The sequence below is a fragment of the Sciurus vulgaris genome (genome assembly GCF_902686455.1).
Source record: "Sciurus vulgaris genome assembly, chromosome: 3".
NCBI lineage: Eukaryota > Metazoa > Chordata > Mammalia > Rodentia > Sciuridae > Sciurus > Sciurus vulgaris.
The window spans coordinates 23,387,151-23,438,765 of NC_136463.1; the positions used below are offsets into that span (position 1 = coordinate 23,387,151).

General features: G+C 40.2%; 1 protein-coding gene across 4 annotated transcripts; it reads right to left on the reverse strand.

Annotated features, from left to right (window-relative positions):
* Window positions 1–7,372: 7,372 nt before the first annotated feature.
* WIPF2 (WAS/WASL interacting protein family member 2) lies at window positions 7,373–46,955 on the reverse strand. Of its 4 annotated transcripts, none has more exons than XM_079132906.1 (8): window positions 46,748–46,955; window positions 25,793–25,924; window positions 20,172–20,304; window positions 19,391–19,507; window positions 17,771–18,427; window positions 9,775–9,984; window positions 8,136–8,237; window positions 7,373–7,787 (listed from the first exon to the last, which is right to left on the reverse strand). In XM_079132906.1, exons 2-8 carry the CDS (start codon window positions 25,853–25,855, stop codon window positions 7,747–7,749), a joined length of 1,323 nt encoding a protein of 440 aa, XP_078989032.1. In that variant the 5' UTR covers window positions 25,856–25,924; window positions 46,748–46,955; the 3' UTR covers window positions 7,373–7,746. The 4 variants fall into 4 exon arrangements, with proteins under 4 accessions (XP_078989032.1, XP_078989033.1, XP_078989034.1 ...); XM_079132907.1 differs by lacking the exon at window positions 46,748–46,955 and adding an exon at window positions 46,473–46,574; XM_079132908.1 differs by lacking the exon at window positions 46,748–46,955 and adding an exon at window positions 46,443–46,516.
* Window positions 46,956–51,615: the final 4,660 nt, after the last annotated feature.

Consider the following 51,615-nt stretch of genomic DNA (forward strand, 5'->3'; position numbering starts at 1 on the left):
CCGGGCGGATGTACATCCGGGGCCCGCGGAAAGGCGCGCGGTGGTGGCGGACGCGATTCTAGTTAGGCGAGCCCTCCAAGCCGCAAGGCCGGGCGGGAAGTGTAGTTTTTGCCCCACACGACTCTATTTCCGCGTTCTTCTTTTCGACTGGAGGGGTCAATATGTCGTCGTTCTTCTTACTGCCAGATTATCCATTTTCATTATCCCAGTGGGTTCGATTTTCAGACCTCTACTACGTAATACCTATCATTTTGGGGGCGGTTTTGTGTGCCAGGAATGATGCTAGCATTTTATTCATCTCTAACTCAGCCCTGCAACGCATGAAGTAAAGGAGTGCGCGGGATTTACGGTCACACCATCATGTTGGCAATAAAGGGCCTTGAATCCTGATGTCCTGGCATCTGAACCTGTGTTTCTTGGTAAAGTTCTATTATCTACGCTTCAACACAGTATTTTTTGTGTTTCAAAAGTGAGAAACGAGGTTATCCCAACCCTTTATTTCTGTTTGGGATAAGAATGTTATATCTTGTGCACCTTCTTACCATCAATCCACATATTGTGGGGAATGGAATTATGACCCCTTAATATTAAAATCTGTTATGGCCAAAAACTGGGGCTTCAGGGCGAGGGAAGAAAGTTGTAGATGAGGCAAGCTGAGCATTTAATGAAAAACACAAATTAGAGCAGTAATTTGCAGGTCAGCTTTCAAAACTAATAACCCATTTAAGTCTCAGATTCCTTTAAAGGCCAGAACCCAATTCTAGATGATGGTTAATATTTATCTTTTATCCTTCAATATAAAATAGAGCCTTTTTATAACGTTGAGAAATAGGCACATAACAACATTATGATTGTCAGTTAATTGTACTAAGTTCATATAGGAGATAAGAGCCAATACAGAAAGTTTAAGTATATACTAGAAGCTAAGCTTGGTAGTTTAACAATTATCAGCTTATTAATCTTCACAAGCACCCACAAAGTTGGTATTTCCATTCTACAAATGGGGAAAACAAGGTGTAGAGAGGGTTGTGTAGGCTTGTCCAAAGTCACACAATTATGAGTGGAAGAATTTGACAGGAAATCACATTTTTTACCACTTACTCATAGGGGGAGGGTTAAACAGATGCAGGTTCTAAATAGGAAGAGATGATGAAGGACTTATTTTGAGGAAGCTTTCTAGCAGCTAAAAACTACAAAACACAGGCTGCCATAAATGAACAAAGAATAACTAGAATGCTTTATTAGATGGTATTTCTGACCTAATAGAATAACAGAATCCAGGATGCACCTTCACTATTTACAAACTGGGCATCTAAAAATTTCCCTTAATAAATATTCAGCTTTGAATAAACAACCTACCTCATTTACAATGGGAGAGAGCAGAAGAATCTAAGTACTTAAAAGTGCATATTGGAGTTTGATGAAACCACCAGAAAATATAGCACTGGCTAAAGAAAGTGAATGAACCACTGTGGAAGCAGGCAGTGTGTCACAGAAGGTCAGATTGAAAAGTTTCTGAAAGGTTATCTACTTGAAGTTCTCCCTTTTCACTACTCATGAACCTCCCGTTATTGTTATGCACACAACCATCAGTGTTAATTGCTTCTGTGCCTCTGTTCTTGCTGTTCCCACTGGAATGCAGCTCACCATCCATCTGGTCTAACTCCCATGAAGCCTTTAAATACACTTCAGAAATTCCTCAGCTGCCCTGAAGTCTATTTACTAGACTGTGGGGCTCCTTGGAGGCAAGACCATGCCTATTCGTCTTCATCATAGCTGTCCAACACAGAGTAAAGTAACACGTTTGCCAAAAGAAGGATGAAAAGGACATTCTTGCCAAGTAGACATCCACTCTTTGCATGAACATCGTGTGTGTGTTGCTGGATGGCATATATGCAGTCCTTTAAATAGCATACCCCAGCTAGGTACAGTGGCAACACATCTGTAAAAATCCCAGTAACTAGGGAGGGTTGAGATAGGAGGATCAACACGTTGAAGGTCAATTCTCAGCAACTTTGTTGAGGCCCTAAGCAACTTGGCCAAGACCCTGTCTCAAAAACATTAAAAATTAAAAAGCACTGCGATGTAGCTCAGTAGTAAAATGCCCTGGGCTCATTCCTCAGTACCATTCAGTCAATCTCACATCCCTTAATCTAGGGAGTGGAGAACGATTCAATTTATGAGTAAAAACAATCCAGACTAGGCTCCAGTGGTGTCAAAGGTGATGCCCTTCCACAAAGTTATCTTCTAGGACTGTCCAGTTTCCTGAGTTAATATTTAGTTCTCTTACCTCTGTCTGCAGAGTACTAGGAAGTCAATAGGCAACTTCCTTCCAGTTAGCTAGTTCATGGCTAAACTGGGTCGGAAATACTTAAGAGGTACATTCAAAGTAAGGAGCTGTGCCTCCATAGTAATTAGAGTGAACAAACTGGTGTCCTTATCACTTAAACTCGTGATACACAGTATCCATGGAAAGGAAACCAAGCACACTGGAAGGACCTGTCTGGCATCCCCACACACCAGCAATACCATCCCAGGTGAGCAAAGAAACCTTATAGGGTTAGGAAGTTGAGGGTCACTTAGGCAAGCTCCATTTGTGAGCTATTTAAAGTCAGGAAGAACAATTAAATCAATAAATAGGTAGTTTATTAATCATATTAAGACAATGATGGGTCAAATAATCAGGAATTCAGCCAATCTGGTAGTATGGATGAAAATGAAATGAGATTTTTCCCCCACCCTCCCCTCACCCTCTTTATAAAGTTTTTATATCTAAATTATGTGAGAGTGATTCATACACACACACCCATTATGATTCAGTATAGGAAAATGATTTCAAGACCTTTGCTGGTAATGAAAGTTCAAGTTAAGCTCATTAAACCTTAGTGGTTATTGTATCAGCTGACCACGGTAAGCAAAAAATCTCTGGTTGAAATTTTTTACACCTAAAAATCAAAGTTCAAAAAAAACAGCTAAGATTTCAGCTAAAAAAGCAGTGAAGAAAAACAGCCAACACCCATATAAGAATGTACCCATGAGCCCAAGGGCCCTATCTTTTCCTCCACCGTCAATTTGAGATCAGCCATACAACACAGGTAGAACAAAGGGATACAAGGAATGGACACAAGGTCAGGGAGCCTCCTGGGTTCCCTCAAATCATGGGCAAAAGCAGTTCAGTAGCAAATTGTGTGTGTGTGTATGTGTATATATATGTGTGTGTGTGTATATATATATGTATGTGTGTGTATATATATATATATATTTGTACAACATTTAAAATAATGACTTTCAGGATCTCCTAGTCAGCATGACTAACCAGAACTGCAATTTTCAAAACATAGTGGAAGAGGAGAGAAAACTCTCAGGAACTGCGATACTGCTTCTGTGTAAGTCAGTACATCTGCCTGCTCAAGTGACCTGGAATCGAAGCATCACACTTACCCAGAATATGAGACAATAGGTTTTCTTCCCTCTCTATGCCACCACTTTTGGTAGTATTCCAGACAAGAGTAACACAATTTTCAGTTTTTTGTCTTTGTTTTTAAGCAAGGTTTAATTAAACTGCACAGCATTTAGAAGAAAGAAATGTAACAAAGAATTGAACCTGAGACCAGATTACACATTTTAGAGGGGGAAGGGGGAAAAAAAAATCAGTGCTATTTGGGAAAGGGAGCACTGAAATCAGAATATATTCTCCAAAATAAATCATACAATAAATTATGTTTTAAAATAGTGAATCCACATGTAGATGGATGGACACATACACACACACATGCACACACACCATTCTAGTCTTTTATTCAGTGTTACTGCGACTTCCATGTTGGTCACTGTGGAAAAGGACAAAGGTTAGACAAGAGAAAAGAATGTTAAGCACCCTCAGCCACCAGTGGAATGAGATTTAAGACAATTAGAGAAGGAACCCACCAAGTAGTCACAAACTAGAGTAGAAAAGTAGGAAACAGCAATTATCAAGGAAGATTTTAATTACTTCAGAGGGAAAGGAAGAAAGCACAGAAATCTAACAGAGTAAAGGCACAATGAACGTGGAGTTGAATGGAACCAAACCCTTCCTTCAGTCAGTTTATCCTTTTTTTCTTCTTTTGCATGTGATTTTGAAAGGTGGTTTATATAGTTTTGTTTCATGTTGTTTTTAAGAGCTGAGTCTTGAAGGCAGAGCTATAATGCTCACCCCTCTTCCCTCCCATTCCCTAATTAGGGTGGCTTAACAGAAAGCCACCTTGACTACATAGCTAGGGACTAATATTCAACAGGGAAAGAAAGACTACAACTGGAATGTGAAGAATCTGACTCGCAGTAGATTGTAGGTTGGGTTTTCCAGGACAGCTCAGTGTAATGCCATCAAAGGGCCTCTGATGCCCACACTCCACCCCCCCAGAGCTTCACAGAAGGGAAGAACCCTGGAGTCACACTTCTCCCCCACTCCTATAAGCACTCAGCCTACAGATTATTTCAAGTGATCAGGAGAATTAAAACACACCCCAACCCTGAGTTGCTCTGTAGCAAGTCTATTTACAATTTTTTTCTTCTCAACCATCTACCTGGAGGTAAAATCTGGGTTTCAAGCTGAGAAGCCAAAGGGTGAGGGGAGTCCCTCAGTGCAATTGCCAGTTTCCTTGCCTTTGTCAATTAAGAGGGCTGGGACAAATCCCTGGAGACAGCAGCCTCGTGTCCATCAGCTGATATAGTCCTAGGCTCTTACTCTGCTGGTGTAGGCTGTGAAAATGGTGGGGCTATGCAGCTGGATCAAATCCCCATGACAAAGAAAACCATACCTGGAATATCAATATGCCTTGGTCCAGGTTTGGTGACCAGAGAAGGGGAAGATGGGCATCTAGCTCATTTAAAAACCTGGAGGTCACTGCCCTGCTTCCTAGAAAGGGCAGTTAAGAAACAACTATTACGTTTTTCCCACTAAGGAAAAACATTACAAAACCAAGCCCACACAATGGCTGTTAACACAGCTTCTCAGATACTTAGCGGGGCAATGTCTCTTCCCTCCAGGAGTAGACAAGGGAGTTAATGGGACTGGGCTATAGCCTCAACATGAGACCACCCGATCTTTCACTGAAGAGATGACATCCCCACGAGCAGATAAAAAGAACAGTTTTAAAGGTGAGACGTTTTAGTGCTCTTACAGCTGGCCCACCTTAAACCTATATTACAAGCTCTGTACAACATACAAAATAGACCAATAATTATGAGGATCACATTCCCATCTTCAATAGCAAATATACATGATAATAAATCTGTTATTAACAGTGGGACGAAATAATGTATAAGGCAAACACATTTAAATAGGTGCTGTCATTAATGTGTTCTGAAGGAGAAAAGCCATTTGATTAGATCTATATCCAGGCCTTTCTGTTTTTCATGAGGCCAAGACAATTAAGTACAATCAATACCCATGTGACACAGTCCAAATGCTGGGGAAAATGAGTGGTAGCACGGCATGGGGAGGAAGCTATCAGCCCCAATGAAAAGTGGGGGTTTGGTTTTATTTATGATACTTATTTTGATGCTCTATGTTTGAATAAAAGAAAAAGAAAGACACACTTTGATCAACATTGTACAAAAGGCATCAACTCCCATTTCAAAAATAAATGGGAAGACTTCACAGTCAAAGTTCAGTAACCTGTCAGCATCTACGCTGGAACTGTGCTGCAGTAACAATTCTCGTATTCTCCTCTCTCTCAGTTCTAGTCATTTCAGGATGCTGGGAAATGTCTGGAAGGTAACTGCTAACAGATTTGAAAACAAGCATGATAAATAATGATTTAAAAAGTCTGGTGACAAGCCAAGTGTGGTGATGCATGCCTGTAATTCCAGTGGCTCGGGAGGCTGAGGCAGGAGGATCATGAGTTCAAAGCCAGCCTTATCAATGTCAAGGTGCTAAGCAACTCAGTGAGACCCTGTCCTCTAAGTAAAATACAAAATAGGGCTGGGGATGTGGCTCAGTGGTTGAGTGTCTCTGAGTTCAATCCCCAGTAACCCCCCTCCCCGCAAAAAAAAAAGTCTGATGACAGACCTAATCATGAAAGTCTGTACTCAGAGTCAGTGTGGTTCAAGGGATGGCAAGGACAACAGACTCCAAAGAGAACCCAAGTTGAGCCTTCCTTCACCCACCACTGGGAAGATTTGGGTTTCACCTGGCATACACCTGTGATCCAATGGATTAAAAGGTCCCTGCGGAAGTTCAAGCCTGTGATGTGTCAGAAGAGGTTTTTAACTAGTTTTCCCCCCTTCATTTCAAAGAACAGCCTGGTCTCCCTGCTCTCATGCCAAGTTCTGAGTAGCCTCTTTATATGGCAACAGCTGTAGCAAACCAATCCATCTGGTGTGTGAAGCCCAGGAGCCCCAACCTGTTGTTGGAGAAGGGAAAGTCACTGTCCCATCGTCCAACCTCAGTTGGACCCTCCATGTTCTCTGTGCTCTTTAATTAAGACCTGGAAGACAAAGAAACAACATATTGCTGGCTACCAGGGAAGATCTATCAGACTGAAGCACACTTCACAAGCAAAGTCTTTGTGCTTCTTGGCATAAAGGAATTTAGAGCATCCCACAAACTTCTACTCACTTCCTCACCCCTTAACTCTGCTGTGTTAGCCCCTGCAGTCTTGGGAAGGTGAGGCTGGTGAAGAAAGGAATGGAAAGAGCTTCCTCAGTCAGATGGCTGTGAACTTCAGCACAAACAGGCCATAAAGTCCTTTGCAGTCCTTTGCCCAGCCCCACCCACAGAGTGCTTTGCCCTTCCCTTCTTAAGTCATTCTGGAGCATGAAGGACTCAAAGGGCTTAGGGTCAGTAAGAAAAGACTGAGGCAGACTTGAAGTTGAGGTTAAGGCCCAGACCCTGTCTTCCTATTTCCTACCAGCAGTTTTTGGGGTTTGTGGATCAGGAATGAATGATGCCCCTGACAAAAAGGAACTTCTCTTTTCAGGTGATGGGACAGAACACTCTTCAGCCTAGCACCCTGAGGAAAGGGGGCAGGAAGTCCTAGAGGACTCAAATGGCTCCTGGTCCCTTAGCTACAGAAAAACTGAATAACTCTAAAATGATCCTCGGTTTATCTTGCCCTCTCCTCTGATTAAAGGTTTAGTTCAACTGATTAGTATTTAGTGTTTATATCCAACTTATCCCTGGGATGGGAGGGGGTGAGAACTGAAATACCCCTAAAAATAAAGCAGACCCATTTCCTTGTCCTTTTTCCAAAGCTGACCTTTAAAACAGATCAATTCTCTGCAAACTCCTTTCCTGCTTCACTAAAAATGCCCCCTCCCCTCCCACCAAAGTCCTGGCCATGCCAGCCTCCTAAATGATGGAATACAATCTACCTGCCAAGCTTCCCCCACAGTGGATAAGAGCAGACAAGGGTACCATTTTCCACCCTGCCCCAAAATGAGTTCATTCACCACAACAAGGCACCTTTCCCCAGAGGAAAGCAGGAGACATGGAGGCTTGCTCCTCTTCTGGCTAGTAGGGTTTGTTAGAGGGGGGGATGGATACAGGATTTGAGACCCTACTGCCGATATAAAGAGTCCAATCACCAAGTCCAGAGACGAGATGCATAGATGGAGGTGAGCTGGAAGGATGCTTGGAGTCTAGGGTTGTTTGCACAGGAGAAACATGGTAGGAGCTCTCATGCAGGTTTCAGGGGAGTGGAGAGGACCATCTGAGAAAAAGAGGAGGTCCATCCTTTTTCCTGAGGAACAGGACCAAGTCGGACTTCACCTGAGAATGGGTGGCAGAGGTGGGGCTCCACGGGCAGCTGAAAAAAACAAAATAAAAAGGCTCTTTAAGGGGCTGGGGTTGTGGCTCAGTGGTAGAGAGCTTGCCTAGCACATGTGAAACACTGGGTTCGAGCCTCAGCACCATGTGAAAATTAGTACATAAGATAAAGGTATTATGTCCATCTACAACTAAAAAATATTTTTAAAAAAATTTTTAAAAAGACCCTTTAAGCTAATTTTTAAAATCTGGGGACTAAGCTGTCTTCTTGTTTTGCTTTGTTTGTTTTAAAGAAAATGAAGATGAGGAGAAGATTTTGACCTGAGAAAACACAGAAATTCTATATTCTATGCAAATATGGAAAAACTTTCTTTACTACTTCTCTCACCTCTGTTTGTTTTGCTGGGATATATTCTCTGAAAATGTTTATATTCTTCTGGAGCAGGAAAATCTTCTACTGGGTGGAAGGAATACTTTGACTCAAAATCATCTGTGAAAAGAACAGAGTATTAACTCATATTGAACTTCTCTGTGCTCCCATAGGCCTCTGACTTATGACCCTCCCTTTACTAATCTTTAATGCACTCTGATGTATGGAGGGCCTGCCTTGCCCAGTTAACCAAGATTCTTGAACACAGCAACAGCAGCACCCAAGGTACTTCCCATGCACAGAGCTGTTTATCTTAAGGAGTAAGTCTTAGAGCTGATTCTTCAAACTTTTCTATCAAAAATCAGGCACATAACAGGAAAATGCTTCCAGTTGTTTGCATGGAAGCACAAAGAAACAAGAGTTTCAAGCTTCAATAACATGAGCATTTTAGACTGTCACCATGGGAAACAAACTGAACTGAATTTACAAATTGTAGAATTAATCTTAAATGGGAATATTTTCCTCCAACTAGTGAGAGATTTGACCACACAGTTCTCTTTCAGCCTACATTACTCTCATTTAGCTCTACAACACCATCTCCTGGTCCCCACTACCACTTTCTATGGCCCCTCCACAAGGGAACTCAAATTTCCTATAGGTGCAGCTTTATCACATTCCAAAGACTTCTTCGGTATGGATGTTATGTTCAAAGCAAACTCCTGGTGCATTTAATAGAAACAGACTGAAATGGTGAGGGATGTAGATGGGAGAGAAGAAAACCACCACTAAGGAATCTAGAGTGTTAGGGATACAACAGAATTTATTAAACTCTAGTCCGGGGGTCCTCAACAGAGGACCAATAATATTCTCTGGAAACCTTTATTTATGGCTCCATTCCACAACTGGAATCTCTTAGGTGGGGGTCCCAACATTTATAAACTTGGAAAAGTTAATCTGGTTGACTTTCTGATCTAGTGAACCTCCTTGTTTTACAGATGATAGAAAGGAGGCCCAGAGAAGGGAAGTGACTACTTCGAAATAACATAGCTAGTCAGTCGTCTCTGGGCATAAAAATAAAATAAAGGTATTGTATTCACCTGTAACTAAAAAAATATTAAAAAAAAAGTGTGGTGTTCTTTTGGTTGTCCCCCCCCCCCCCAAGTACTGGGGAAAAAAACAGGGCCTCGGCATACTTGTTCAATTTTTGCAATACTAGGGATTAAACCCGGGGCTGTGCACACACTAAGAAAGCACCACCACTGAGATACACCCCAAACCTCACTTGTTTAGTTTTTACACTGCAAAGAGCTCTTAGGATACATAATTTCTGTCCGAATAATCCCAAAGAAGAATAGTCTCTGCCATAAAAACTAACCATAAACAATGATCCTTGGGGGACTTGTCATACTTTAAGGTTAGCATGACATCTGCTGATTATACTTCTATCTATTCCAAAGCAACCATGCCTATAATTCACATAAAGAAAGGATGACAATGGGTGGAGCTCGAAGTCTGAGGATAAAAGTCAGAAAGGAACTGCTGCAAATAAAGAATACCTTGTGGCCATTTCCATTCCACACTGGCCATCTGGCAGCCAAGGCACTGGAGTCAGCGAAGTAACCATAGGAACTCTGAGACAAAATAGCTAAATACTCACCCAAGAAAGACCGAACAGTGGTGATAGAATCTCTGTGGCCATTCCTCAGAGGTGGTGGAGGAGGAGGGGGTGGCCCAGCTGGAGTCCTTGAGGGTGGAGGTGGGGGCTTTCCTCTGTTCAGGGGTTCTGACCCATGCATTCGATATGGTGGTGGGGGTGGAGGAGCATCCCTGGCACCATTTCGGATCATGGGGGGTGGAGGTGGAGGAGCTGCAATTAAAATCCAAAGTAGTTAGGTTTGGGTGTTGAGCTGGCAAGGGGAACAGGGGTTTGAGAGATAAGACTGAAAAGTGTCTTGGTGGCTTCCCGAATAACCAGGCTCTGTGAGCCTCTAGGAGCATGTTAAATATCATGTTCACCTTCCCCCTCATACTTATTTCTTGAACAACACTGCCATTTTTCCAGATATCAAGTTTCAGACCTTTTTTAGATTCCCCCAAGTCAGTCAAGATCCCTATCTATTCTTGATATCTTTCCCTCAGCTTTTCTATCCCTTCCTCCACAATTCTAATTCAGATCGTCTCATATTTAGCCTGTTCTGCAAAAGCCTTCCAAGTATACCTCCAAGTATTCTCCTTGCATCCAATTTCTTACTCCTCAAATTTAACTCCCTAAAATACTTGCTTAAATCTCTTCAAGGCTTTTGCATCTCATACAAAGTCTCAAATCCTTTGCTTAAATAGTAAACTATGTCAGTCAGCCTGATCTCCTCTTTTCTTCCTTCCCTCCCTCTATCCCTCTTTCCTTCCTTCCTCTTTTCTTTAGGTACTAGGAACTGAACCCAGGGGAGCTTTACTACTAGCCACATCCCCAGTCCTTTATTTTTTTATTTTGAATCAGGGTCTCACAAAGTTGCTTAGGGTCTTGCCAAATTGCTGAGGGGGCCTTGAACTTGGAATTCTCCTGCCTCAGCCTCCCAAGTCTCCAGGATTATAGGAGTGCACCACCATGCCCAGATCTTCTTTCTTAATTTCTACACTGGGTTAGGTGCCCCTCTTTTGCACTACACAGTGTATTCACACCACTCTACTGTACTGTATCATATTCACTATATGGGCTTCTTTCTCTGTATACTGTGTACTCCCTAATGTCTGAACAGTTCCTTGACCTGTCCAAATGTTCAGCACATGGGAGGTACTTAATATCTGCTGAATAAACCAAATTACTAATTAAAGGGAGAATCTTGTGACTCTCCCTGCAATACTCTGAAATCTGTCTTCCCTTAATACTAAGTCTTATCTATCTTTCAAGGTTTAATTCAAGTCCCATCTTCTCAAGGCTTTCCTAAAGCAATCTACTCTATTTTGAGCTTCTCCATTTTTGGTCTCTCAAGGCATATATTCCAGAACTGTACAGTACAGACTAAATTGAGTGACTTTCAGAATATATATATATAGTAGATTCACCTTGGGAAGTTACATATATCTAGTGTTAAGTCTCATTGCTCAAAATATTTGGGAACACCTCTTCTGGAATTGCCTCCAAAGCCAGTTTATCACAGCCATTAATACTATCATGGGGAGTCACATTTCACTTCTGAGGATATCACACCACCATCAACAACAACAAAAACATTTGTCTGGATATAGTGGTGTGTGTCCTTAATCCCAAACAACTCAGGGGTCTGATGCAGAGGTTCCCAAATTCAAGGCCAGCCTGGGCAACTTAGCAAGACCCTGTCTCAAAATAAAAATAAAATTGGGGACACATACATTTTAATCAGTCACTACATTTCTGAGGGTCAATTCCACAGAAATAAAAGTGTCAATATGACTTTTAAAAAAAGGCTGGGGGGGGGGGGTGGGTTGTGGTGGAATGACCCTTGGTTCAATCCTTAGTACCACAAAAAGAAAGAAAAAAATGTGTAGCTAGCTCTGACTCTGCTTCTTGGTCATTTACAAAAATCAAATTCATCCTTAAAAACCAAAATTTTGCCAAAAGAAGCTGATATCAAAAGTATGCCTAAAGGCTGGGTTGTAGCTCAATGGTACAGCAGTTGCCTAGCACATGTGGGGCACTGGCTTGGATACTCAGTACCACATAAAAATAAGTGAATAAAATAAAGGTATTGTATCCATTTACAACTAAAAAAATTAAATAAATTTAAAAATACCTTTAAAAAAAAATGTCCCAAAAAATGGCAATATTACTGGAATAGGTTCAACAGCATTTAGATTATATATAGGCTTTTCATTAATAAGAGCAGCCACCATTTACTGGGTATCCACAACATTCCAGGTGTTTGTTTCACTATGTATCAAATCTTTAAAAACTCAAAACTCTTACAGCCTCTCCTACAAAGTGTTTAATATTATCCCCCCATTGCACAAATGAGGCAACTAGGACTTAAATTATTTGTCTAAGGTTGCAGATCTAATAAAAATAGACTCAGCACACATTCACTCTTTATTGTCTTTTTTCTTTTTGTTGTGTGTGTGTGTGAGATAGAGAGACAGAGAGAGAGAGACACTGGGGATTGAGCCCAGGGTCTTGCGCATACTAGGCAAGCACTCTACCACTGAGCTACATCAACAGCCCCTGTATCTGCTCTTTGTAATACCTCACATTGCTCTACCTCAAGGATCTTTTCTTCCTAACTAGATTGCAACAGGTGATTTGGAAGTGTGTCTTAACACTGTTTTAGTTATAAAAGTGGATATTATCATTCCTCCTGAAACACTGTGAGAACTACTGTAGGGTGATCACAGTTAAGCGATCACAGTAATGGGATGATATATACAAACACACAAGCAGTCTAGCAGAGCAGACTCAATAAATGTTAGTTTTTGCTTCTCGTAAGACACACTCAAAATGTTAATTCTCTCTCATTCTTTTTAAGATCTGTTTTACGATATGGACAGGGACCTCTGGATTCAATAAAGATAAATCTCCTTAACACCTAGCAGAACTCTAAATCTTGTTTTTTATCCCAAAGTTCTTTTTTATTCCCTAAACCCTAGATTTCTTAGGGTCCTTATAATTTTTATCTACTTGTAAGGTAGAGAGGGTTAGCTAGGTTCACAAGGCTACCAGCTAGACACTGGGCAGTTAACAGTGAGGAATGCCAACCAGGACTGGCCAAAATAGAGTAAGCCCAGAGTGACTGGTTTGGCTCCTCCAGCTCCTTTCTCAGAGACGGTCATCCTAACCATGTCCCACTTTCTCCAATAAGTCTCTGAGCTCTTTGTCAGATCCAAAGAGACTGTTTCAAATGACAGAGCAGGAACACACAGACCCTAAAAAAATAATCAGTTTGCAAAAGCCCTTGAGTAGGAGATAGCCTTTTGGAATCTAAGATAACCTGAGTTTTGAGGAAAACATGATGGGATCAATTTCCTCTCTCTTTTAATTCCCTTAAAAAGGGACCATGTTTTACTCTGCAAAGGAATATTTAAGAAAATAAACAATGTGGACCAATAATGCCAAGTTTTTAGGTGGCTAAGCACTCTGAGAAGGTAAAAGATTCCATGCCCTTTCAAATATAAATAATTCATATAAAAACAAAAGGATGTTATCATATAATGCCACAATATTATCTAACAGAGATAAATCCATGAACAACCTAGATGTCCTGTGCATAAAACCAATAATATTCATCAGCACATTACATTTTCACATATACTTTTGTTTCACTTATTATTTTTTATTTTTTTATTTTAATTAATTAATTTATTTTTGCAATACTGGGGAATGAACACAGGGATGCTATGATACTCAGCTCTTTTTACTTTTTCTTTCAAGAAACAGGGTCTTATTAGGCTACTGAAAATAGCCTGGAACTTGCAATCCTCCTGCCTCAACCTCCCAAGTTACTGGAATTATAGGCAGGCTTGTGCCACGGTACCTGGTTCACATATACTTTTAGTTTATAGATTAAAAAAAAAAAAAAAACTTAGAAAATCAGAACAATCTGCCCATGTCATACAACAAATAGAGCCAATACTCAAATACCTCAGACAAAAATATCTCAGTTTTTTCCCAATGTATAACTCTTAAGAATTGCTGTTCTGGTTACTGATATAAGACATAAGCCTCAACATTGGTGATGGCTGACAGGACAGAAGAACAAAGCTCATAATTTCAACATTTTCCAAAGAAAGCACAGACCTAGAACTGAGAAGTGAGAAGCAAGAAATCTACAAACTTTTAAACTACTCAAACCATTCACATAATGTATTTTTCTCTGCTTCTATTCTTGGAGGGGTTAGAAAGAAAACGGGCTTTTCCCAGATGAAGGGTCTTTTAAAAAATTGTTAAAATTTAAAAAAGTTTTAGGCCAGGTATGGTGGCACAAACCTGTACTCTCAAGAACTCAGGAGGTTATGGTAGAAGGATTGCAAGTTCTTGGCCAGTCTTGAGAACTTAGCAAGACCCCTCTTAAAATTAAAAAAGGGCTAGCGATGTAGCTCAGTAGTAGAGTACCCCTGGGTTCAACCCCCAGTGTATCTCTCTCTCTCTCTCTCTCTCTCACACACACACACACACACACACACACACACACACACACACACACACAAACACAAATTAATTAGTGAAACCTGAACTTCGTAGACTCAAGGGCCACCTTAGGACTACATCCTTATGGCAAAAGTTAAGGAAACATGGGGAAAAGAACATACAGGCTACTGTTTGCCCTTTGTTAGATTGCCAACTCCTAAAGTACAAACCCGTATGTACCTAACCAAGCAGCAGCACAGGTTTATGGGATTTTTTTTTTTTTTTTTTTTTTTTTTTTGGTACCAGGGATTGAACCCAGGGGCATTTAACCACATCCCCAGCCCTATCTGTGTTTTATTTGGAGACAGGGTCTTGCTAAGTTGCTTAAGGCCTAAGTTGCTGAGACTGTTTTTGAACTTGTGATCCTCCTGTCTCAGTCTCCCAAGTAGCTAGGATTACATGCCTGTAGCTGCGCCACCATGCCTGGCTTAATAGGCTTTTAATAGGCATACTTCTTGAAGACAAGACTTTAGTTGAAACAGGATTTTACTATGCTGCCCAGGCTGGTCTCAAACTCCTGGGTTCAAGAGATCCTTCTGTCTCAGTTTCCAAAGTAGTTCAGACTCTAGACATATGAAACCATGCCCAATGACAATATCTTTATCAATGTTCTATACATATAAAGACTAGTATATATACATATACAGCTTAACAGCCACTTGTGGAAGGGATGATTCAAAGTCCAATAATGCAAGGATACAGAAGCCAAAATTTCTGGGTCCAGCAGGCCCCAGAGAACTGTCATGGTCACCCTTACTCTCAAATTTTGATCATATTATTTTGTAAAGGTATCTCATAATCATTCTACTCTTTCTAGGTTTCTTTAATTCCCTCCTCCCCCAGCTTAGGCTCCAATGTCTGTTATTAGAATTAGTCCCTTGTATACACCTTTATACTACCACACTCCACTCTCCCTTATAGTCATACATGCCCCCAAAATGCCAACACTGGTTAAATACAATTCTGCCCTTATTCTGTACCTGCAAATGCACAGCTGAACACGCACTATGCTGGTTACTCTTATTTTAAATATATGATCCCTAACCTGAAGTGGGCCTTTCATGTGTTTGGCTGCCCAAGAACATTTCTTTGGTCTATTCAACTGCCATGCTCCATGACTTCTCTATCATCAAACTGTCTTCTCCTTCCCTTCCATCACTCACAGCTAATGTTCTTCATTGTGAAAACAAGCAAATTAGAAGAAACTTCACAAGTTCTACCACTACACTTGTTTCTGTGCCCGTATCTTCTGCCTCTCCTCCTGTTTCTATGGAAGATCTACAGTTCTATCTAAGACTGACCCCTTACTTACATATCAGAGCCCATCTCCTCTTGCCTCCTCAAAGACTACTCAGGCAAACTGATCCCACTCTACTAGTTTCATGCTCTGCATTCATCAGCATATAGAGATTCCCACAGTTGGATGGAAGAAAAAACAAAAAACAACAAAAACCCGCCCAACCCTCAACCCCACATCTTCCTCCAACAACTATTTCATTTATTGTATGCATGCAAGCATGAACACACACCAGTCTTTATAGCAAAATCTCCTTAAGGAGTTTCTATATCATTATCTCCAATTTCTCTCCTCCTATTCCTGTATCCTTTCCTTCCCTTTCCCTTTTTCCCTCTTTCTTCTCTTGTCTCACTAGTTGCTCAGGCTAGCCTCAAACTCCCGGTCTCAAGTGATGTCCTTGCCTCAGCCTCCCAGTGGCTGTGATCCTTTCCTGCATCCACTCAAGTGAGCTTTTCACTCTCCACTATTTCACTAAAACTACTTAAAAGGGTCTCCTGATGCTAAGACCAATGTCAGTTCTTAGCCTCCAACTTTCTAGACCCTTCTGCAGCACTGAACATAGGTGTTCACTTTACCTTGAGGTTTTTCCATCACTCTTGGTTTTTCTTTTTCCTTCTTCATTCAAAGCAAACCTTCTGCTGTGTTTGCTTCATCCCTAACATAGGAAGCCCCAACTCCAGACCTCTTTCAATCTATACTACCTCCTTAGGTAATCTCATCAAGCATGTGGTTTTTGATGACATTCAGATTAACCTCTCTAGCTCACCCTCTCCCCTAAACTTTAGAGTCTGGCAGCCAATCACCAATTCACTATCTCTTTTTGGATGTCTAATAGGCATCTCAAACTTATTTAATGTCAAAAACCAAACAGCAGTCTTCCCCCAAATCTGCTGTCGTCTTACCCACCTGCCCAATTTACTCCAACAGCCTCCTGAATGGTCTTTTTGCCACTTCTATCCTCCTGAAGTCTGTTCTCAACACAGAAGCTAGTGGTCTCATTTGATGGTAAATCAAATCATACTACTTCTCTGTTCAAAACCCTGCAGTAGCTCCCCATCAGAGTTCAGCCCAAACTCTTCATGAAGTCCTATAATGTTCTCTCAGGGAAATCTAGCTTTCTTATCTTCACTCTTGCCACTCTTCCTATTACACCTTCTCACTCAGTCAAAAGGACAGGATACCCTCCCTACTGCCCCCAAAATGAATAAAGAATACTCTTTAAAAAAAAAAAAAGAATAGTCATGCAAGTTGTCCCCACTGCATGCAATGGCTATACTCTCAGATAACTACTAAGCTTACCCATTGCTTATTTCAGGTCTTTGCCAAATTGTCACTGTTTAAAAAATAAAAAGGGATGGGATGTGGCTCAGAGGTAAAGCACCCCTGAATTCAATCCCCAGTACCAAAAAAACACACACACACAAAAAAAACAACAACAAAGAAAAGCCAGGTACAGTGGCACACACCTGTATTCCCAGCAACTTAGGAGGCTGAGGCAGGAGGATCACAAATTTGAGACCAGCTTCAGCAACTTAGCGAGACTCTATCTCAAAATGAAAAATAAAAAAGGTTGGAGACGTGGCTCAGTGGTAAAGCACTCTGGTTCAATCCCCAGTACCAAAAACTAAAAGTAAAAAATTGTCACTCAATCAGTAAGGCTTGTCCTGACTCTACCACCTACCCCTCTACTTCAAAATATCACCCGATTCCCATCTTAGAATATCTTCTTCTCTGCTTTGTGTTTCTCAAAAGCAGACCACATACTACATATTTATATATTTTACTAGTTTTGCCAGAACCAAAAATTTTTTATCTTTTCTATTTACTCATGTTTCCTAACAATGAGCCTGACATACAAAAATGTCCTCAAAGCTGGGCACAGTGCCCCACACCTATAATCCCAGTCACTCAGGAGGCTAAGGCAGGAGAATCACAAGTTCAAAGCCAGTCTCAGCAACTTAGTGAGGCCCTAAGAAACTTTCCAAGATCCTGTCTCAAAAAACAAACCAAAAAACAAAAAACGGGATGGGGTTGTGGCTCAGCGGTTGAGCACCCCTGGGTTCAATCCCAGGTATAAAAATGGCTCTCAATAAAACAAGTGTATGAATTATTCTTTTCTTCAATCACTGAAGAGACACTCTGGGAAATAAAGGTGAAAAGATAAACTCATGAAAGGAAATAGAGGGGTTTCCAAACACTTACCTGCTCCCCTACTGGGAGGGTCGCGGGCTGGGGGAGGAGGCCTATTACTCAATAAAGAAGGAGAGGCTGAGGTGGGTGGAGGAGGTGCTAGGCCTCTGACAGGCCCTGGTGTCTTCCTATGTAAAGAATTGTGTCTCTGTGGCAGCTCAGGGGCTGATTCATTAGTGGGACTGGAGGGTCCATTGGGGACCCCTGGAGGTTGGCGGTAAGGCGGAGGAGGAGGAGCCAGAGACTGGCCACTTGGTCCCGTTCGGATATTCACAGGGGAAGGAGGTGGTTTGACTGGGGGAGGAGCAGGAGGTCCCTCTCGACCAGGGTGGAGCCTCTGTCCAGGTGTTGGTGGCAAGGGTTTCTCTCTGTTGTAGGCTGGGGCTTTGTTGCTGTGCATAGGCAGAGGTGTAGGGGGTGCATTGGCACGACGCCCTGGAGGTGGTGGGGGAGGGGCAGAGGAGCTGTGCTTCATGCCCGTACTGCTGGTGGTGTTGGGACGAGAGAGGTCCGGTAAAGAGGGTCTCTGCATCCGGGGCAGTTCTGGGAGGGAGGCTCGGCCGCTGTCTGTATCATCTTGAGGACGTCCACTGGCTGTAGATACTGGAGGCCTTGGGGCAGCAGCTCGAGAACTGGGGACTTGTAGGGCTGGCTTACCAGCTAGGTTCTCTACGAATACACCAGACAACACTGGGTCAACAGAGCAAGGTATTTATCAGACAGTATCTCTCCTTCACCAGACCCCTTGGTGCAACCTGCACGATTCTGGAATTCATTGTGTTTGTGGTGCTGGGAATCAAACCCAGGACTTGCCACATATAAAGCACTCCCTCCATCACTGAGCTACATCCCCATACTTGGTTCTGGGTTTTAATTTGATTTTAGGCTTAGAGCCCATTTACAAATTTTTCCTGATATAAGCTGAATACATTTTTAAATTTTATTTTATTTTTAGTTGGCAAATAATAACTATACATATTTATTGGGTATATAACATGATGTATACACTGTGGAATAATTCAATCAAGCTAATTAACATACCCAGCACCTCAAATACTTATTTATCTGCAGTAATAACATTTAAAATCACTCAGCAATTCTGAAATATGCATTATTATTAACTATAGTTACCACGCTATGTAACAAGATTACTAAAATGTATTATTCCTGTCTAACTGAAATTCTGTATCCTTTGACCAACATGTCTTTCCTCATCCTCCACACCCCAGCTTCAGGTAATCAACATTCCATTCTCTACTTCCTCGTTCAACTATTTCAGATCCCAAATGTAAGTGAGATCATACACAGTGTTTGCCTTTCTGTGTCTGTCTGGCTTATTTCACTTAAAATAATGTCCTCCTAGTTTATTCATGTCATGAATGACAGAATTTCCTTCTACTTAAAGACTAAATAATATCTTTTGTGTATAAATCACATTTTCTTTATCGAAGCTGAATATATTTTTATTTAACCCCTCAAATTTTGCTTTATTCTACTCTGTAACTCCTCCTCTGCTCCCACTCCTTTTTCCTCCCACCTCAACCACAGTCCTTAACTCCAGATGACCCACTTGGAACAAGTCAGAAATTAAATGTACTTTAGAAATATCCTAAGAAAGTACTTATCAGATACCTGAAACATCCTTGGCTCCCACAGGGCGGAGTTTCGGCACTCCTCCTTGGAAGAGACCTCCCTTGGGTTGCAGGGCACCGGCTCCAGAGCCATAACCACCACTACTTCCTTTGGGCTCTGGAAAGCATACCATTAAGTTTTTATTTCATATGTTCTGTGCTGATGACCATAAACCCCAAGACAAATCCTTCCTCTATCTGGGCTTTAATTTGCAAAAAAACCAATCTTGCTTTTGCCTTTCTGCTCCACAGCTTCAAATGGGGATGAACTGTTCACTGTGAAGAAAGAGAAAAAAACAAAAGGAACAAGGAGCCATTCTTCTCTTATTTAGGGTGAAGTGATAACAACTGGTAAAAAGAAATGTTCAATAAAGTTTTCTGGGCTCTCCTTTCCAAATCCCAGATGTAAGGGAGCTAATGATTCAGGGGCTCAGATATGTTGAAACTCTCCAGAGGTCTACAGGAATGGACACTTGTAGCAATTATAAAATCACCTCCAGTTTCAGTCAAGAGGTTTCTAGGAAAGTAGTAGTCTCCACAAAGAACAACGAAAGATGTGCCCCAACATGCATTAGAACGTGGGAGTCTTAACTGAGAGAATACTTGCCAAGGGTCAAGAAGAAATTTCTAAAGTATTCAAATGAACAATGGAAGACAGTCAATAGAAGTCCCAGGACAAAAGTTTTTCACTCAATACTCAACAATAAAAATGACAGCACAGGTAAGTCTCCAAGACAATTCTGGGATCCTGATGTCTCACTAGTAAATGAACTTAGACTCACTCTCAAGGACAGGAGCACTTCGATCATTAATGTTGGTCACCTTCTTCAGCTTGGTCCCTTTGCAAATGTCCTGTAAGAGGGCACCTCTTCCCCGCTGCTCATCTCTACTCAGCTTGGGAGGCTCTATGTTTGCCTGGAGGAAGAGTGAAATAAAAGTTTACCCTAAACAGTTTCCTTCATCAGGATAAAGGACTTAAGTGAAACTGGATTCCATAAGAGGTCTGTGTGACCCAACATTCATTCATACACACACACACACACACACACACACACCCCAAATGGCAATATCAATGTGCCAGTCTTTTTTCTCCTGTTCTAACTTCTGTGAAGAGTATAGCTTTCACCTATTCATAAGCTTCTGTCAGGAGGCCTGCATTACTATCCATGTGCTAGGTTTTGTGCACTGACCACTTTACACATATCACCATCACCAAGGCAAACATCTGAGTCCATTCTCTGTCTCAGAAATTGTGCTAAGCATATTATCTCTATTATCTCATTAAAATCTAGAAAAATTCCTATGAGAAAGGCACTATTATCATTATACCCATTTGGAAAGTGTGGACCAGAAGCTGAATAGCTTCCTAAGACAGTACAACTTTATAAATGGTTTAGCAAAAATCCAAACCCCAACAGTGACCACGAAGTTCATGTTAGCTCTACTAACATATCCTGTTATCTCCATCTTATTTCAATTTACACTCTAAAAAATATTCAGAATAGAAATTATTATTCCCATTCCAAAGAAGAGGAAATAAAGGTTTAGAAAAGTAATGTCATATGATTAGTAAACAGAAACAGGATGTTAAAGGTCCTTGCCGTTTCTATTCTCCCAAATTCCTCTTTCAACATTATGTAATTTTTCAGGTAATTTATTTTCCTCTTAAATGTCAATTACCAGAGATCTATGTTCAGTCTCCATCTAAATGTTTCTGAGCAAGCTCATCTAATGGTTTGCATACCACATATAAGCCCAAGAATCTCAAATCATTTTACCTTGTCCCCCATGCCTATGACCTGAGCTTCATGTCCATATATGCCAATGCCTACAGGACATCTCCAAATGAATATCCTACTTGTACCTAAAATATAACACATCAATAATGATATTCCTGAATAGGAAGACCCAATATTATACATGTGTTAAATCTTACACAGTTTATAAACATAGAGCTTTTTAAACTAAACACCAATGGAATTTTTAAGAAACTAAGACTTGTACCACCAAAAGCCAAGAGTAACAGGAGCACAGGAACAGAGCTAATAAATGCAATAAAAGGGCTGGAGATATAACTCAGTTGGTATAGTGCTTACCTCACATGAACAAGGCCCTGGGTTCAATCTCCAACACAAAAATAAATAAATAAATAAATGCAATAAAAAAGTCTATAAGCAGACCCAGGTCTATATAAGAAATAAGAAAATGGTGCATGCCCATAATCACAGCTAAGACAGAGTAAGACAGAAGACAGGAGGATCACCAGTTCAAATTGTGCTAAGCATATTATCTGGGTAACTTAACAAGACCCTGTCTCAAAAAGGACTAGGGATGTAGCTAAGTAGCAAAAAATGTACTCCTGGCTTTCAACCCCAGTACTGCTAAAATAAAATTAAAATAAAATAAAGTAAAATAAAATGGTGATAATAAAGTCTGGGGATATAGCTCAGTGATAGAGAGCTTGCTACATGAGGCTCGTGGTTCAATCCCCAGTATTTAGAGAATAAAAGTGTATTTCATCAGTGCATAATAGATTACTAAATACAAAGTGTTAATAACAACTAGTGTAAAGTTAAAACCCTATTTCATGGCTTATTCTGAAACAAATTCTAGTTGAATTATAAAATTTAAGTGTAAAAAAACAAAACCACAGATGTACTGTATGAAAAAAATAGGTAAGGGGAAGGACTTTCTAAACATGAAAACTAAAATATAGGAAAACCACTAAGCCTCATCCCCAGCCCTTTTTATTTTTTATTTTGAGACAGAGTCTTGCTAAGTTGCTTAGGGCCTCACTAAGTTGCTGAGGCTGGCTCTGAACTTATGATTCTCCTGCCTCAGTCTTCTGAGCTACAAGATTACACTTTTAAAGAGCTTATTAGCACAAAGCCTAGGGAACATAGTAAGAGCTCAACAAACAGTATATACTTTAGGAGGAAAAAAGGTATACACAGAAAATCTCTGAAAGTATATACTGTACAAGGAAATACTACTAAAGATTCATATCATGTAATAATTCTTGGCTTATTTGTATTTTCTAATTTTTCTACTGTATGTATGAAATACAACATTAACAAAGGTTAATAATATTTTCACATTTTCTACTTTTATTAGTATTTCCTAATTTTTACACAAACTCTTTTTGGGAAGAAGTAACGGGGGTTGAACTCAGGGATTCATGTACAGAGTACATTCTTGACCCTTTATATTTTGAAATAAAGTCCTACTAAGATGCCCCAGTTGGGCTTGAATTTGTATTTGCAATCCTGTCTCAGACTCCAGAGTAGTTGGGATTACAGGTGTGTGCCACCATACCCAGCTCCACAATCCTATTACAATAAAAGTTTTGAAAATACTACTACACTGTACCAAAAAAAAATGATACTACCAAACATTTAAGGACATGACAAGCCATTCATACCATCGAGGACATAGTCATGAAAAAGAAAAGCAGATTAGAAATCAGTGTGTATAGTATGCACAATCTCTTTTTTTGTTAACATGGGGAAGATATACATAAAACTATTATGAAGATTGGATTGTAAGTGACTATCCCTTTTTTCTTATATACTATTTCTAAATTTTTGATCATATTATATATGTCATATACATATGATCAAAAATATATATGCTACAGTTCTAGGGACTTAACTCAGGGGCACTCTATCACTGAACTACATTCCCAGCCCTTTTTATTTTTTATTTTGATTATTAAATTTTGACTATTAAATTTTCCAAAACTGAGTTCCTCTACAAAACTTTTTTTTTTTTTTTTGTAAATAGAATCATCAGTCTAACTTCCAAACCAGAATCACTCAAATCTCCTTTCTGTTTCTCACTCTGTCACCAAACTCTTTTAAGATTTTACTTTCTATGGGCTGGGGTTGTGGTTCAGTGGTAGCTCACTTGGCATGAGTAAGGCCCTGGGTTCAATCCTCAGCACATAAAAATAAAGTTATTGTGCCCACCTACAACTAAAAAATGAAAAAAAAAAGATTTTACTTTCTGGGCTGGGGTTGTAGCTCAGTTGGCTGAGTACTTGCCTAGCCTGTGTGAGGCGAGGCACCAGTTTCGATCCTCAGCACTGAATAGAGGGCTGGGCTTGTGGCTCAGTGGTAGAGCACTCGCCTAGCACGTGTTGAGGGCCTGGGTTCGATCCTCAGCACCATATAAAAATAAAAAATAAAGGTCTTGTGTCCACCTACAACTAAGAGGTACATAAATAAATAAGTAAACAAATAAATAAAATAAAGGTTCTGTGTCCACCCACAACCAAAAAAAAATTTTTTTGGATTTTACTTTCTAAATCATGTCTACTCTCCATCCTCACTGCTTTAGTCCAGACCCTCAATTTTCTTCCTTTTTTAATAGACACAGTACCTTTATTTTATTTGTTTATTTTTATGTGGTACTGAAGAACAAACCCAATGCCTCACACGTGCTGGGCGAGCACTCTACCACTGATCTACAACCGCAGCCCCCAGACTCTCAAATTCAACGACATCTTCAACGACAACAGTCTTCTGTGTTTAGTCTTGAGTCTCAACCCGCAATCCACTGCCATACTGTTAAGAGTGACTTTTCTAATACAAACCAAACAGGTTGCTCCAACTCCCCATGATTATCAAAAGAAAAATCCAAACCCTCAACCTCTCCAGCTTCATCTACCACCACATCATCTCAATAATCTAAACCTCTCTATACTTTCTCACAAATCAGCACCCTTTCACATTCTGCTTCAACTTTAAGTGCCTTTCTTCTGTCTTCTGGCTAAACTCTACTCACTTCAGATAGCAGTTCTTTTTTACCTACCTCATTTAATGGGTTCCACACAAAATTTCGCCTCAAAAGGAAAGAATATGTCTGAAAGAATATGTCTGAAAACCAGAGGTTATGGGGAAAATAAGCACAAGTTGGCAGATCTAAACTCTAGTCCTAGTTCTGAGACCAATCTAATAATCAAGTCACTTTCTCCTTCCCACCCCCTCTTTTTTTTAAACTATATCCATCCCCAGCCCTTTCTATTTTGAGACAGAGTCTCATTAAGTTACCCAGGCTGGCCTCAAATTTAAGCAAGTCACTTTTCCCTCTTTAGGACACAATTTCTTATCTATTAAATACCTAATGTAGGGCTGGGGAGATAGCTCAGTCGGTAAAGTGCTTGCCTTGCAAGCACAAAGCCCTGGGTACACACCTATGGATCATTTTTCTCAAAAGTTACTTTGACTTCTAAATTTTACAAAAATGAGAAGGCACAGATTCCTTCCTTTTTTTAAGAAGGGGATAACTAGGGATTTAACCCAGAGGGAATTTACCATTTACCACTGAGTTACATCCTCAACCCTTCCTCTTTTTGAGACTGAGTCTTAAGTTGCTCAGGGTCTAAGTTGCTGAGGTTGGCCTTGAACTTGTGATCCTCCTGTGTCTCAGTCTCCCGAGTCACTGAGATTACAGGGGTGCACCACTATACCCAGTTATAGATTCCTTCTTTATTATATGACACCAGCTTTCACAACCCAGGTATGGTTAGAGTGGCTGTCTCCCTGGTTCAGAAACCACACTGGGTTTCTTCACCCATTGTTGAAACTTCGTCCTCTTACCAATCCGTTTTGTAAGCTCCTTTCTTTTTTCCCATTACTGGGGACTGAACCCAGGGAGACATGTCCTACTACTGAGCTAACTCCCAGCCCTTTTTAATTTTTCTTCTGAGATAGGCTCTCACTAAATTATGGAAGCTGGGCTTCAACTTTCAATCCTTCTTCCTCAACCTCCTAAGTAGCTGGGATTACACGCCTGAGCCACCATTCCTAGCTTCCTTTCTTTCTTGATAGGGTGTAAGACATGATGTGTTTGACTTTAAAATGAACTGTGTGGGAGTAGAAGAGGAGGAAATGAACTGATAGCAAGAAACAACCACCAAGAATCCCAGTCTCTTTTCTCAAAGATACCAAAGAAATGACACAATGACCTTTGAAAAGCAAATAGTTCAGGAAGAAACACAAGTTTCTAATCCAATGCAACCAGTTCAAATCTCCACTTACAATGAACCAGGACAAGGAAATAAGACATGCCACTATGCTAAAAGGACCACTCAGAAGTCAGAACTAACTGATGAGGACAGACATGTTGGTTTTCCATCTTCCCATACCAAATGTCATGAGTATACTATGTCTATACAAGGAACTCCTAAGTATCTATGAATACTAGCACCAAAAATCTGGGATGTTAAAAATAGAATTAAAGGGCAGGCTCAGAATAACAGTGGTATGGGCAGGAAATTCTTGAATTTTAAACCAAATGGTGTAATCAAACAGTATGTGAAGGCTAGGAAAATCTTGAATGTTTAACCAAATGATGTAATCAACTTAAAGGTATGGAGATAGACTGGTAAAAGACTACCTACCTGATTAAAAGTGGGAGGTGGAGGAGGCCCAGGAGGGGGTGGAGGGGGAGGAGGAATTGGCATCCTTGCCCTGCTCCCTGTTGGCACTGATCTCTCTCCGTGTTTATTTGCAGCTTTAAGTCACTCATATACCTGTAAATGAGAGATAATCATAAGAACAATTTTACCATTAGAGGCATTGAGGAGTCTCACACATTCCAAGAGGAACAGAGGACTGGGCATGGCACCGACGTAATACAGTCCAGAGTTTGGTAAATATTCTTGATAACAGGCCAGATAATAAATCTTTTAGGCAACAGTCTCAGTTGCATGTTATTTTTCCTTTGTTTTGTTAACCATTCTTTCTTTTTTTTTTTTTTTTTTTTTTTGAGGTCCTGGGATTGAACCCAGGGTCTCATGCATGCTGAGCAAGTACTCTCTCTACCACTGAGGAACACCCCAACCCATCCTCCCTTTTTTTTAATGAATAAATTTTATTTATTTATTTATTTATTACCAGGGATTGAACCTAGGGGCGCTTAACTGAGCCATATCCCCAGCCCTTTTTATTTTAAGACAAGGTCTTGCTAAGTTACTTACGGCCTCACTAAGTTGCTGAGGCTGGCTTTGAACATGAGCTCCTCCTGCCTCAGCCTCCTAAACTGCTGGGATTACAAATGTGCATCACTGAGCCTGGCTTAAACTTTATTTTTAAAGCAGTTTTAGGTTCAGCAGCAAAATGAGCAAAAACTATGTAGAATCTTCGTACACCTCTGCCCCCACCCATGAATACTCTCTCATACTAGCGATATATATGTTACAAGTGGTGACTCTATAGTGACACATCATTAACATCCAAAGTCAATAACTTATATAGGATTAACTCTTGGTGTGGTACATTTGGTGGGTTTTGACTAATGTATAATGAGTTACATCTACCATCCTATAGTATTATATAGAAGTTTCATGGCCTTATAAATCCTGTGTTCTACCATTCATCCTGTTTTCTCCCCAATCCTGAAGCAACCACTGATCTTTTTACTATCTTCATAGTTTTTATGATTCCAGAATGTCATATAGTTGAAATCATATACCACATAGCATTTTCAGATTGTCTTTTCATTTGGTAATAGGCATTTAAGAGTCCTCCATATCTTGATATGTCTTATTTTCTTTTGAGATGGGGTCTCATTATATTGCCCAGGCTGATCTCTAATTCCTGTGCTCAAGTGATTGTCCTGCCTCAAACTCCAAAGTAGCTGGGACAATAGTCACATGATACACCATCCAGTTTATAGCTCTCTTTCTTTTTAATGTTGACCAACATTCCACCGTTTAGATATACTACAGTCTGTTCATCTATTCCTACTGAGGGACATCTTGGTTGCTTCTACATTTTGGCAATTCTGAATAAAAGTGCTATACACATCCGTGTGCAGGTTTTTCAACTCCTTTGGGTAAATACCAAGCAGTGTGACTATTGGATCATATGCTAAGAGTATGTTGTATTCTGTAAGAAACTGCCAAACTTCTCCCAAAGTGACTGTACCATTTTGCATTCACATCCTTGCAGCATTTGGTGGTTTTGGATTTTGGTCATTCTTTTTTTCTTTGTTTGCTGCTCTATGGTACTAGAGTTTGAACCCAGGGGCACTCTACCACTGAGCTACATATCCAGCCCTTTTTATTTTTTAAGATAGGGTCTTGCTAAGTAGTCCAAGCTGGCCTCAAACTTTTGATCTTCCTGCCTCAGCCTCCCAATTCTCTGGGATTATAGGTACATGCTACTGCATCCACATAAAAAAGGGCTTGTTTGTTTTTTGCCAGCACTGAGGATGGAACCCAGGGCCTTGCACATGCTTGGCATGTGCTCTACCACTGAGCTGCATGAATTCTGGCTGTATGAGTTGTAAAAGCTGTCTGGTGGTATCTTGTCTTAATGTACAATTCCTAATGACATGATGTTGAACATCTTTTCGTATGCTTTACTTGCCATCTGTATCCATTCTTTGGTAAGGCTGTCTGTTTAGGTCTATTTTAAAAACATCTTAGTTATCAATGGACCTTTACTTGTTTATATGTGGTGCTGAGAATCAAATTCAGTCCTCACAACATTAGGCAAGCACTCTACCACTGAGTTATAACCCCAGCCCCTGTTTAGGTCTTTCGACTTTGTGTGTGTGTGTTTGTGTGTGTGTACACACTGGGGACTAAACCCAGGGCTTTATACATGCTAAACCCATTCTCTATCACTGAGCTATACCACTGAGCTACACCCCATCTGTACTTATCATTTTTAAAAACTGAGTTGTTTTGTTTCCTTATTGTTCAGTTTCAAGAGCTCTTTGTATGTTTTGGGCAATAGTCCTTTATCAGGTATGTCTTCTGCAAATATCTTCTCCTTGTCTATGGCCTGTCTCTTTCCTTCTCTTGAATTTTACAATCTTTTAAAAATAAAAAACAGTCTTAGTTTGCAGGCCAATAAAAATAGGCTATGGATCAGATATGACTCACAGTTTATGGACACCTGGTATAAGCACACTCATGGAACCTAATCAGAGTATAACCACCACACGAGAAGGCAGCCATCAATCGGGTCACAAAACAGCACTCAAAAACTATATTGGGGGCTGGGGAGAGTGGGCCGAGCTCAGTCGGTAGAGTGTTTGCCTTGCAAGCACAAGGCCCTGGGTTCGATTCCCAGCACTACAAAAAAAAAAAAAAAACTATATTGGTCTCCCATTAGAGTTTTGTTTTGTTTTATTGTGATACTGGGGATTGAACCCTTGGGCACTCCACCACTAAGTTACACCCCAGCTGCTGCTGTTGTTGCTGGGTTGTTTTGGTTTTGTTTGTTTGTTTTTTGTTTGTTTGTTTTGGAAACAGGGTGTAAGTTGCCAAAACTGGCCTCAAACTTGCAATCCTCCTATGCCTATGTGCTGGGAGTTGTGGTGTACACCTGAAATCCCAGCTACTGGGGACAATTACTACTCACTAGAACCCAAAAGTTTGAGACCAGCCAGGACAACACATGAGACACCATTCCACTCTCCACAACAAAATACTCAGCTTCTCAAAATAAATTAATCAAAATAGTAAATCCTTATAAGCAGAACATCTACCACCAAGGGGAGTAAATTTAAAATAAAAACAGGAGAAGCAGGGAAAAAACTATCTTCTCTGAATTACCTGAGTTTACCATGGCCATTCCACTCCAAAACCTACACAGTATTCTTAAGAAAACTAGCAGAAAACAATACAAAAAATGATAGTGTTCAAAAACAAACATTTTAAATGGGCAAATAGCTCATCCAGTAGAGCGTTCGCCCAGTGTGTGCACGGACCCGGGTTCAAGTCCCCGGCGCCCGCGAGATGAACCAATAAGCCCAAAAACAAACATTTTCAACTAATTACAGTTACCTCAGTTCCTGCCTTTTCTGTGGCCATTGCCACAATTGAAATGGTATCCTATGATGACTTGGCAAAGAGATTCAGAATATCCCGAGTTCTTTCCATATCTGTAGGTGATTCAACCTACATCCTACAAGGTACATAACAACCCAAAGGAAAAATTGGGGGGGAGGGGTAATAGTGATTGAACGCAGGGCCTCATGCATGCTAGGCAAGCTCTACTGTAACTGAAATACATCCCCAGCACTTTTTTATATTTTATTTTGTGACAGGGTCTGGCTAAATTGCCTAGGCTGCCTGAACTTGCAATCCTCCTGCCTCAGCTTCAGGTTGCAATTGAAATTATTAAAAAGAAAAAAAAAAAAAAAAAAAAACAAGAAAATTTCTAAATCTTAATACCATCTTTTACTTTCATATCTTAGGTAATAGCACTTTCCTTTGATCTCAGTTCTGATAACAAAGTAAATTATAGTTTTTGTATCAAAGTACCAAATACCCCACAGGGAAAATTTAAAAACTGACTTGAGGCTGGGATTGTGACTCAGTGGTAGAGCACTTGCCTAGTATGTGTGAGGCACTGGGTTTAATTCTCAGCACCGCAGAGAAATAAATAAATGAAGGTTCATCATACAACTAATAAAAATATTTTTTAAAAAATAGTAGGCCACCTCCCTTACTTGCAAAGCCTCAAAGGCCCCCACACTACCTTACAGGAATCAGTCATGAGTAGGAACTTGGGATGTCAACAAGAAAATCATCTTATTTCGTATATACATGTCCAACTATTTAATAGATTATTAAATATTTTCCCAATACAGAGAAACAGAGTTAAATCACTTTTCAGATCTACTCTGAAAGATCACAATAGCTCTGCCTACTCTAACTAATCTAAAGAAAGACGTATCTTCAAGAGGAAAAGGTTCTAGACACTCACTAGAATTTTTCTGATCCCAAAGTTCAAATCAAATGAAATCTCTCAACAGAGATGGAACACCAATGTTTGGCAGAAAGAGACTTTAAAATTCTAAGACAAAAAAGTCACAGTGAAAGTCGTAAAAATGTATAAGGGGTCTGGGGATGCAATTCATTGGTAGAGCATGCACTTAACATGCACACAGCCTTGGGGTTCAATCCCCAGCACCCAAAAAAGTAAAATAAATTTGAACTGTTTCTAGGCTGGACACAATGGCACCTGCCTGTAATCCCAGCGTCTCTAGAGGCTAAAGCAGGAGGATTGCCAGCCTCAACAACTTAGTAAGGCCCTAAGCAACTCAGTGAAACCCTGTATCTAAAAAAAATAACACAAAAGGGCTGGGAATGTAGCTCAGTGGTTGAGTGCCCCTGGGTTCAATTCCTAGTACAAAAAAAAAATCTTTCTATAGAGCTACTCATCATAGAATGCAAATCAGCTCCATGCCAAAGCCACCACTATGGCTTCCTCAGGCTAAATTTTAGCTAATAACCACCACAAGATTTGTAAGATTGAAGATTAGAGTACTACACTTGCCTCTGACCCATTATCAAAATCAAGTACTATTTGGCACCTGACCACCAAGCAATTCACTGCAACCAAGCAGCAGCTACAAACACATTTCCAGATGCTTTACGTACAGACAGTAAAAGACACTAGACATTTTTCCTTTCCAGTCCTAGGAATCTACAATACAAAAAGGAAAAGAAAATGTGCCCCTTCATATTGTCAAAGCTAAAAACAAACTTCAAATCACAGTGCTTTAAAGTCTTCAAAAAAGATGTTGCATAAGTCCAAGGAAGATGATTATTACATCTATTTTCAAAGCCTGTGTCAATTATCTGTTTTACCAAAAGCATTAAAAGATTCCTGGATTTAGACAGCAAAATTACACAGAGTAGCTACATACTCATAATTAATATTTCCTCCCCACCCACACATTCTAAGAATCAGGGGGCTTAGGGATTTAGCTAGAAAAATGGAGTCACACAAGGCCAAAGTTATTATCATCAGTCAACATTTAATACTAGGGAAGAGAGGGGAGTTAATCAGATGAAAGACACATCCTAATTTAGAATCCAGACCAAAGCTAGACACACTAAAATAGTCTGAATACAAAAGCAATGCTAGGGGAAGCCTAAGAAGTTTGCCATGGAGACGTGAGATATCACTAATGGTTGAGAAAGAATTCTTCTAAATCAGGGTTTTCAAATTTGCCTGAAGATAAAATACATTTAAAGGATTTCTTTGTGTGTGTGTGTGTGTGTGTTTTGTGGTGCTGGGGATTGAACAAAGCCTTGTGCACGTGAGGCAAGTACTCTACCGACTGAGCTATATCCCCAGTCCATATTTAGAGGATTTAAAACACAAAGACAAAAATAGTTGTAGGCCCTAAGCCACACATACTAAAATCAGAAAATTTCCAAGAGATCTGATATTCTACATATTAAAGAAGCACCTTAAGTGATGCTTGGTGTTAGGAAAACCTGGAAAACACTGTAGAAAAGGAGTATTACTATCAACTGCGCAGACACTGTGGTGACTGAATGGACATCAGCAAGAAAAAGCTGATGAATGTGTTGGTTAAACATGATAGACTAAATGCATTTATCAATGTTCCCTCATGAAAACACCAGTAAAATGACAGCAAAAAGTCAGGCATGCTGGTGCACATCTGTAATTGCAGCAATTTGGGAGGCTGAGGCAGGAGGATCACAAGGTTGAGGTCAGGTTCAGCAATTCAGTGAGGTCTTAAGCAACTTAGCAAGACCCTGTCACAAAAAAGAAAATTAAAAAAGGTCTGGGGATGTAGCTTAGGGGTGCCCCTGGATTCAATCACCAATATGAAAATTTAAAAAAACAGCAATAGCAAAGAGATTTTTTCTTTTGAAAGATACAAACCTAAAAAAAAAAAAAAAAAAAAGGCAAAACAATGAACTAAGGCTGTAGCTCAGTGGCAGAATGTGTAGTACTTGGCATGCACTTTGAGGCCTTGGGTTCAATAAAACCAAAAAAAAATTAAAAACCAAACAACAACAAAGAAAATGGGGGGGGGGGGATTGGGGAGATAGCTCAGTCAGTAGAGAGCTTGCCTTGTAAGCACAAGGCCCTGGGTTCGATCCCCAGCACCCAAAAAAAAAAAAAAAAAAAAAAAAAAAAATGGAAAAGAAGATGTCAAAAAGTTTTGAAAGTTGGAATGTAGATATACTAGGAAAAAATAACTTCATAGAAGCCAGGCATAGAGGCACACACCTGTAATCCCAGGGACTCAGAGCCTAAGGCAGGAAGATCAAAAGTTCGAGGCCAGCCTTAGTCAATTTAGCAAGACCCTGTTTCAAAACAAAAAAAATTAAAATGACTGGGGATATAGCTCAGTGGTAAAGTGCTCTGGGTTCAATTCCCAGTACCAGGCCAGCATATCGACGCCTTTTTTGAGAGCAGATTGCTCACTGTCAGGCGTCTATCATCCGCCATTTTTCTGCCTCTCGCCCGTCCATCGCCTGCCTTACTCCATCCATCACCCAACACCTCCAGATCGTCCAACAACAGTCAGTAAACTGATCACCAACCGCCAGTGGAGAACCAGCTGCCTGCTGCCTGCTGCTGCCTGGAAGTTCACTGTTACAGTACCTGCAGGTTTGATTACACGTGGCTGCCGCCATTTTGAGACAACAGCCAGGCCCCGTAGGACCCCTGGCCGGACTGACTGAGCCCCATCTCCAGGATCCCTCAGCCCAGTACCAAAAGGAAAAAGAAAAGACATTTAGAAAAGGCTCAGAAATTAGAGGTGCCTGGTACAGCAGGAAGAGAGGATGTAGGAGGGAATAATACAGAAAGATTGGCTGAAAGTCTATAAAATGAACAGATTCCTCTATCTTCTCCGCATGCTACCACTTGGAAGATTGAGAAAGTTGAACAAGAGAGCCTCTGAACCAAGAGACCGGTCACAGCTAAGACAGAAAAGCCACAATGAAAATCAAGTAAATATCTAACGACTCACCCAGTGAGACCTCTCCTTCCTCCCCAACTCATCTTCTTGGCTCCAGAATCAGCAGTTGTCAGACACAATCAAACACCTACCACAGGCCTATACTCTCTAGGCAAGAATCCTCTGAGCAGCCTGCTAATTCACCCTAAGGGAGTGCCCAAGACTTGATGAGCCAGGGGCCCATAATCTGAGCTTTTTTAGTGCCTCAATCTTAAAAATAGAGACAAAAATTATCAGATATTTGAAGAAAATCTCTGATAGGAAAGACAGAATCAAAGTAAACAAACAATTTCTGATGGTGTGCAAAAATATTTATACATAAAATTCAGACACTAAGCCAGGCACGGTGGCACATGCCTGTAATCCCAGCAACGCAGGAGGCTGAGAAAAGAGGATCAAAAGTTCAAGACCAGCCTCAGCAACTCAATGAGACCCTGTCTCAAAATAAAAAATAAGGGGCTGTGGAGATAGCTCAGTTGGTAGAGTGCTTGCCTTGCAAGTATAAGGTTCTGTGTTCAATCCCCAGCACCACAAAAAATAAAAAAATAAAAATAAAAATAAAAAATAAAAAGGGGTTGGGAGTGTAGCTCAGTGGTTAAGCACCCCTGGGTTCAATCCCCAGTACAAAAAAAAAATTTTTTTTTTCAGAAAACAAAAAGAGTACTTGGACATTTAAAAAACTGGTAGCAGATATAAAAACTACAGAGCTGGGCACAGTGGTACACACCTCTAATCCCAGCAACTTCGGAGGCTGAAGAAGGAAGATCACAAATTCAAGGCCAGCCTCAACAACTTAGTGATGTCCTAAGCAACTTAAAGAGACCCTGCCTCAAAATAAAAAATAAAAAAGGGTTAAAGCTATAGCTTAGTGGTAGAGCACCACTGGGTTCAATCCCCAGTACCAAAGAGAGAGAGAGAGAGACAGAGAGAGAGACAGAGAGAGAGACAGAGAGAGAGACAGAGAGAGAGAGAGAGAGAGAGAGAGAGAGAAAAGAGACTTGAAAGAAAAAGCTAAAAAAAAAAGCTCCTAAAAATCCAATGAAAGAAAAAAGTGAAAAACTGGTGAGGAAAAAAAAATAAAATAAAGTAAGAGGACCAGCCTAGGAGTTTCACCATCTGGATAAGGGTTCCCAGGAAGAGAAGAGTGATAATTATCAACAGGGAATACATTATCAATACAAGAAATCATACAAGAAAATTTCCCTGTATAGGTGAAAATAAGTTTTAAGATTGAAAAGGACCACTGAACACCAAGCATGAGGAGTTTTAAAATATCCACTCTAAGCCACAATATCATTATATTCAATTCCAGGGATAAAGACAAGATCCTAAAATTGTCCAGAGGGGGGAGGAAATGTCATTAAAAAAAAAAAAAAAATTAGAATAGCATCAAATTCCATAATACCACAAAGTAAGGGCTTATAATTTTTAAAAAACTATAACATCCAACATAAAATTTTATATCTAATCAAAGTACCAACAACTGTTGAGGGTAGAAAGGAGACAATTCAGACACGCAAAGTCCTCCCTTATTTGACACTTTTTCATAAAGTCTCTAGAAAGGGGGATCCACTAATATGTTTGAATGTAGTAAGAAGAGATTTATACTTCTGTCAGAATTTAGAGATGAATTAGTGTTTGATATTCAGTAAACCAAGCGGGGGCGGGGGGGGGGGGGGAAGGAAGGAAAGAATGAATGACAATTGTTACATCTCGGGGAAAAGTGTACAAGAAATTAAACATAACCTTGGTACACATCATCATTAGATTGAGAGCTAATTTTCTTTTTCTTCCCCCCTCCCCTTCTTTATAACATTCACTTCTACTCCCTTCTAGACTCATTTGAAGACAAAAGGCTAAGACCTGGAAACTACATTTCCCAGAATTCTCTGTCAGTGGGCTGTGATTTAAATTCCACCAAGATATGGATGATGGAAGAAAGGCAGATGCCATTATTGCCCTCCAATAGCAATGGGCAAATGTGTGGCCTCAGAGAGAATGCAGATGTGTGGTTTGCATTGTTTCCATCGTTCTCCTATAAACTGCCTGCTTTGGTGATTACGGTAGCTCAGATTATTAATTCCTGAATTCTTTGCAAGATGGCTTTCCCCGACATGTTCTTCTAGCCTTCCAAAGATTTTGTAAACAACTTTTTTTGTGTGGGAGTGGGGGTACTAGGCATTAAACTCAGGGGTTCTCAACCACTGAGCCACATTCCCAGCCCTATTTTGTATTTTATTTAGAGACAGAGTCTCACTAAGTTGCTTAGTGCCTTGTTTTTGCTGAGGCTAGCTTTGAACCTGAGATTCTCCTGTCTCAACCTCCCAAGCCACTAGATTACATGAGTGCACCACGTACCCCGCTGATTTTGTAAACATCTAATACCCTCTTTGAAATACCCAACAATGGCTTATTTTTCTGTCTGAACCCAGCTATAAAAATATCCAAGATACTGATTTGATCAAGATTATGATATATCTGCATTAGAAGGATAGCAGGAAGGGTGAGGGTGGGTATCAATGCAAGAATGCAAAATCATAGCTAGGCACAGTGGTGCACACCTATAATCCCAACAACTTGGAAAGTTGAGGTAGCCTGGCCAACTTAACAAGATCCTATCTCAGAATAAAGCTTAAAAACTGGCTGAGGAAAAATAAACATAAAAAAATTACAATGCAAATCTTCTCCTATAGTACAACTGAACAGATAATATATATGAAGAGAAAAATCAAGAAAAGGCCAGGCACGGTGGTGCACACTCAATGGCTGAGGCAGGAGGATCACAATTTGAGGCAAGATGGGCCAACTTCATAAGAACCTGTCTCAAAATAAAAACAAAAAAGGTCTAGGGGTGTGACTTAGTGGTAGTGCACCCCTGAGTTGGTTGGGAAAGAAAGAACAGAACAGTATAAGCATGCCATGTAGAAATGTAGAGAGAATATACATCAGGGAAAAACAAGTGTATTAAAAGTGGTTGAGAACAAGGAGAAATGAAATAGTTGTTTTGTTTTTATTTTTGTATGATAAGACTTATAGGGCTAAGATTGTGGCTCAGTGGTAAAGCTCTTGCTTAGCACATGTGAAGCACTGGGTTCGAAAATAAAATAAAATAAAGGCATCTACAACTAAAAATATTCTTTTCAAAAAGACTAGTAGTACTATTTGACTCTTAAAACTACGTATTCTTGGGGCTGGGGTTGTACCTCAGTGTTAGAGCACTTGCCTAGCGCAGGTGAGAGCCTGGGTTTGATTCTCAGCACCACATAAAAAGAAATAAATGTTAAATTAAAAAAAAAAAAAGCAACTATGTATTCTTAGCCAGGCGTGGTGCCACACGCCTATAATCCCAGCGACTCAAAAGGCTAAAATGGGAGGACTGCAAATTCAAAGTCAGCTTCATCAATTTAGGAGGCCCTAGGCAACTTAGCAAGACTCTGCTCTAAGATGAAAAACATAAAAAAGGGCTAGGAATGTGGCTCAGTGGTTACAAGCCCTTGGGTTCAACTCCTGGTACCAAAAAAACAAAACAAAACAAAACAAAAAACCCTATGTATTCTTACTATTTTAACAAAAAACATTTAATTAGTAAAACTCTCAAAATCCTAACACTATACACAAAGCCACCACATAAGCTGATTGACCAAAATTTCATAAAAAAAAGTCAATGCTGAATCTGTTACAGTGAAAAATAAGGAAAGTAGAAAATTTAAACAAAACAATAACAACAACAACAAAATAAAAGGCCATTGTCTTCTATTTAGAACCTGGGTCTTGACTTAACTCTATGGAAACAGTTTGCCTGAAATAACCTAAATCTTTGCCACAGCCTGAGTGTAACTACACAAAGATCACTAACCTCAGAGCTTAACTCTCTAAAAGAGGTCAAATATGTGAGCAATGTAAGAAATCATGACAAAGCCAGGAATGATGGCATATGCCTGTAGCTAGGGCTTGGGAGACTGAGGTCAGAGGATCACTTGAGCCCAGGGGTTCAGGGAAGCCCCAGGCAACATAGTAAGACTCACTTAAAAAAAAGTCGTGCCAGGTGTGGTGGCGCACCTGTAATCCCAGTGGCTCAGGAGGCTGAGGCAGGAGGATCACGATTTCAAAGCTGACTTCAGCAAGAGCAAGGCACTAAGCCACTCAGTGAGACGCTGTCTCTAAATAAAACACAAAATAGGGCTGGGATGCTGGGATGTGGCTCAGTGGTTGAGTGCCCCTCGAGTTCAATCCCCAGTACCCACCCCCCACAAAAACAATAAAGTCATGACAAAAATTAACTACAAAGGTAAGCACAAAAACTGAAGGATGAACTTCCAAATTAATTACCCCTTTTGGGGTCTTGTTTTAAAGCTATTAACTGCTAAGACACAATCAATATCTGTTGTTAAAAACGTCTTTAGAAATTCTAAGAAACTTAGATTAAAATGTTCTTACAAGGCTGAAACTTATCACTGACAAATATAATGGCTCTCTTCCTCCAAGCTAGCCATGTCTCATATTACTAGCCTCTAATCTCTGTGAGAACATCCATCCTTCTTTTGCAAATGAAGATGTAAAAAAAGTAAGAGTTAAAAATCAGCTGGGCTGGGGCTGTAGCTCAGTGGCAGAACTCTTGCCTAGCACACGTGAGACACTGGGTTCGGTCCTTAACATCAAATAAAAATAAACAAAATAAAGGCATGTTGTCCATCTACAACTACAAAATTTATTTTTTTAAAAAAATTCATATAGAAAAATTTATATAGAAAAAAGTCAGAAATAAGAAAAAATCCAGTAATGATACTCTTCATTAAGAAAAGGCCTGATGGGGCTGGGGTTGTGGCTCAGTGGTAGCATGCTCTCCTAGCACGAGTGAGGCACCACATAAAATGAATAAATAAAATAAAATAAAAAAATAAAGGTACTGTGTCCACCTACAACTAAAAAATATATATATTTTTTAAAAGACCTGAAATAAAATGTAAGCAGATGCTCCATAAAATGTTGATCCAGACTCCGTGTGGAGAGAAGTGTCATGCCTCATTTCAAAGATAATATATTTAAAGTCCCAACTCACCACAGATAATCTAATAACAAAGCTTGTGACTTTCACTGTCAAAGAGTCTCTTCTCTCTCATCCTAACACCCTTAAGACATCAGAAACACAGATGTTCCTTCCTGAAAAGTTAGAAAAATGTGTACATTTTCATTCCTGAACATCAGTGATAGGCTACTAAATCAAGTCTACTTTTAAGTTATGAAAACAGGATAAGCTGATTCAGTTACATAAGAAAGGTACTAAATCAAACAGAACCATCTGGGCTTTGAATGCTGTAATTTCCAAACAAAAGTCAATATACTTGCAAATAAAAATGATTTTATATATCCAGAGTTATAATGGTTCCAGATAAAAAAAGTTTTCATATATTCAGTTATAATAGACCCTGGGCTACGAATTCACTTGTCCAACAAAATGTATGCATCATGTTAAGACATACAGCCTAGATGACAGGTATATCAGAGTACATATTCAACAGTTTTAATAAAGAACATCCGTGTTCTTTTCCTAGTACCATGAAGATTGCAAAAAAGTCAATATTCCCTAGAAACAAATAGGTTTTCTGTTTCCTAAATAGCAAAATCTAGCAAACTGGCAATCCCATCATTCTCCATAATCTAAGAACTGTTACCCAACAATCCTGTCTCCAGACCAGTTTCTAAGATCCCAAAGTTGTAAGACTCAATCCAGTCAACTAAGTTGGATCTGCAGGACCTGAGAGAAAACAAGATCAAAAGAATAGGCTTTATCCAAGAAAATTCTCATACAAAGCATGCTCTACTGCACAAGCATCAAATTTCAGATTCTTTATTATACTAATGGCTTCACTATTAACACTAATAAACTAAAATTTGTGGAAAGAATCAACAGAAAAAAATCTTTAGAGGTCGGGCTCAAAATTCACTGTGCTATTTATTGATCCTTTTTTTAGGAAAGCCCACATTTCCTGACCTTGCCTCCTCTCCATTTCTCACTCCCTAAGCAATTTCAATTTCTCAAAATATCCACATTCTTTCCCCCCTTCAGGACCTTCACCTAAACCATTCCCTCCACCTAGAATTGTCTTTTGCCCTACCCTTATCCTTAGATTTCAGCTTAAAAATCAGTTGCTGGGCTGTGGTTGTAGCTCAGTGATAGAGCACTTGCCTAGCATGTGTGAAGCACTGGGTTAGATTCTCAACACCATATACAAATAAATTAAATAAATAAATAAACAAATAAATGTCCATCAACGACTACAAAAATGTGGGGAAAAAAAAAAAAAAAGAAAGAAAGAAAAAGTCAATTGCTCAAAGAATCCTTGACAGGCCTTCTTACCCAGCCAACCTGGGCTGGAATTCCTGTTACCTATCTGCACAGCATTGACAGCAACACTAGTTAGTTACTTGTTCAGTGGAGGTCTTCCCCACTAGACCATAACTGCCACAAAGGCAAAGACTAAATCAGTTTGCTCTCTGCTATATCTTCAGCACCTAGCATAGTCCTTGGCACACAGTATGGACTCAAAAATTTCTGTTAAACAAATGAATAAGAAACATCAAAGGGGGAGGCAGTTACTCAGAAGGTGAGGCAGGAAGATAGCAAATCTGAGGTCTGCCTCAGTAACTCAGCAAATATCTCAAATTGGGAAAAAAAAAAATTAAAGGCTGGATATGTAGCTCAGCAGTAGTGCATCCCTGGGTTCAATGCCCAGTTTCAAAAATGAAACATCAAAAAAAAAAAAAAAATCAGCTTGAACAATTGTACTCCCCCTCTACCCCCATACCAGGGATTGAACCCAGTGTGCTTTACGACTGAGTTACATTCCCAGCCCTTTTTATTTTCTTTTAGTGAGACAAGACCTCACTTAGTTGCTGAGGCTGGTCTCAAATTTGTGATCCTCCTGCCTCAATCTTCTAAATCACCAGGATTACAGGCATGAGCCACCATACCTGGCTGAGCAATTCTACTTCTAAGACTTGACCCTTACAGATACACTCACATACTCATAGGGCCAAATACATATGGTTATTCACTGGAGCATAGTTTGTGATAGCAAAAGACTGGAAACAATTTGAAGATCTGTCAGTACAGGGAAGGTGTCAAACTCATTATTGTTGGTAGGGAACAATGGTCAAAGAAAATTCAAAACCAAAAGAGCCTGGCATGGTGGCTCATGTAAATAATCCCAGCAACTCAGGAGGCTGAGGGTAAGAGGACAGTACGTTTGAAGCCAGCCTTAGCACTTTAGTGAGACCCTAAGCAACTTACCAATATCTTGTCTCAAAATAAATAACAGGGGCTGGGGATGTGGCTCAATGTTTAAGTGCCCCTGGGTTCCCTGGTACTTTATCCCCCTCCCTCCAACCTGGTACTTAAAAAAAAAAAAAAAAAGATGCATTACCAGTGTGCTACACCTGGTCTTTTTTTTTTGGGACTGGGGATTGAACTCAGGGGCACTCAACCACTGAGTCACATCCCCAGCCCTATTTTGTATTTTAATAATAAACAGGGTTTCACTGACTGGCTTGGTGCCTTGCTTTTGCTGAAGTTGGCTTTGAAATCATGAACCTCCTGCCTCAGCTTCCTGAGTCACTGGGATTACAGGTGTGCACCTCTGTGCTCAGCATGGTCTTATTTTTTTAAAGCAAGGACTATATACATTTGCTTTACATATAGATGGTATCTCTAGAAAGGATTTTAAGAATATGGTATTAGTTGCCACCAGGAAAATGCATTGGACTGATGGGAAGACAAGGGTAGAATGTATATCTGGGTTGTGTATTATACCTTTTGAATTCTGTGCTGTTTAAAAATAAAATTTGGGCTGGGGTTGCAGCTCAATGGTAGAGCACTTGCCTAGCATAGGTGAGGCACTGGGTTTGATCCTCAGCACTACATAAAAATAAACAAAATAAAGGTATTGTGTCCATCTACAACTAAAAAAAAAAAAATAATTAAAACCTTTAAAAAAATAAACATAAAATTTGCAGCTGGGCATGGTGGTACACAACTGTAATCACAGCAACTCAGGAGGCTGAGGCAGGAAGATCACAAGTTCAAGACCCTGTATCAAAATAAAAAATAAAAAGGGCTGGGAGGGCTGGGGTTGTGGCTCAGTGGTAGAGCATCCCTGGGTTCAATTCCCAGCACCAATCAATCAATAAAATTAAATAAATAAACTTTGCTAAAAATAGTCCTGTCCTTATTTCTGAGACAGTGATAGACATAGTTTAAATACCTCATACCTGAGTCTTAGATGACAAACATCTTACCTGCCTGATGAGTACTGGGAGGGCAGAAGTGAAAACAGAAAAAACTCACTTATCCTGAAATCTCAAACATACTACCTCATACTAGATTGTACTACTTCAGAAGAAAATTCCATTTTTTAACAACCAAGTGTCCCAATATGAATACATATGGAGAATGTTTTCAGAATCAGAAGGGATTAATAGCAGGGGTTTTTAAAAAAGGATTATTAGATTCAGTGTTTTCATAAGCATAGAAAGTAGGTCAGTGAATTGGTACTGAAGAAATATCATAAATACTGACAAAAACAAATTATTTTCACTGAGGAACTTCAAAATCCAAATGAAGTTTATTTGAATCCACCAAGTTTAAGAAACTATAATAGTTCTAAAATCCAATTATAAGAATACTACATAATGTATACCACATTACTTACATATACAGATCTACCAAACTTTAAGAGACTTTTCAGGAAACAAAGATTTGAAACATTAAACATAACTCCAATCCATAATCAAAGCCCTGGACCATATCAAAACCTTTAGATTTGAACCTGCATATCAGGAAAAGAATACTCTGGACTAAGGATGGCAGGAAAAATCTGAATCCAAAGCTAACAAGAGGATTCATTTGGGAGTTATCTGCAATATAGGGCCACTGTCATACATTACAAGAAAAGATCTTCAAAATCCATCCCAAGATCTAGCAGAAACAAGGTAATCTTTAGCTAATTATCCCCTGAAAAACAAAAGGGTTTTTACAAAGTAGGCAGTCAGTCATTCCAAATTGTATTAACTTTAGGAGCCAATTCCTGGTTCCCCATTTGATAACTTACCTCCATGGATTTTCTGCATTCTAAGACAAAAATCTTAAGAGGTTTAAAAGTGACACAGACATTAAAGACACTACACCTCAGTTTTTTCTCTACTAACATCATAAAGTTTTATTTAGCATTTTTCTCCCTCCTGTCTTTCTTTGCCATACTGGGGTTCATACCCAGGGCCTTGTACATGCCAAGCAAGCACTCTATCACTGAGTTACATCACCAGCCCTTTTTATTTTGAAACAGGGTCTCGCTAAGTTGTCTGGGCTGGCCTCAAACTTGCGATCCTCCTGCCTCAGCCTCCAGATTAGCTGGAATTTCAGGTATGCACTACCATGCCCAGCAATTTAATGTACCTTCTTAGAAAATATCAAGAAAGGTTTAGGACTGGGGTTGTGGCTCAGTGATAAGCACTTGTCTAACATGTGTGAGGCACTGGGTTCGATTCTCAGCACCTCATATAAATAAAGGTTCATCAACAACTAAAAAATGTATTAAAAAAAAAAAAGTTCATTGGCAAATGAAGTTGTAGCTCAATGGTAGAGCACATGCCTCATATGCACATAGCCTTGGGTTCATTCCCCAGAACTGCAAAAAATAAAAAGAAATACACAAAATAAATGTTCCTAAGCTTAGCCTGTAAGGTTCCTTTGTCTCAAAGGCTTGGGAATGATTTGGGGGTGGAGGCTGGAAATATTGTCTTTCTTCCTCAATGCCCTAGACTTGCAAAGCTAGGCAAAGGCAATGATTCTGCATTTAATCATCAGATGAATAAGAAACAGATTTGAATTTAGGAGAAAAATAAAGGATTGCAAGAACATTCAGTAAAGAGTGCTGCCTCTCTTTTCTTGCAGAGCAGCTCTCAGGATCTGCCAATGAACCTCATTTTGACATGGAACGCCCCATCCACTCTAATCCGGGCTCAAGAGACAGTCAGTCAACCGGAACTCTGCCAACTTCTGCTTGGGAGCTGTGTGAAGAACAGTAGCAACAAGAGCCTACTTTGAGAAGGAGATCAACAATCACACTCAAGAAGAAAAGAAGTTATTTGGCAAAGTGATGCATGTTGCCAAAATGTTAGTCACAGATTCAAAGTCCTGGTTTGTGTATCTGCAACTATTCTTTGCTTTGACAGAGTCCATTCTTTGGCCAGGAAACCCAACACAGCTTCTGTCACCCACCCCATTTGAAGCAGTCAAGAATCCTTTCAATTTGGTGGTATCAAACTGTGACACAGACAAGATGTCCACCAGAGGCTAAAAAGGGGGAAAATAAGTAATCTGCCATTTTCCACTTCATACTAGCTCAAGCAATGGGAAAATGGGACAGGACAGGAAAAATTGAAAAACACTATATTAAAGAAGCAAGCTATACCAAAAGCTTCCTAGGAGCTCTGAGCCTCCATAAGTTATCTCAAAACCCTCTTAAAAATGAACCAAGATATGGCATATACCTGTAATCCCAGCAACTCTAGAGGCTGAGGCAGGAGAATCACAAGTTCAAGATGAGCCTCAGCAACTTAGTGATGTCCTATCTCAAAACAGAAAATAAAAAGGGCTGGGGACATAGCTTAGTGGTAGTGCGTGCCTGGGCTCAATCCCCAGAACCCACCAAAAAAAGAATAAAGAGCTCAGAGGCAGTATACTTACCTAATATGCATGACACTTTGGGTTCAGTCCCCAGGAGGTTAAAAAACAAAGTTACACTGAAGGTTGAAAAATCAGCATAATATTACACAGGTTTTTACCCAAATAAGTACAGATACTCCACAGCCTGCAGCTCTTCCTGGAGTGGGTGTGAAGGCTACGGTTTACCAAAACAGCCTGAACCAACAGCCTGTTGAATTTCAGAAGTACTTCAGAGCAGTAGGAAAATAAGACTAAAGTGCACCAGAGACAACCAGAGAGCACAAGAAGTCAAGAAAAAACATTCAAAAATTTTCTCTTCAATAAGACTCCTCTCTTCCCTTCTTGAAAGTCATCAGTAAAACCTGAAAACCCCACTGTTCTCCACTCCTTCCACCCTCCCCAGGAATTCACCTTTGTGCCGACATCACAGAGCTAATCAGTACTAACTAGGGTAAACACCATTCTGATATCAAGTGGGAGATAGAATCAGAAACTACCCCTTCTTCAGCAAATCTACCTCAAACCTCAGAAATGCCAAGACTTTCAGCAACACTTCTAGGCTAAATAAGTTCACCTATGGGCAAAGTGCAGAGAGAATTATGCCTAAAGAAAAAAGTTAACACACTCGGGATTTTGAAGAATTAACAATAAAGCAGGGATATAGCTCAGGGGTAGAGTGGGTTGTCTAGTATGCATGAGGCCCTGGATTCTATCTCCAGTACTATAAAAATAAAAAACAAAGGCAAAACAAACTAACAAAAAAACAGTAAAGCAACTAAAAGGGTCCAGAAGCACACTCATCCCTACCAACTGAAAACAAAGGCACAGGCAATGACTAGATTTAGGCATAAGTCTTGATTGCCTAATACTATTTTTCAGTGAATTCTCAAAGAGCTCATGGAAAGTCAGCATCTGTCAAGAATAAAATACTACATTCTCCTAGTCTCCATCAACTGACCTCGTTCATTCCCAACTCTAACGTCCTTATCTTCATTTTGATGGTAGCCAATACAATGTAACAAAATAATATGAAATTTTTGACTATAAAAAGCGGACATTGGGAGCTAGGAATATAGCTCAGTTGGTAGAGTGCTTGCCTTGCACATACAAGTCCCTGGGTTCAATCCCCAGCACCACAAAAAAAAAAAAAAAAAAAAAAAGTTGCCATTGGGGCTGGGGTTGTGGCTCAGTAGTAGAGCACTCACCTAGCACATGTGAAGCGCACCACATAAAAATATAAATTAAATAAAGGTATTGTGTCCATCTACAACTAAAAAAAATATGTATATTAAAAACATTTGGGGAGGGGTAGGGTGGGGGGGGAGACGGTGGAATGAGACAAACATACCCTCGGTAAATGTATGATTACACGAATGGTGTGACTACATCATGTACAACCAGAGAAATTAAAAGTTGTACTCCATTTGTTTACAATGAATGAAAATGCATTCTGCTGTTATGTATAACTAGAACAAATAAACAACAACAACAAAAAAGCATTTGGGGCTGGGGTTGTATATTGGTGGTAGAGCACTTGTCAAGGCCCTGAGATCAATCACACTACTGCCAAAAAAAAAAAAGGATTTAAAAATTGAACATGCATCAAATCTAAACTAACTCTTTCCTGGCAATATATATATTGTACATATATACATATATTTTATATATATATATGCATACACACATTACATATAATAATGTGTGTGCATATATATATAAATGTACACACATTATGTGTGTATATATATACATACATATGTATACAAACACACACACATACTCATACACACATATACATACACAAGAGGAAGAAATGGAGAAAACTGTCTTCCAAATAGCAATATCTCAATCTTGTTTCCAGAAATCACTTTATAACTACTTCAACATCTCTTCAACAATCTTTTAGAGAAAGTGATGAACCAGAACTATATTACAAAGGGGAAAAAATAGTTTAATGATTTGCCTCAAAGTTAATGAGTAAAGCCAGAGGGGTGCTAGAACAGCTTTTATTCCCTAAGCTCTCTTCTGGTTAATGAAAGGAGAAAAAGTTGTGGAAAACATTCAATATGTCATTCAGAAACCAAAACTTGAGTCAAAAATAACAGAGGCTGGGCAAAAAAGAGATGGGCCCTGGAAGAGCCCAAAACAGTATTTTTCAAGTCCCTTTAAAAATATGAATTCCAGTAAACCAGCTTCTTCCAACTACAATGTCATCTTTTCAGAATTTTCCTTCCTGATCAGCAACTCGATCACACACAACGCCCACCTTTTAGCACGTTAAAACTGCCATGTCCCCTCACTTCTCATCACTCCAACATGAACCCCTCAACTCCAGGTGCACCAAAGCGTATCTCAACATTTCTCAATCCAACCTTTAACTCAATTCTGATTGCCTCTTAACTAATTTTCTCAAGATTCTCTCCAATGTAAGCAGTTTCTCGAACCATCCTCCCAACCATGACTTTTCATCTAAATCAATTCTCGAAATGTCACTTTGGCCTCTTCACCCAAAGCATCCTCCTAATTACCTGTTCCCAACAGGTCCTCCCTTCCCATCTCCCTTTTTGCGCACGGTTACCTCGTTCTTCGCTGCGAGTTTCCGTCTTACCTCACCCAAACCTTCAAGATCCTTTATTTCCTGTCTTTCAAAAACCTTGCCCATCTTTGCAGTTCGCACTCGCCCAGTACCAATTCCTGACCACTCCTCCTTAGATGCCCCACGCCCCCTCTCTAGCTTCTCCTGACCCAACCCCCAGTGTCCAGATCCCGCCCCCAGAGCCCCTCTCTCCCCCTCAGGCCCCTCCTCCGGTGCCCCCTCTCTCCTCAAGCCCCGCCCAAAGCCCCCTCCCGCGATTCTCCCTCCCACTCAGGTCCGCAGGTCACCTCAGCGATGGACTCAGTCGTCCAGGCCTCTTTCCGATCTGGTCGCAGCTGCTCCGGGAGCGAATCTTCCGCCACCTCTGCTCCGGTTTCGTCTTGTCCCGCTCGCCCCCCAGCAAGCTCTCTTTCTCGCCGCCGCCGCCCCTTTTGCCAACCCGGAAATGGATCTGCTCCCACCGTCCCCAGCGTCCGCGAACAAAATGGAGGCGGGGGAAAAAGGAGGAGGGAGCGGGGAGCGAAGAGACGCTAAACGCATGCGCCTCTAGAAAGCCTGCCCCCTGCCGGCGCACGTAAAGACGGAAGTGGCTGGATCGGTCGCCATTTTGAGAAGGTCTCGAGAACTCCGCTTAGCCGCTAAAAGCGGGATTTGCATCTTTGACTGCAGTTGAAACCACCTGGAGAACTTCAGATAGCTACTGATGTCAAGGTTCTAATCCCAGAGATTCTGATTTAATTGGTCGAGTACAGCCTAGATCGGTACTTTCAATGCGCGTGATTCTAACACATTACCGAGGTGGAGAACCCCTCAGCTAACGTGTTTCTTCGAAAATACACACACACACCCCTCCCTCCCCCATTAGTGTTCTTCCCTAATCTTGAGAGACCGCCTCAGCTAACCTTGCAAGGGCCCAGTAGGCAAGCTGTGATTGTCATGGCAACAAAGAAGCCACCAGACCCTAACAGTATCTTTCGTGGACCAAGCGTTTCCCAGTTTCAGGGATGAGGGGTGATGCTGCGGAATCCTTCAGCTGCTTGAATCAGTGACAGAAATCCTTTGCCCTTCCTGGCGCAACTGCTAACTCCGTGGCAACTGATTGAGGATTTCTCCTGAGTCCACCCCCAAAAGCATTTTGTCATTGCAGCAGATCCCACTGATTTATATCCTCAAACTGCTCCTTGGGTCAATTCTATTCCCAGGCTGAATCTGAAGTAAGAGACAGGATTGGGAATTAGTCCGTACTACTTAAAGGGCTTCAGCCACCCTGTCTGTAAAAGTGATGCATAGTGCCTGTCCCTTCTGTCTCTTAGGGTTGTTGGAAGTCTCAAGTCAAGTAATGAGTGGGACAACACGTTATAAGCCATAAGTTGTTATTATTTTTGTTTTCCTTCTGTTTCACCATGAGTAGTTCTGGACCCCACCTACTAGTCAAGTCAATGTCTCATTATGTACCTGATGTGCCAGGTACCAGGAGATTGATACAGAGGTGAGTAAGCCTCTGCCCTCAGGAACTCACCATGTTGGTGGGCAGACTGGCATGTAAACAACCAGCTGAGATACAAGTCAGCATGGGATTAAGTGCCATGGGGACATATATGCTGTGGGACATCAGACAAGGGAGTAATTAATTCCTGATAAAGAATGAGAGAAGATTTCATAAATCATTTTGAACTGAACCTTAAAGGATGACTAGAATTTTATTAATATTCAGAGAAGCAAGGAACACATTCCAGACATAGAGATCGATGGATGCAAAAGTAGATGTGCAGGTATCTACTTCTGCATGCTTGAAGGTGAGGTAATGTGGGAGTGGATCCTAACTCTTTGCTGGAGCCTCCCAGATCTTCAACCTCATGTTCTACCTGTACCCTCCTTAATCACTTTTATGTTGTGTGGACCTATTGGTAACCTTTCACCCCAGAACCTTTGTTCTGTCTATCCTCTTTAATTTTTCAAGCCTTAGCTCAAATGCCCCCTCTCCAGAGGGCATCCCCTGCCCACTGCAGCTAATGTAAACCGCTGCACTCTGTAACATCACTCTATGATAAGAGCAGTCACTGTGGTGAAAACAGGGGCACATCACTTGGGGAGATAGCAATAGACTTCATGAAGAAAGAGCTAAGTAAGGCCATTGCCCTTTTTCTGAGTGAGACCTGATGGATTGATAGGAATTAGAGTTTCAAGGAAGGGAGGGTGAAGCATTCCAGGGAGAGTATATGCAAAACAGGAAGAATCATGCCTTTTTCCAAGAAAAGCATTTTGATGTGATGAGAGCTCGAACTTAAGGGAGAGACAAGAAATTGGGTCAAAGATGTAATCATGTAGTATGACTTTGTGGGTGTGCACGTGTGTGTGTGAGGTAGTAGGAATCGAAACTGGGAGTACTCTACTACCAAGCTACATCCCCAGCCCTTTTTTGTTTGTTTGTTTGTTTGTTTTGTTTTAAGACAGGGTCTTAGTTGCTTAGGACCTCACTTAAATTGCTGAGGCTGACCTTGAATTTGTGAACTTTCTGCCTCCTAAATTGCTGGGATTACAGGCACATCCACAATGCCTAGCAAGGTCAGACATTAACACCGTGTGCCAGGCACTGTTATAACTTCACACGTCATAACTCTTTCAGTTCTCATAAAACCTTTCTGAAAACACACACACACACACACACAAAAAAAACCCTTCTGAAGTACATAATATTACCCCCTTTTACAGATGAAGAAACCAAAACTCAACAATGTTAACCATCTTGTCTGGCGGAGTGGGGGGTGTTGAGGAATGAAGGGATATGGGGGAGGGGATTGAACCTAGGGTCTTACACATGCTGAGCACAGGCTCTACCACTTAGCTACACCCACAAGGTCAAAAAGTTAACCATCTTCTCAACTCAGAGCAGATCAAAGACATAGGCACTAGAACAGAGACCCTGAGTCTAATAGAAGAAAAAGTAGGCTCAAATCTTCACCATGTCAACTTAGGATCTGATTTCCTTAACAAGACTCCTAAAGCACAAGAAGTAAAATCAAGAATCAATAAATGGGAGGGATTCAAACTGCAAAGCTTCTTCTCAGCAAAGGAAACAATCAGTAATGTGAAGAGAGAGCCTACAGAGTGGGAAAAAATCTTTACCACATGCACCTCAGATAGAGTATTAATCGCCAGGATATATAAAGAACTCAAAAAACTTAACACCAAAACCAAAACAAAACAAAACAAATAACCCTATATCAAGGCAATAAATAAGCTAAGGAACTGAACAGACACTTCACAGAAGAAGAAATACATCAACCAACAAATATATGAAAAAATTTTCAACATCTTTAGCAATTAGAGAAATGTAAATCAAAACTACTCTTAAGATTTCATCTCACTCCAATCCGAATGGCAATTATCAAGAATACAAACAATTATAAATGTTGGCAAGGATGTAGGAAAAAAGGTACACTCATACATTGCTGGTGGGCAAATTGGTGCAACCATTACGGAAAGCAGTATGGAGATTCCTCAGAAAACTTGGAATGGAACCACCATTTGACCCAGCTATCTCACTCCTCAGATTATACCCAAAGGACTTAAGACCAGCATATTACAGTGATGCAGCAACATCAATGTTTATAGCAGCTCAACTCAAAATAGCTAAACTATGGAACCAACCTAGGTGCCCTTCAACAGATGAATGGATTAAAAAAATGTGGTATGTATATACTATGGAAAATTTACTCAGCCTTAAATAAGAATGAAATTATGGCATTTGCAGGTAAATGGATGGAACTGGAGAATACCAGCTAAATAAAATAAGCCAATCCCCCCCAAAGAAAAGTTCAAATGTTTTCTCTGATATGTGGATGCTAATTCACAATAGGGGGTGGGACTGGGAAAGAATAGAGTTACTTTAGATTAGGTAGAGGGGAATAAAGGAAAGGGAGGGTGTATGGGGGTAAGAAGGATAGTAGAGTGAATCAGACATTATTAACCTATGTACATATATAACTATCCAACCAGTGGGATTCTACATCATGTACAACAAAAAGAATGAGAAATTATACTCCATTTACATATGGTGTATAAAAGTGCATTCTACTGTCATGTATAACTAATTAGAACAAATTTTTTAATTTTTTTTTTAAAGTTAACCATCTTGCTCCAAGTCACATGCCTACAAAATAGCAGAAGTATCTCCATATTTCAAACTCTTAATGCTCACATCAGTGAATCTGTACCCTCCTGGACTCAATGACTCCATTTTGTCTTTTCTTTTCTTTCTTTCCTTTTTTTTGACATAGTCTCACTGTGTTGTTCAGGCTGATCTCAAACTCATGGAAGTAGTTGGGACTACAGGTACACTGCCACACCTCGCTTCAATACACCTTTTTTTAAAACAAATACTTAACTCTACTACCCAAAGTGAAATTAACAGGCAATATAACTTACCTGGATACATCATTTTAAAGCAGATCAATATAATTTTTCTGGCTATTAAAAAAAAGACAAGGGCTGGGGTTGTAGCTCAGTGGTAGAGCACTTACCAAGCATGTGTGGGGAACTGGGTTTGATTCTCAGCACCATATAAAAACAAATAAATAAAATAAAGGTCAATTAACAACTAAAAAAAAAAAAAAAGACAAGAAGAAGGCATTTCAACATGTAAATGCTTGGGCGCCCCTACACTGGAAGTTAGAGAAAAGCAGGAAACTACCCACAATCCTAGAATCACTAAGAATGTGATAGGGACAAATACGGACCTACTAAGGAGTGTTGGACTAGGCAGCATTGCCATTGTTCTGACTTTCCAAAATGGCAAACAACTCTTGGTGAAGTTCAGAACAAGACAAAACAATTTACATAGTGGTTGCATTCCTGGAAAAGACAAGTTATATTAAATATGTGCAAAAAGCATTTCATGTCTGTGCTTTCCTTTTCAGGCTAAGAATCTAGAAGACCATATCCCTAAAAACAACTAAAATCCTGGATAAAACTTTCTTTTAAATCTTAACTGCTGGGGCTGGGGTTTGTTGGCTCAGTGGTAGAGTGCTTGCCTGTCTTGTGTGAGGCACTGTGTTCAATTATCAGCACCACATGTAAATAAAATAAAGGTTCACTGACAACTAGAACAAATATTTTTAACAATTTTAAATGCTTTGATGCACTGCCAGGTGCA

Bases quoted from the DNA above. Each gene is read 5' to 3' on its own strand.
- WIPF2 (XM_079132906.1), bottom strand. From the start codon at position 25,855: ATGCCAATTCCTCCTCCCCCTCCACCCCCTCCTGGGCCTCCTCCACCT. The intron at 18,428-19,390 runs GTATCTGATAAG...GTGTATTCGTAG, and splicing joins GGGAGCCAAGGATGTTTCAG to AGAACCTAGCTGGTAAGCCA. The intron at 7,788-8,135 runs GTGAGAGAAGTA...TGTTTTTTTCAG, and splicing joins TCCCAGCAAAACAAACAGAG to CTGCCCGTGGAGCCCCACCT.